The 70,385-nt window shown below is 35.1% G+C and overlaps 8 protein-coding genes across 10 annotated transcripts; 2 read left to right on the top strand and 6 right to left on the bottom strand.

Annotated features, from left to right (window-relative positions):
* Positions 1-4,502: 4,502 nt before the first annotated feature.
* Positions 4,503-6,572, bottom strand: LOC133877709 (NAC domain-containing protein 2-like). Its single transcript, XM_062316090.1, has 3 exons — positions 6,266-6,572; positions 5,068-5,357; positions 4,503-4,952 (listed from the first exon to the last, which is right to left on the bottom strand). Exons 1-3 carry the CDS (start codon positions 6,570-6,572, stop codon positions 4,503-4,505), a joined length of 1,047 nt encoding a protein of 348 aa, XP_062172074.1.
* A 7,631-nt stretch (positions 6,573-14,203) lies between these two features.
* Positions 14,204-14,726, top strand: LOC133877339 (photosystem II 5 kDa protein, chloroplastic). The gene has a single exon (XM_062315606.1). The coding sequence runs from the start codon at positions 14,266-14,268 to the stop codon at positions 14,590-14,592; it is 327 nt and encodes a 108-aa protein (XP_062171590.1). The 5' UTR covers positions 14,204-14,265; the 3' UTR covers positions 14,593-14,726.
* Positions 14,727-14,903: 177 nt separating this feature from the next.
* Positions 14,904-20,524, bottom strand: LOC133877338 (sulfite reductase [ferredoxin], chloroplastic). Its single transcript, XM_062315605.1, has 8 exons — positions 20,210-20,524; positions 18,128-18,910; positions 17,751-18,047; positions 17,354-17,551; positions 16,184-16,318; positions 15,847-15,963; positions 15,587-15,745; positions 14,904-15,426 (listed from the first exon to the last, which is right to left on the bottom strand). The coding sequence occupies exons 1-8, from the start codon at positions 20,375-20,377 to the stop codon at positions 15,220-15,222; spliced, it is 2,064 nt and encodes a 687-aa protein (XP_062171589.1). The 5' UTR covers positions 20,378-20,524; the 3' UTR covers positions 14,904-15,219.
* A 2,349-nt stretch (positions 20,525-22,873) lies between these two features.
* Positions 22,874-30,392, bottom strand: LOC133878403 (sister chromatid cohesion protein PDS5 homolog E-like). Of its 3 annotated transcripts, XM_062316954.1 has the most exons (4): positions 30,142-30,392; positions 29,941-29,998; positions 25,663-27,925; positions 22,874-23,165 (listed from the first exon to the last, which is right to left on the bottom strand). In XM_062316954.1, exon 3 carries the CDS (start codon positions 27,844-27,846, stop codon positions 25,723-25,725), a length of 2,124 nt encoding a protein of 707 aa, XP_062172938.1. In that variant the 5' UTR covers positions 27,847-27,925; positions 29,941-29,998; positions 30,142-30,392; the 3' UTR covers positions 22,874-23,165; positions 25,663-25,722. The 3 variants fall into 3 exon arrangements, with proteins under 3 accessions (XP_062172938.1, XP_062172937.1, XP_062172939.1); XM_062316953.1 differs by lacking the exon at positions 30,142-30,392 and having other exon boundaries at positions 29,941-30,097; XM_062316955.1 differs by lacking the exons at positions 29,941-29,998; positions 30,142-30,392 and adding an exon at positions 29,439-29,680.
* A 6,443-nt stretch (positions 30,393-36,835) lies between these two features.
* Positions 36,836-43,198, bottom strand: LOC133877382 (calcium-dependent protein kinase 8-like). The gene is made up of 9 exons (XM_062315659.1): positions 42,827-43,198; positions 41,977-42,526; positions 40,905-41,028; positions 40,679-40,822; positions 40,329-40,481; positions 40,121-40,236; positions 39,681-39,848; positions 39,116-39,346; positions 36,836-37,286 (listed from the first exon to the last, which is right to left on the bottom strand). The coding sequence occupies exons 2-9, from the start codon at positions 42,484-42,486 to the stop codon at positions 37,131-37,133; spliced, it is 1,602 nt and encodes a 533-aa protein (XP_062171643.1). The 5' UTR covers positions 42,487-42,526; positions 42,827-43,198; the 3' UTR covers positions 36,836-37,130.
* Positions 43,199-50,033: 6,835 nt separating this feature from the next.
* Positions 50,034-51,756, bottom strand: LOC133878291 (uncharacterized). The gene is made up of 2 exons (XM_062316825.1): positions 51,408-51,756; positions 50,034-50,508 (listed from the first exon to the last, which is right to left on the bottom strand). The coding sequence occupies exons 1-2, from the start codon at positions 51,706-51,708 to the stop codon at positions 50,297-50,299; spliced, it is 513 nt and encodes a 170-aa protein (XP_062172809.1). The 5' UTR covers positions 51,709-51,756; the 3' UTR covers positions 50,034-50,296.
* A 3,728-nt stretch (positions 51,757-55,484) lies between these two features.
* On the top strand, positions 55,485-61,070 carry LOC133877119 (uncharacterized). The gene is made up of 5 exons (XM_062315357.1): positions 55,485-55,704; positions 56,576-56,887; positions 57,680-57,881; positions 60,114-60,342; positions 60,620-61,070. Exons 1-5 carry the CDS (start codon positions 55,606-55,608, stop codon positions 60,864-60,866), a joined length of 1,089 nt encoding a protein of 362 aa, XP_062171341.1. The 5' UTR covers positions 55,485-55,605; the 3' UTR covers positions 60,867-61,070.
* Positions 61,071-61,740: 670 nt separating this feature from the next.
* LOC133877120 (nuclear transcription factor Y subunit A-1-like) lies at positions 61,741-68,517 on the bottom strand. The gene is made up of 6 exons (XM_062315358.1): positions 68,372-68,517; positions 66,999-67,318; positions 66,692-66,804; positions 66,405-66,476; positions 63,138-63,302; positions 61,741-62,561 (listed from the first exon to the last, which is right to left on the bottom strand). The coding sequence occupies exons 2-6, from the start codon at positions 67,267-67,269 to the stop codon at positions 62,157-62,159; spliced, it is 1,026 nt and encodes a 341-aa protein (XP_062171342.1). The 5' UTR covers positions 67,270-67,318; positions 68,372-68,517; the 3' UTR covers positions 61,741-62,156.
* Positions 68,518-70,385: the final 1,868 nt, after the last annotated feature.

Genomic DNA, 70,385 nt, shown 5'->3' with positions numbered 1-70,385 from the left:
CTTGGAATACACCTACTTCACTTAGATGGAATCATGGAACGGCAGAAATTGTTCAGTGGACTGTTGTGGATCAGTACCATTCGAGTTGCAAGGCAAAGATGTGGTGGATATTCATCTGCTTTACCTTCCTCTTCTTCCTCTTCCTGATCATCTTCTTGAATATGGGTTTTAGATTTATCGATAGGTAAATGTCTAATAAATTTTTGAGTTAGAGCGCTATTTAAAATCCATCCCTCACTTTTTAAAAATTAATATTCGCTACTTAACTTTTTCGCGAATTTAAAATCAGTTCTTCCGTAATTTTTCTGTCCATTTTTCGCAACTTCCATTAGTGCCACGTCACCCTTTTCACCATATCATCTTTAAAAAAAAAATTTATAATATTATAAAATTATAAAATTAAAATTTTATTATTATTTTAAAATAAAAAAATGGAGAAGGCTGCAGGTTTGAGGAGTGCATGGCCCATAAAGAATCGATTTCAAATGGTGCTCTGACTCATGAATTTATTAGACATCTACCCTTTATCTAAATAAATATACTTTCTTATAGATCCTGCATAAGACCCGATCGTCTAACTGGATAATACAAAATTTAGTGATGGTCAGTTTGAGAATGAAAGAACATAAAACCAAAAGATTACTACAATTCTGTTTGAAAAAGAAGTTACAAAGCTTAAACACAACTTCTTGTTTTTTTTTTGTTGGATGAATAAAGAAAACTAAATACTCTATGTCATTGTCACCCATTCTGCTTCAAGGAGGAGGATTAATATTGATCCTGTATTCACGCATAATCCAATTGGTCTTGTCACCATTTGGAGGTTTTCCTTTACAGAACACCAATGACTTCTTAAACCCAATAATAGTGTTTACCCTATTTTTAACTTGCTTGTCACCTCTCCTAGCCTTCCAATATTTATCACCAGCTGCTCGATTTGGACGACTTCCATTTGGATATTTTCGTTCTCCTGGATTAAAAAAAATACCATTCCTTTTCTCCATATTGTTTGTATGTCTTAATTCAAGAAAATGTTATATTTATACTTGCACTGTTAATGATGTTAACAAAAATTAGAAACAAGAATAATAATAAGAAAGAAAAAACTTAACAAATAACTAAAACATGAAAGAACGAATACCCTCCTTCACATGATAAATATATACTTCTTTTTACATGTTCCAACATCAAAAAAAACATACAAATTACAATGACTTGTACACCATATATATATATATATATATATATATATATATATATATATATATATATATATATATATATATATGAGCGGAGTTACCAATGGCTTTGGGGCCTACCCCCCAAGGCCCAAGGTTTTTCTAAAAAAAAAAAAAAAAAGAAAGAAATAATAATTTCCTAAAAAAAAAATTAAAATTTTACCCCTAATTTTTTTTTTCCCTATTTACCCCACCAAATTCTAAATATATATATATATATACATGAAAATAGTTGTACTATATATCTTCACGAAACCCCAATCCAATGAAAACAAAACAGAAAAATAAAATCAACCAACCAATTTGATCTTTAAACTTATTTAGACTGAAAAATCTAGGCATGACTGTTGCAATCATTAGCATGATATATAGGTTCCTCTTGTCGCAAACATGCCATGTCATGGGATGATTGAATGAAATTAAATTCAATTGATTATCTCCACATCTCCATACCATCATACCTTTTCCTCGGTTTCAGAAAACTTCTTAATTGCAACCAATTAATTAAGACAAAGAAATTGGCAGAAACAAAAAAATATGAAACATAGATCTAATAAAGCAAAACAAATTTCAAATACTATGTTAGCAATATTAGTATCTACAAAAGAAAAAGTGCCTAGGCCTTTTACAGAGTGATTGAAATGTCTCAAAGAACTCCTTAATTTGTAGTCTTGCTAATTGTATTCGACATAAACAAATTAATGGACAAGGACAGAAAACATGCAACTCGAAGAATGGCCTCGTGTGCTTTCTGACAATATTACCCGTATGGATTTCTTAATGACGTGTTAGTGATTTTAAAACGAAAGATATGTTTGGTACGCAGAATTACTATTCTATGAAAAAAAATAAAAATGAATAGGACCTTTGCCTTTGGAGAGTTAAGGATTGGTAGGTCTCTGTATGGCCAAGGCAATTGTTGAGTTATCTATGGCTTTTGTTTGTTGTTGGTAGAGCAGTATTTCATGGCTAAGCAACTCATCTTGGAAGTCATCAAAGCTAATTTGGTTCTCTCAAGTTGCAAAGGAATAGGTGGTGATAAAGCTGGTAAAGGGTGGATTCAACCCATTAATAATAAAAGAAATTAATTCTTCATCAGTGATAGGATTACCTGCGCCGGCAGCAAGTTGGTTTGCCAAGCTCTTAGCAATCTACAGAAAATCAAAACAAGCTTTTGATCCTTGAGTCAATGTCTGCAATTGTTTCTTCATACGAGAGATTCTTGACTTGGATTGTGAGGCAAACTTGGTTGCCAAGATTGTCTGTGCCTGTTTGGAGGTGTGCAGCCCATAGACAGTGGCTAAAACACTTTCAGTGAGGGAGGATGTGATCACACTTAGAAGGTATTAATCCTTGTTCCAGATAATGAATTTTGGATTGAGGACTTCCTTTTGTTCATAATTGGTTATGAACTTTGGAGGAAACGATTATGAGCCATCAACAATACCCAACAAATCATGGTGACGCGGTATAGCAATGACTTGAGTCAACCACATGATAGTTATTGTTATCAAGTTTGAGATAAGCATTTTATTTAGTGGTAGGTAGGGTGAAGGTAGGGACAGTAGTAGGAGCCGGGTTTGAGGAAGATGAAGCCATAGGTAGGGTCGAATTGGATTTGGCGTGTGCCTAAAAGAGCTCTAATACCATGAAAAATTATGTATTGCTATATATATTCAAAAGGTTTAATTACAATTATGAGAGGATGAATGGCTTTATATACACAGCCATCGTGGGGTTTAAAAAATACATCAAAGGAAATAATTCATTCAGTATCGATTACAATAAGTGTACTGATTTCCTCTTGCTGAATCAGTTCTAGGCCTTTTCATTCCATGAAGTGATTCTTGGAGATTGATCTTGCCGCGGGGATCACTCTTGACTTGGAGACCACGTTGGATACCATAGTAGAATAAGGCTGCATACGGCTGGCCTAATATGGGTGATTTCTTTCCAACTTGGATTGCTAGGCTAGGATCTTGTGCATATTCTGCAGCATGATATTCGACTGCTAGTATGGGAAGGTCGGCTGCTGATCATATGGAAGGGTTAGCTGCTGATATGGAAGAGTTTGCTGCATGATATGCACCATGATATTTGGCTGCTGGTCAGCTGCTGATATGGGAAGTGCTTGTGCATGTTTTGCAGCATGGTATGCTGCGGCTACTGATATGAGAAGTGGTGATTTGGCTGCTAGGCGTGTGCTATCTCTAGGAGATATGTTAACACAAATATCAACGACGACATTTTGTGGTTGTTGCTAATGGCTAATGCTACAAAAAAGTTGCATTTACCGACAACAACAAAGTCATTAGTTGTTTATATATCGTCGCTAATATCCATGCAGGAACTTTTTTCACGCATATATGGGATGTCCCAGGGAGCGATTTAATTACCGACCACCCCAATCATCACAAGTATATAATACACATATCGAGGGGAGCGATTAAAAAATGGAAGTCACATTAGAAACCACATCTGTAAATATTTTCCAAAAGAATAATAAGGAAAACGATAGCTTATTAATTAACTCCTTTAAAAAAAATAAAAATTGCGTTTATGGTTTTATCATGAGTTTATACAAGCGGTAAGAACTTATGATATTTAAAAAATTTAGAGAAAATCGGTAATAACTTCAATAAAAATCTGACATAAACAAATAAATGAAAACATTAATAAAATTACATAACATAAATTACTTAAGATAATAAATAGGGATAAATATATTTTAGCCCCCCAAACAATCAACCTTTTTCCGGATGGCCCCCAAACTACCAATGCTTAGATTCTGGCCCCCCAAACTATCACTTTCTGATTTTTTGGCCTCATCCGTTCATTTATGCCGTCAATTCTAAACAGAAATCCGAAAATACTCCTCATACACTTTGAAATTCTCACGGTTAAAGGAGGGTTATTTTCAGGTTTTTAGCCAATTTCTGTTAGAATTGACGGTATAAATAGACGGATGAGGCTAAAAAATCAAAAAGTAGTAGTTTGGATGGTCATAATCTAAACATTGGTAGTTTGGGAGGCCATCCGGAGAAATAGTGGTAGTTTGAGGGGCTAAAATATATTTAACCCTAATAAATATTATCTAAAACCAAAACCAGAACCAAAACCAAAACCAAAACCAAAACATCCTAAATCCACAAAATTATATATGCACAAAATGATGATGGGACTGCGCTGGGAAAAAATTATCACATTTATTTGGAACCATTATGTGATAGCCTGGCGCGTGGTCCATCGTTTGGCTCAACAAACTTAATTGCACCAATAATTAAAATCCCAAAGGTACTCGCTTGGAGAAAGCGGTAATGGAGAAAGTAGTAATGGAGGAAGTTCTTGTTCAATCTGTTGGAACTGATACGGGGCACCATACGTGGTAAATGTAGATGATTCACCCACTTTACTTAGATACAATGCCGGCGGAAGTTGTAATTGAGGAAGTTGTCCAATCTGTTGGAACTGATTCGGGGCACCATTCGTGGTAGAGGTAGATGATTCACCCACTTTACTTAGATACAATGCCGGCGGAAGATTTAATGGAGGAAGTTGTTCAATCTGTTGGGACTCATGATTCGGGGCACCATTTGTGGCGGATTCATTTGTCCTTACTTCCTCTTCCTCTTCCTCTTCTTTATGATCATCTTCTTGAATAATACGAGCTTTATAAAGTTTCTTATAGATCCTGCATAAAACCCATTCATCTAACTGGATGATACAAAATTTAGTGATTATTAGTTCGAGCTAGAATGAAATTAAGAACATAAATTACAAAGCTTAAACACAATTTTTTTTTTTGCGAAGAATAAAGAAAACTACGTACTCTCATGTCATTGAGACCCGTTCTGCTTGGAGGAGGAGGATTGGCCTTGATCTTGTATTCATGCATAATCCAATTGGTCTTATCACCTTTTGGAGGTTTTCCTTTATAGAACACCAATGTCTTTTTAAACCCAATAGTGGTTTTGGCCGTATCTTTAACTTTCCTGTCAGCTCCCGTAGCCTTCCAATACCCATCACCAGCCTTTCGATTTGGCCGATTTCCTTTCGGATACTTACGCTGTCTTGGAGTAAAGAAGTACCATTCATTTTCTCCATATTGTTTGTATTTTTCTTCAACAAACGACAATGCACGTAAAAGATGTTAATTTAACAAAAATTAGAAACAATAATTATGATAAGAAGATAGAAAAAACTTAACAAATAACTAAAACATGCATGAAAAAACGAATATGGAAGCCATGAAAAAGTGGCTTGGCCTTTTAAAAAAATATGATTGAAAGGTCTCAAAAAACGTACCTCTGTTGTAGTTTTGCTAATTGTATTCGACATGAAACAAATGGACGAGGCCTGTGCAGGCTAGCTATTGAAATACAAATGCATATGCATCCACTACGTACGTACCAGAAGCTGAAAGCTCGATCGATCGTGCTAATTAATTTCTTTTAGATGGGTCTTAGTTAATTAAGTAGTTCACTTCTAATCGATACGTACATCTTAAAATATTATATGAATCATGGAATATGTGACACTAAATTCAATGTAATCTTTAAGCAACCTAAAAATCCTATGAAGAAACGTCTTACTTTTCGCAGTTACAGAAGAATAATGTCCTACTAATCCAAACTAATGTGTGGTTGTGTGAGAAAGCCAAGGACTCTAGTAGAAGTATCCTTAATCAGAGATAATAAGTTATCTTTATTGATAGCATTAGGGTTAGGATATAAATGTTAGACGTACACAATATGTTATCATTATTGATAATATTAAAAGTGGTTTACTAATCTTTTACTTGCACGGTGCATTGTAAATGTTTATTTAAAGAAATCATAAGTTCATCAATAAAGTTAAACAGAGATTATTAATATATTTCAACTCCTGATCAGTACTCAACTGATCAAACACGCACAATATATAGCAAACACTTTTTAAGCAAACAAATTAATCTTGATAACAAACAACCAATTAATGGATCTTTCCTAGAAGATCCATAAAGATCGAAGAGCTAGAACAAGAATTACCAGCAAGAAACTCGGGGTTGTGGAGATATATGTTAGAGTCGATGATCTGGTTTTGAGGCAGCGGCTTGTCAAAGACCTTGGGCATCAAGTAGTCCCGGACTAGCTCGTCGTCGTAGGGGCAGAACCTATACCCTGGTGGCAGACTTTTAAAGTACTCATCCACTCGCCTTCGCTTTCTGGCGATGGAGCATGAGGGATCATCATAATTAGGCAAAACAGAAAACTCTGGCAACGTTGACGAGTTCTGGGAGTCTCTAGGGTCGTCAATGGCAAGTACTGAATCCATCACATTCGGCTCAACCTCCATGCTTGGACTCGATCTCTCAAGGAATATACAATGAATATCGGCGCTAACGTAAGTTTCAATCTCTCTCTCTCTCTCTCTCTCTCTCTCTCTACGTACGTACGGTACTAAGAACTCTATTGGGAGTGGTACACTGGTACTCGTACTTAAACAGATATATATATATATATATTCCGGAAATATATGACGAAGAGATAATGGTATGGTATATATATATCTGTTTAATTTTTTTTTTTTGACATAATATATCTGTTTACGAGTACCACTCGATCACAATATATATATATATATCTTCCGGAAATATGATGAAGAGATAATGGTACGGTGTATATATATATATATATATATATCTGTTTATCTGTTTAATTACGAGTACTACTCTTTTTTTCTTTTCTTTTTTAATTGAATAAGGGAAAGGGTTAATATATATATCTTCCAGAAATATGATGAACAGATAATGGTATATATAATGCATGTTAAAAGATAAAGTACTGATGGTTTTTTATGAAATAAATTATGCATTATAAATTTCGTTGGAAAATGGGGGTGTTGATAGGTTTTTTTTTTTAGTTTTTTTTTTAACCAATAGTTTTTTAGGGAGGAGATATGTAAAAAATCAATGAAGAATTATTGTTCTGCCATTTAACTAGGAAAATGTAATGATTATAGTTAAAAATACAATCATAAAAACACGTACTTTCAATTAATGCTGATGTAATCTTAATCAAATACTATCAAACTTCTTTGAGACATGCACGATGTAATCCCATGATACAACTCCTGTTTATTTTTGTTCACGGGATAATGTTTTTTTTTTAAAAAAAAATAAAATTAAAAATCTCTAAAGTTAACTAGTGGACCACTTTACCACATAGATAAAGTGATCAAAAATTATGTCTTAGAGTGATAAAAAATCATATCTCAACCTATATTTTGCTAAGATAATAAGATATACGTGATGAGTAGAAAACGTATGTGACATAACATGTCCTTTCAATAAGGACATGAAATGAGACAAAAATAGAAAAAACATGAGGGCCTATGAGTTCAAAAATTTCAATAGAGCTTTTTTATGGGAAAGTATCTCAGGTTATTTATTAACGTATCCGAATTTTATAAAAATTTGAACAGCTTAAAATAAGGGATTGTACGGCCCACCTGTTTTGGATAGCTTAATATGTACAACTTAATTAGGATAGGATCCTCTCAAATTATTTGTTCAAAATAATTTCAAATAATTTAGGCAGGTGATTGTGAGAGGAAAAATTTTAGATTTACAACACCAATACAACAATTGCACAACAACCCCTCACATGAGGATAGGCCCCACACACTGGGGTCCACCTTTATGTGAGGGGTTGTTGTGATGGTGTAGTGCAAGAATCAAATCCCGAGAGAGAGGCCATTTATGGGACCCACCTAACCGGATAAATGGTTGGACAGACCAAATTTTTATTTGGTCAGGCGGGTCCCATAAGTGGTTTCTCACACTCACCTGTCTAAATTCTCTTAAATTCGGACAAATAATATGAGAGTATCTTAATCCATCTAGCTATCTGTTTAGGATAAGAATGCCCCATAACCTACCTTTTAAACTGTTCAAATTTTTGTAAAATTCTTGCAGTCTAATAACATTAGATCTCAACTTTTTATTTATTTATTTATTTTTATGGTCACGTTAGCATTGTGAAAAAGTTGTTGGATAAAATGTGATTTTTTATGAATTAAATTATGCATTATAAATTTGGCTAGAAATAGGGGGTGTTGATATTTTTTTTTCTTTTTTTTTTTTTAACCAAGAGTTTTTTAGAGAAGAGATATGTAAAAAAATCAATGAAGAATCATCATTCTGCCATTAATTATGAAAACGTAATTGTAGTTAAAAAAAACAATCATAAAAACACTTTCAATTAATGCTGATTCAATGTAAATCAAATGCTATCAAGCATTTTTGCGACATGCACGTTGTAGATCATAAGGGAGGGAACTTAGCTTGATCATGGTTTGATTGAATTGTAGTTACATGATGTGTAGAAAACGTGATAGCATGCACGTGCAGTGGCGGAGCCATAAATATATCTTTGGGAGGGTTTTTTTTTTTTTTTTTTTTTTTTTTTTTTTTTTTTTTTTTTTTAATGTTCTATATTTTTACTATACACAAAGGTAACATGCAGGCACTAGTAAAAGCAAAAAATAAAGTATCTAAAATTGTTGCCTTCAGTTTTGTTGATAACTAAAATTATCAAGTATAGAATTTGAATTAAAATTCTTAATAATTAATTTTATTCTCATTTTCACAACTAACAAACTACAAGGTAAACTATATAACATAAAAGGTCTATAACTAAATACTAGTTAAAATGTCACCTAGTATTGCCTCTACGTGAAGCTCTATCAAAATCTCAAAAAAAAGATGAACTAAAGGGCAGCATGTGCAGAAACGACAATTAGACCCCCAATCATATTTTAATTTTCTAATTTTCTTACAAAATAATTATATTCAAAACGAACAAACTAGCTAGTTTATGGTACAAGAATTTAGTAACTCAAATAATTTTAAAACAATAATAATAATAATAATAATAATAATAATAATAATAATAAAGGATAATTGCACTACTGGTCCTTGGGGTTTGCCTAAATTACGAATTACTCCCTGTGATATTATAATTACAAATCACTCCCTGAACCCGTTTTCCGTCCACCAAGTAAACAAATGTCGTTAGTAGATTACAATACAAATAATATTTAGAAGTTGTATCACTATTTATATGACGTGGCAAACTAACAGATTGTATTAACTTGGTGGACGGAAAACGAGTTTAGATAGTGATTCGTAATTATAGTTTACTACAAGGACTCTCCATTAACTTTTTGTATCACAAGAAGTGATTCGTAGTTTTGGCCAACCCCAAAGACCAGTGGTGCAATTATCCTTAATAATAATAATAAATTGTCTTATAATATAAATAATAGAAGAACCTATACATAAAAAATAAAATTAAAAATTAAAACAACTACAATTTGAAAGTCATTGATGCAATTTAGAATAGAAAGCTAAAACTAAAAAAAGAATACTTACTTTTGAAAGAGAAGTCTGTGTAGGCTTGGCAATTCGGTTTCGCGAGTCCGATTTGTGTCAACACGACTGACCCAATTACACAAACGAGTTCAACAAAAACCCGACCCAATTATTAATCGGGTTGGAACATGTGACCCGAACACGACCCGATTGTAAACTGAGTAACCCGAACACGACCCAATAAACACAATTACTAGAAGAGAAGTAATCTGATCGGTAGCTCAATTGAAAAATAAGAGAACTCAAAAACAAAAATTTTCATTTGGCCATTATGAAGAATAGCCCAAGGAAATTTCTAAGCAAAACAATAATAAAAATCCCTTCAACCCATTCGGTTTCCCAACTAAAAACAAGAAGAAAAAACCCAAAAAATCGGCCGGAACAGGAGTACATTTTCAAGCTTCAACCCACACGGCTCAATCAAAACTTATCAATCCAAAAATACCCAAAATAATATTAATAATGGAAACACAATAAATTACAAAAATTAACTTTGAGGAAAATCTACCCAGAATCCAATGAAGAATCGCATCCTCCGGCGATCATGGAAGATCAGGTCTCTCTCTAGGTTTGATGGGTCGTTCGGGCTTCCCATTGCTCGACAAGTCTTCCGAGTTTAACAGGTCACTCGGATCTTCGATCGCTCTCCCCGCCTCTCCAACTCGACTCCCTCTTTCAGGACTCGTGAGTCTCTCTCTCAGAATCTCCTCTCGATCTCTCCCTCTAACTCTCCTTCCCTGTATTTATCGCACCATCTCTCTTTCTGTTTCGGATGGGAGAAAGAAGAAGACAAGAGGAAGGAAGAAGAAGAAATCAAAAAGGACATAGGGACCTAGGTTCTTTCTTGAAGTTTCATATTTTCTTTTTAACCGGATTATAATCGTGTTATAGTTGACCCACCAAACATGATTATAATCGGGTCATAATCGGGTTGACTCGATTATGACCCAAACTCGATAATAACAAACTCAAATCCGATTTTTTCGTGTTGTATTCGTGCCAGGTTCATAGGTCGTGTCAAAAATTGCCAAGCTTAACAGCTATCTGCGTTGCAAACAAAAAAAAAAAAAAATCAATGAGAGAAAACTATTAAAACAAAACAAAAACAAACAAACAAAACAAAACAAAACAAAACAAATAAATTAGGATGCAATTTGGAAGAAGTTCATACTTTTCAATTTGAGGGTTTTTTTTTTTTTTTTTTTTCAATTTGTAATTTATTATAACCTACAATACTTTTTATTTTAAAAGGAACATGACACTACAAGTCTACATACCTATCAACTAATAAAAAAAATCAATAAGAAACCGTATGTGGGGACGTGGATAAATTACTTAACAATTTTTTTTTATAAAATAACTTTTTTAAAACCAATTGTAAGGGCCATGACCCCTGCTGGCCTTAGCGTGGCTCCGCTACTGCCTGCATCCCTATATATCTCTATACAACAAAGTTTCAAATCAACCATTGAATTTGTGGGACACACATTTGGGTCTCATAAATCCAATGGTAAATTTGAAAATGAGATTATAGGATATATATATATATATATATATATATATATATATATATATATTTATATCATTTGTTTTGTTTTGTTTTGTTGAGATCTCAATTTTGACAAGTTTTTCTTGAAATCTCAGTGGGAGCATGGATTAATTACTTAACAAATTCTTATAAAATAATTTCTTTAAAAACCAATTGCAGAGGCCATAGCCCCTACTATCCTTAACGTGACTCTGCCACTGAACATGTGATTCCAATAAGAACATGAAGGCTTATGAGTTCAAAAATTCCAATAGAGCTATTTTATGGGAGAGGATATCGTGTTATTAGCATATCCGGATTTACAAAAATTCGAACAACTTAAAATAATGGATTGTACGGCCCACCTGTTTTGGGAAGCTTAATATGTACAACGTAGCTATTTGTTGAGGATAAGTAGGCCCCATAACCCTTCTCTTATACTGTTTAAATTTTTGTAAAATTCTGGCAGCCTAATAACATTAGATCTCAATCCTTTTTTGATAGTCACGTTAGCAATGTGCAATAATTGTGGAATAAAAATGTGATTTCTAGCATCAGTCTGAATTTGGTTTAAACTTTTGGTCATTTTTAGAGCTTTGAAGGGTTCCAATAAATATGAAGATTAATATAAGCTCTTACTACCGTCAGTGGCGGAGCTAGAAATTTATGACTAGTTTTTGTTTTTTTTTTTTGTTATCTTTATTTTTATATATTTTTACTATACACAAAAATTATAATAAACACAATCTAAAATAGAAATGAAATATGAGTATAACAAAAATATATACATGCTCACCAAGCTGTGCCAAGAAGATGTGGAGTAAATGCTTAACAATTCATTTCCACGAATATGTGTCAAGCTGCAAGGCGCCATGCTTAGAAGGTGTAGGATGGTTACACTTTTTGAGAAGAAGCCATTGGGTATCTATACAAGGCCGTATAGGTTAGTTAATAAATTTTATTTACAACTTTTTTTTCCTTTTAATTTATTATGTTATGCACTTAATAATATAATATCATAAATTTAAAAATGGCCAATTCATGATCAGACTAGTTGAAGATCACAAGGCATTGGCAGTAGACCAGCTGGAAAGCCTGGAATGAAGAAGTTATTTAGGTATTGAAAACCTCTATGGACACAACATGAAGTTGGAATGGGTATGCTTGCTTTTTTGTCTCATGTAATGGGTACACAAAATAGTGGATTGGTTTTTTTGTCATGATCAATTTATGACTGCCCTATTTCCTCTGTTGTTGTTATTGTTTTTATTTTTATTGTTTTGTTTATTGATATTCTGTTATTATCAATATGGATTGTGCCACATAATATGAGTATATCAAGAAATATATATTCCTTCAAAAAAAAAAAACCAAGAAATATATATATATATATATATATATATATATTAATAAATTTTATTTACAATTTTTTTTTTCCTTTTAATTGTATTACGTTATGCACTTAATAATATCATAAATTTAAAAATGGTCAATTCATGATAGACTAGATGAAATCACAAGGCATTGGCAGTAGACCAGCTTGAAAGCCTGGCCCTGGAATGAAGAAGTTATTTAGGTATTGAAAACCTTTGTGGACACAACATGAAGTTGGTATGGGTATGCTTGCTTTGTTGTCTCATGTAATGACTCTGCCCTGTTTCCTCTGTTGTTGTTATTGTTTTTATTAATATGAATTGTGCCACATAATATGAGTATAACAAGAAATATATATATATATTATTTACAATTTTTTTTCGTTTTAATTGTATTACGTTATGCACTTAATAATATCATAAATTTAAAAATGGCCAATTCACGATCAGACTAGTTGGCCTTATAGTATGTTGTGTCCATAGAGGTTTTAATTATTGATATTCTGTTATTATCAATATGGATTGTGTCCAATCATGTTTTAATTTTTTAAATTTCTTACAAGAGATATATTCAAAACGGACAAACTATTTAGTTTATGATGCAACAATTTAGTAAGTCAAATAATTTTAAAACAAAAAAATAATAATAATAATAATAATAATAATAAAAAATAAATAAAAAATTATCTTATAATCTAAATAATAGAAGAACCTATATATAAAAAACTAAAAAATTAAAAAATTAAAAAAAAAAAACAGTTTTAAAATAAATAAATAAGGATGCAATTTGAAAGAGGTTCATACTTTTCAATTTGGGACTTTTTCTTTTCTTTTCTTTTTTAACTTGTAATCTATTGTAACATATAATACTTTTTATTCTAAAAAGAACCTGACACTACAAGTCTGCATATCTACCCTACGTGACTAATAAAAAAAATTCAATAAGGAATCGCATTTATGAGCGTGGATAAATTATTTAACAATTTTTCTTATAAAATAATTTTTTTAAAAAACTAATTGCGGGGTCACGACCCCTGCTAGTCTTAACGTGGCTCCGCCTCTGCATACATCCCCTACACATCTCTATACAACGAAGTTTCAAATCTACTATTGAATTTGTGGGACTTAATATGAGTTGTATTTGAAAATAAGACGTGTAGAATATATATTTATATCATTTCTCGTTTTATTGAGATCTCAATTTTGTCGAACTCTTGTTGAGATCTCTGTGGGCGCATAAATCAATTAATTAACAAATTTTCTTATTAAATAGTTTTTCTTTAAAATCAATTGTAAGGGACACGGCCCCTGCTGGCCTTAAAGTGGCTTCGCCACTGACTACAGTCTACAATGTCTTAGTAAAATCATACTTTGAATTTTTGAAGCAAGTGATTTGTCTTGATCTTTAGAGCTAAAGATTACTTTAATCTCAATAGGGTATGAACTTTTTGAGAGTAGATTGAGATGCACAAATATTGCTTTTAATTGAACCAAAAAAAAAAAAAAGTCCAATCAATGAGGTTTCAGGAACCAATAGTTTTTAATAAGATAAAACACGTGGCAAGAACCCATTTGTCAAAACATCTTTTCGGATAAGGAATTTTCGGATAAGGAAATGGATGAAGGCCTCCTTTACATCAACACCTCCTTACTCATAGCGCATGTGAGAGAAAAATTGCTTGAGAACAAAAGATAACAAATCAGGCTGCAAAGATGGCTTCCATGACCATGACTGCTTCATTCCTCGGTGGTGCAACCTCAACTGTGACCAGAAATTCTTCCGGCAGCAGCCGCCGGGGCCTCGTTGTGGCCTCAAGAGCCTCGGAAGGAGAGAAAACCAGCTTGGAATTCAAGCAAAACGGCAAGGAAGAGAGCAGCAGTCGGAGGGACTTGGTCTTTGCCGCTGCAGCTGCTACAGCATTCTCAGTTGCCAAGCTTGCCATTGCTGCTGAAGAGCCAAAGGCTGGGACCCCAGAGGCCAAGAAGAAGTATGCCCCTGTTTGTGTCACAATGCCTACCGCACGTATCTGTCGCAAGTGAGAGGGTGTTTGATTTCTTTATTTTTTTCTTGATTATTGTTTATGGTTGGTCTAAGGGAAATATGTAAAAGATATGACTCTTATGCAAATTTGTATCCTTCTCACTGGAACAGAATCCTGTTCATCTCATCCAAATACTTCTTGCACTTCAACCATCCCCACCCCTTTGATCGGCTAACTCTGTACATTTGATCGAAGTTGATATAATTATAGTGAGCGCAATATGAATTGTATTTTTCTTTTTCTTTTTTTTTTTAAAAAAAAAAAAAAAAAAAAAGCAGGCACAAATTCAAGTAACTTCGTGGCTTGTGGTTAATAAGATGGGCGGGGGCACACCCAATTTGCACTCCCAATATTTTCAATTTCAAATTCTCAAACAAGTCTTGGAAGTGACATTTTATGATCGATGTTCTGGAACTGAGCAACAGTAAACAAAACTCTTAACCAAATGGCAAATGGGGATACAAAATTCAGGCAAAATTATGCAAATCGGGGTGCTACAAAACCAAAACACAGAAAACTTGGAACAAAATGGTACCCAAAACAGTATTCATTCACTCCCGCTGTTACCGAAGAGTAACAGCTCGGAATGAGAATGAAAGCAGTTGCAATGACTTCCACGGCCGACTCATTCACCTTTTCCATTTTGCTGGGAAGCAACAAAATTGCGGATGACTTCCATGGCTAACTGATGAGCATTCTTATTTTGCAGTTTTGAGAGTTTATCCATGGCTTCATATGTCTCCTTATCAGCAAAAAGCTTCAGGTTGTAACGTGATGGTGCCAGCTCTGGACCTTCCCATTTGTCAACCAACTCTTGAAGTTTCTCAAATCCCTGACAAAGAACAATTGCAGCCCACATCAATCACTTGTTCATCAGTCTATGACCAACATCAAATTTTAATTTACAACACAAGTTTGAGACAATCAGCTAATTTCACGCAACTAGCCCGAGTAACAGTAAAATACAGAATCTTGGTTGCTTTACTACTCACCATGCGGATTGTGAAGTCGCCGAATGATTCTTTAGATTGCCTTCTGCGTTTCCAATGATAAAACAAAGGTTCCAAAACCTTTTCAAGGTCTTGAATCTTAACCTTATTCATGAAGCTTCTCGCTATTGACGTTTGATTGGGTCTTCCACCAAGCCAGATCTTCATTTAACACATTAATAAAGGAAATCAGTAACTTGAAATAAGAGCACATTATTGAATAAAAGGAGGGAAGAAAGAGGTCGAGCACACGGTTGTAACACCTGATAGCTGTTGGGACCATCGCCAACCAGTCCAAGCTCAGCCATGTATGGTCTAGCACAACCATTGGGGCAGCCGGTTACCCTTATAACAATAGATTCATTGTACTTGAGACCGACCTGAAATCAGAAAGGCTTTTACTCATTAATATGCATCCTGACTCCTGACCCCGATCTATTATTGATTTCCCCTCTGTACTCTGTGCTTCTATGAATTAGTATATTGACTTTTAATTTTATTTTTTTAATAAGTAAGCATCCAATCTCATAAAAAGCATAAGGAACCCCCCAGTGCACTGGGAGTACAAGCATATTATTAACTTCAAATTTTTAATCATACCTTCTCGAAAACAGCCCGAACCCGCTTAAGGAGGTCAGGTATTCCCCGTTCAGCTTCAGTTATTGCAAGTGGGCACATTGGTAAGGCCGGGCATGCCATTGCAGTTATGTTGAGAGGGTCTACATACCTAGGTTGCTGTAGACAAACAAAGCAGGTCAACATATCTCCACATATGAAACAATATCCCAAAAAATAGATAAAAATAAGCCTAAACAAATGCATGATGAAGAACATATGAGGAAAGGTTTGATTAACCATAAAATGGGGGCCCTACATTTTAAAACTTTTTCCAAACTCAAAACGCTTCTCCAAATCTTACCAAAACAGTCCCTAAATTTTCTCTCTGGATAAATAGTTCTCATCTATTCATCTACCTGGTTTTCTCAACAATCATACACACATTATTGATTATGATGATCTTTCCATTTGCCCCAACTGTGCACCAGAATGTTGTGTAAATTAGAGAAGACAGTATCAATGAGATGGCCAATTATTCTGGGGATGATTTTAAATCCTTAATCTCCAAAGGAAAGGAAATCCTCAAATGAAACATTTCCTAAAAGCAGTTGAATTTACCTTACATTTTCCTCAAAAATATCATTTGTTTCAACACTAAATTATTACTGAAATTTTCCTTCTAAAAATAGTTGCTTAGGACCCCACAGTTGTAGATGAATATTTTATCAAAGGTGCTTGGGGAAAATATATCATGTATCTTGAATCAGATGGAGAAATATTTTGATACACCCAAATTTTATATTATTTTCTAGATTTTACTTGTTCTTTTCTCCAGATATGACTTTTATTCGAGAAACAGGTCTTTTTTATGTAAGATTGGTAAGTGAGTGACCTATAGGCATCATCATCATCATCGTTGTAAAAAGATTACTCATGATGCAAAAGTAAAATGATAGGCTTGCCCACAATTTGTTACTGCTTTGTTAATGAACAGTACGGGCACCATTAACTATCTTCAAAATATTCAGTCGTATCATTTACTCAGAAATCTATTGCACATAATAAAGATGGCATTCAATTTCAATACAGCAGGTGAATAACAAATTCCTACTTCGGTGACAAGTTGACTCAATTCTGACTGAATTTTCACAGAATAGAAAATGCTTAGGCACAAAATCATATTGATATCTGCTGAAATAATGAATATCTCACCAGTAGACCAGCCTGAGCAAGAGCTGTAGTGATGGGGCGCTTCCATGCATTGCGAATATCACACAAGATTATGTTCTGGTTTGGTGTGAGCCGCACGCTCAAATTATACTTCTCTATCACCTCTCTTAATGTCTTCTTCATTTTCCCCCCAATACGACCATTATCAACATGAAGCCCACAAAATAAACTGCCATCTCCCTGTTAAAAAATGTATATGGTCAGAAAACAGGGCATGGGTTTGGGGCAATTTAAGGCAATGAATTAGCCATAAAGGTATGACTTGAGACAGTATCAACTAAAAGTAGGAGGGACAGTACATGACAATGTAATCATTTAAAACCTTACGAAGGAACTAAAGACATCAAATAAAATAAAGTCCAGATCAATCAAAACGAACCTGCTCATGCCATCCCAAGTAACTTTTAAATTCCCACTCCGGCAACTCGCGGAAAGGTTCAAATTTTTTTCCATAATATTCCTCAACCACACTTCTAAACTTTTCAATTCCCCAGGAGCTGATCAAATATTTCATTCTACTATACTTCCGATCATCTCTTCTTCCATTTTCTCGTTGGGTAACAACAATAGCTTTTACTGCATACAATATATCCTCTTTTGGCACATAACCTAATGGTTCTCCCAGTCGTGCAAAAGTGGTCTCCAACCTATGTGTTCTTCCCATACCACCACCAACCTGCAACAGAAATGATATGAAACTATCAATTATAAGCCACAGAAGTAAGCATGAAAACTGTTAAGATTTGTTCATCTTACATATAAGTTGAATCCCTGAGGTTCTCCCTTGTCATCAGAAACAACAACAACACCAATATCATTTGTGAGAATATCAACCGAGTTGTCTGTAGGCACAGTGACGGCAATTTTAAATTTCCTTGGCAAGAACTGAGTTCCATAAATGGGTTCAGGTGAATCAAGGAAATTTGTTCCATGAGAATTATCATTGCGGGCCTTGACTACTTCAGGAGTTTCTGCCGTTATGACTTGCTCCCCATCCACCCACACATCATAGTAGAAACCAGACTGAGGAGTTAGGAGTGCAGCAATATTCTCAGCAGTTTGCTGTGCGAATAGATAATCTTTTCTTGTAAGTGGAGCAGCAGGAGCAAGAACATTCCTATTGAGATCGCCACAAGCACCAAGAGTTGAGCCCATGTTTTTAATGATCGTACTCATAACTGTCTTGAGGTCCTTCTTCACAACTCCATGGAGTTGAAATGTTTGTCTGGTAGTCAAACGAAGTGTTCCTATTCCAAATTGGTCTGCAAGATCATCCATGGTCAAGTAGAGTTGATTTGACACTTTTCCACATGGGTTCTTAGTACGAAGCATAAATGAGTAATTCTTTGGACCACGATCATCTCTATTGTACTGTTGATAGCTCCCATGGAACTTGATAATCTGGGTGGCAGCATCATTTACATTTGGGGCATCCGTCAACAACTCCTCATTAAGAGGGTATCTTATGTAATTACTTTGTTCTTTAAATATTTCAACCTTGCTACGCTTAGTCTCGGAAGCAGTGTCAGGCTTTGCTGGCTGTAAAAAAGAGATTCTACAAATTTCAGAACCAACTACTTTGCTCACCGAAAATGAAAAGATATCAATCTAATATTCTGCATCCTCCAAAGGAAGAGGTGCTTGAGCCTAATACTTGCTAACAATAACAAATCATTAATATTTCATAATTTGAACTCAATTATGAAATATCACAAAAGCTAAGTTGGCGGAGCTTTTCCTTTCGCAGGTTCTAACCATTTTCCTTTTCTTGCAAAAGACAGGAGTAGGAAGAGAAAGAAACTGAAATATTTTGGAAACAGATTTTTCATAAAAATAATAATATTAATAATAATAAGTAGAGATACCAACTGTACAATGATTTACCTGTCCACAAAAAAACATAAAAAAGATTCACCCACCACCCGTCCATAAAAGGCCAGTAAATTGCACAAAAATGAATACCATTTTCAGTATCATACTAAAAGCAGTACATGAAGTTCATCATTTGTTACAATTCTAAGTGTCCCACATGGCTTAAGTACAGCCTTAACCATGTGTATATTAGATCTCGGACACCCTCCCATTGCATTCCGGTTTTGAAGGGTGAGTTCTACCCAAGGCTTGTACACTCAACCATCGCATGCCGGTTTTGAAGGGTGAGTTCTACCTAAGGCTTGTACACTCAACCATCTTAACTTGATCGGATACCAAGAAAATAAAATAAAATCTTACAGTCCTTGCTGTTTATCATCCGTTAAATAACTCTAGCGGTCTAGTTGGTTCTTATAATAAACGAGAGAAAATAATACAACAAACCACAAGAATGGCTTCTTTCTCTTTATTTCAATTTGAAGGAAAGTTGGAAACTTCAATTGCCAGCTTGACAAATTCAAACATTTCCTTTTTTTCACTTACGAATCACCAAATTTGAAAAAGGCTTTCATTTCGAACAGAAAAAACTTTATAAGAACATTACGGTTTCATCAATAGCTAAAAATAAGAGACTTAACACACGGGAAAAGAATATATTTGATGGTCCGATTTGGATTGAGCTCTCTTCGCCACATTTTCTCGCCAACCAAACACGTATTCACAAACGGAAACAGACAGCAACGAGAAGAGACTAACAAACGAGAATCGCTTAAAATGGCTTCATTTCTTAAGCATTTAGCACTCTTTTCACTCAAAGAACCAAGCTACGTGTCAAAAAGAGGAAATTTCCTCTCGTTTTGCCACACTTTCCTGGCTTCCAAACAGAGCCAACTAAAAAAAAACACAGAACTAAAACTTCAACACATACAATAAGCTAATAAAAAGAAAATCGGAGCGAAATCTCACAGTGGACACAGCTCTAATCACCGAAGGCCTCGTAGACGGAACCGAAACGGAGCGCGCGTGTCGCGTCAGAGCAAGAGAGCCGGAGGACCTGAGGCCGCGAAAGCTTGGAATCTGAAGCTTCGGGTCCTTGAGCAGACCGGTGTTCGCAGCCCCAAACGACGTCGTCATGGCTTCAAATTCTCAAAGTAAGGCCCTAGGCCGAGCTAGGGTTTCTGAGTGAATGAAGAAGAAGAAGAAGAAGAAGCAGTGTAATTGAGATGTTTAAGAGAGAAGTGGATACCTGGGTCCGTGTGCTGGTTTGAATGGGTGGTATGAGGAAAAGCGAAAAGGTGCTTAAATTTTCTGATTTTGTTGGTACAGGCTAACGTGCGCCGTCACGTGCCTGTCACGAGCACGTTTTGATATTCTTTTGGCTTGGGGGTGTTGTAGGATAAACCCCCACGCGCGGTGGACAGTTAAATCGGTGTAATTGACCAAATCAGACAGCGAGGGACGAAATCTAGATTTTTCTATCAGGGTTAAATCGTAAATGAAAATTTATATTGGTTTTGGTTTGGGATTTTAAAAGTACGATTTAAAATTAATAATTTAGAAATGTGATTTTTAAAAATGTAATTAAGTATTTAATAAAATTATAGTTTGATCATTAAATTGTGCGCTTCCAAAAAAAACACATATTATTGCCTACGATTTGACAAAACATATTTTTTATGTTTTCAAATCGTAATTTTTTTAAAAAAATGCAAAATTCTAAACGGTTTATTTTCTTCAATTTAATTTAAAATTGCATTTTTATGTACGAAATTGCAGTGCCAAATGCACCCTAAAGATAATGTTATATGGGCCAAGGTTTAATAGATTTTGAGGTGGCCTAGAATTCAACTCATTTTTTTTAATAAATTAATATTGAGTAATACTAGATCTATAACTGGTTTACAGTTCTTTCACATATCACCCAAAAAAAAAAAAAATTAACATCGTCCAATTACATGTTGACACATATCAATAAGTTGTACAAGAAATATAGGCCAATTATATGTCTAACAATTTTTTTTTATTAATATTAATCGGCCGTAATAGAGTAAGATAAATGTTTGATTTAATTTTCATGTACATTGGCAAATTCACCGTTGAATCTGTAGGACTTATTACATGGGATCCTACAAATTTAATGGTAAATAATGAAAAATGATTTTTATGATTTCTCAAAAAAAGATAAACAAAAAAAAAAAAAAACAAGAGAAATATTTGGTTTTTATCTTTTTTTTGTCTATCTCCATATAAGAAATGAACAAATTTATCACTGAATATGTGAGACCAAATAAAACCAAAATATGGTCCTACAAATTCAATTATAAATTAATAAAAATAAATGTATATAATTTCTTAAAAAAGAAGGAAAAAAAAAAAACATTTCTCTTACCAATTACTTGCTAATATGTGTTAATAAATTGTAAAGAATTATAAAAGGCAAGTACATTTTTCCTCGTCATAACATAGTAGAGTATTTATTGCAGCGCCCGAGTGACGGAGCGGTAAAGCGCGTGGAACGTATCTGACAGACATGCGGGGAAGTAAAATTGGATTCCATGGTACACTGAACCTGGACAGGCCTATATATTTTACAATTTTACTAGGGTCATGTTTGGGCTGCGGTTTTAATAAATAACTTTTTTTTTAATCTCAGTAAACTGTATATGAAACTAATAAAAAAACAATCAATATAATTTCGAGGTTTTATATTAGAGGGGCTGTTTGGTTATTGGGTCAGTGGCTGACAAGACAACATTAGTGAAGCATAGCGAAAACGACAAGGAGTAGGAGAAGTAGTACTCAACTACTTTTATTGCCCCTTGCCCCAGGCGAAAAGGTTAAAACCGAGAGTAAAAAGTTCAGAAGAAAATAATGTAAAGCTAGTATACGTTCGGAATTCTTTGTTGTTGTTTGTCTGAATTACATTTATAATTGTAATTTCGTATATAATAAGTACGATTTTAAATTAAATCGTAGAATATAAATCATTTGAAAATCTGCATTTATAAAAATTACGATTTTAAAACGCGCAAGTAAGATAATACTTTTTTTTAAAACGTAGAATTTTAAAAGTTAATTTACGATTTTGCTAGACGCTTAACTACATTTTTAAAAATCACTTTTTTCACATTGCACATTTTAAAATTGTTATTTTAAATCGGACTTTTTGAAATATCAAATCCAAACGGACCCTAAAGGTAACCTCATAGAAGGAGGGCTGCGAGGCCCATTTACTTATTCCTTACAATTAATTGTTTGAATTGTATACAATTTAAGTAGCAAGACCCATTTTGTAACGACTCAAAAAAAAAATTAAATGGCAATTCATGCTGATGAGTCGACGAGCAATCTTGCAGGTTGATGCAGAATAAAATACATGTGATGTAGAATGCAAGTATGGCATAAATGCTAGAAATGAAAATAGAAACAAGAACATTAAACAGCCAAACAAGTGTCAGCAAGCAAAGCAAAGGCTCCATAAAGCACTAAGCTTTTTTAAGTCCATGAACAAGTGAAGGTAGTCCCCCAGGTTTTGGACAATCTGGCTAGACACCCTCTTAGCTCTCAAGTAAACTCCAGAGTTTTTCTAACGACCCATCAAGTTAGATCAATTAAGCAGAAGAACTCACCACAATAGAAAGCACGACTATGTCCATAAATAAAAAAGGCAAAAGTCCTTATATATGTAAAGCTTCTTAAGACATGCTCTGCAAAAGTACACAGTTTCTGCTTTTCTGATTGCAGAGACAAGGGGAAAAGGAAAAAAAGAAAAGCGATGAAGAACAGAAATTTGACTGCACAATTCAGTGCAATTTTTCCATTTACGCCATTGATTTCAAGGATTGAAGCCAACAATCAACCTCAGATATGATGCATTCTTGCAGTCGAAAGCTAGTTTCATCCTCAAACACCAGATGTTTATCTGTAAAAACCAGAAGGCACAAGTATCATAATGATATATTTCGTCAATACCCAAAAATTTCCCAAAATAGTTAGGATTGTGTTGAATTTGTAGTGCAATAGAGATGGGAGAACAGCGAAAAAACAAAAAAGGTGCTTGTGAGTAACTACTGCATTTTTATACTCAGAAGTAGAAAGGGCATCTTTTGTATAGGAGACTGCAAGTGAGAAACTTCCATTGGATTCCTCTGATGAATCTTTGGTGAATTAAACATAAAAATTCACTTTATTCAGCTGGTGGTCCAGATCTGCAGGCAGTAATCAGTGGACAAGATTGTGCAAGAAAATTTGCTGAAGCACAAGTTGAGTGCCAAAGAGCACCACAAGATTGAGCTCTCAGAATTTAGGTAACATAAGTCACTGGGATTTTGAACAAACCAAAACAGCAAAGAGGATCTGGATTCCCTAGAAAGGAAAGGACAAACAACAGCCAGAAATTGGCATTTTCACATCTCAATGACTCTTTATCTTTGCCAAACTTAACCTCAATAATTCGTATGTAAAATATTCAGCACCCTGGGAAGTGATAAACATATGCATCAAATAGATATTAGACAAAAGAATACATGAGTTTGTTGAAAAGCACAAATAGATTAGGATATAAAACAATTCTACGTAAAGAGTCAATTGCAACATAAGTCACTGGGATTTTGAACAAACCAAAACAGCAAAGAGGATCTGGATTCCCTAGAAAGGAAAGGACAAACAACAGCCAGAAATTGGCATTTTCACATCTCAATGACTCTTTATCTTTGCCAAACTTAACCTCAATAATTCGTATGTAAAATATTCAGCACCCTGGGAAGTGATAAACATATGCATCAAATAGATATTAGACAAAAGAATACATGAGTTTGTTGAAAAGCACAAATAGATTAGGATATAAAACAATTCTACGTAAAGAGTCAATTGCAACTTTTATAATCCTACAGTTAAAAGAAACATCAATTAGACAGTCAAGGATGGAGAACAAGATATACTTTTGGTGGACAAAACTGATGCATGTCAAATGATCACACAATATTTTTTGTACAAGTAATTGACCCTATGGGGAAGGAAAGGGAAATGGGATATTCGAATTAGTGATCTCCGCTTCATAAGGCATGGTATCCAGCCGATTGAATTACCTCTTGGAGTTAGCAATTACACAATATGAGATATCAAACTAGCATTTCACCTGAACGGCCAATACGTCACTACAATGGCAAGTTTAATCCTACTTAGCAGAGATACAACAACATAGAAATGGCTATTCTTGAAAAAGTTAGGATATATAGTACATATAACTATATATCTCTATCTACGTGTGTGTGTGTGTGTGTGTGTGTGGGGGGGGGGGGGGGGGGGGTGGGGGGCGGGGGCGGGGCCGCAACCAGCATTAGATGTCCACCACAGAGTGCAAGATTGATTGTTACCGATCTACCATCAATTACCAAAATCACCTTGAAGAAAGAAACAAATAAAACTGACTCAACCACAAGCACCACAACTTTCTCACACCTCTCAAGCATTTATGCCAATCCAGACTCAACTGCTTCTTTGGTTTTATCTCTTTAATGTTCTGTCGAAAGTATCTCCAATTGATTTAAAGAAAAAGATTGAAGATGAAGACAAAAAATGTATAAAGCAGATACTGCAAATGTAACTGCTCCTCCCTTATGCTTTTGTCGTGAAGGTCACAACCAAAACTCAGTCAAATCTTTATCGTTTCTTTTACAAAAAATAAATAAATAATAGAAGGACAAAAATAAAGGCAAACAGGGTGATCTAATGAAACAGGTTGTAACAGAATTGTCAGTTACAGATAAGAGTTGTTTACAATAAAATAGAAAATACGAGGACTTGTATTCTTTATGATGTTATATATGTGTATGCTCACCTAGTATTACATAACATCAAAAGGTTTAAAACGTAAATTCTAAGCTTGTTGCAGGTTCATGCATCCTGTTTAATTGCTAGTGGCAAAATACAGTAGAAACACAGTTTCTAAATTTCTAGACAAGTTTCCAGAAAGAATTTCTGAAGTATCTCTTTCCTCCATGGATAAATTCTGAACAACTTAAGACAAGAAGGAAAAATGGGCAACACATTAAGGAAATGTGCAAATCTGGTTTCCTGATCAATGAAATTGAGTTGGAAAAAATAATTTAAAGAAGTCCTTTGCAACCAAACAGAGCTTGAAGCGAGTAAAAAACAATGGTAGCAAACCTAGTTCCAGGTTTCTTCTTGTAAAACACACGGAAATTTTACATGCTCAGGGACAAGGAGATAAAAGGAGAGTCTCCAGCAAATAAAAGCAGTTATTTCATGAAACGGGCATATAATTAGGTCATATAGCCCATGCTTTGCACCAAAGTACACTAGACTGTAACATGCAACTTAAGTAAGAGATATGAAAGCATGTATGTTCAATTCCCATTCCACTAAAAGATTCTTCAGGATATGAAAATAACACTTACTACGTTTGAAATAGGGCGTGCTCCCTTCTGACAGATTTAGTTAGGCTTTCGGCTTTTTTGCTATCCTTGGTGCCTGGTCAAGTTTCCCTTCTGGCATATTCCTTCTTCAGATTCACTGATCTCAGTCAGTTTACCCTGCAGAATTTCAGGATCTTCTTCTTGAGCTTTTGGTAACTTAGGCAGCACATCACCAGACATATCACAGGCCCCTTCATTTGCTGCTTTCAAAAGTGTTTCCGTCTCATTGAAATTTTTCCCAGTATCAACATCCATGGGCCCTTCAACATTGATTTTTCTGTTTCTCACTTTCTCCTCGACTTCATTAGGAAGAACAGAAACTTCAGCATTTTCAGCAAGGTCCTCCATACCATCTTCCACACATTGAGGATTTGAGCTCAAACTCAACCTATTTCTAACTTCTTTTGAAACCTTTCTATCTTCTATCTCAATCTGCTTTTCTACCAGATCATCTTCTTTCTTCTCGACATTGAGATCTGTTGTGTCATGTTGGGTTTCAGATGAAATTCCACATTTTTCTTCACATTGTTCTTTTGCAATAGAATCAGTCTTCTCACCATCCTCCTGATAGTTAGCTTCCATGGATTTGTCAACATCAACATCACCATGTATAATATTGTTCTTAATTTCATCAAGGTGTGAAACAACTTCCACATTTGCATCCAGGTCCTCTTTCTCTTCGCTTTCTTTCCTGCTCTGAGACCTGAAGCTTCTCTTTTTCACAGCTCTGGGAGTTGCTCTTTTCTTTGAGCTCACACGCTTTTTCTCTGATTTAGCATTGCCTACCTTAATGAAGTCATCTTTCATAGTTTTTCTGCTCCCTTCCACATTATCAGACCTCAATTCTTTCACCTCAGAATTGGATTCCGTTCTAACAACTTCTGTGGCTTCTTCATCCATTTTAGACTCATCTTGCTCTTTTTCATTACTAGCATCAGGAGGTTCTTCAACATTAAGAGCCTCATCAATGACCACCTGCTTAGCTTTTTCAGAAAGCACATCCACTTCTTCTGCATTATTATCTTCAGGATCTTTCCCTTCTTTGGAAGATCTCTCTGATGGAGTTTTCTTCTTTGGCTCCAACTGCTTTGCCACTTTCTCAGCATCCACCATCTCAATATCCTCATTCAAAGTTTCAGCACCGACCTTTTCACCATCCAAACCCTTCACTTCATCAGAATTGGGTTTGGTTCTCAACTTGAAACTGTCAGTAGGCATAATTTCAAGCTCAAACCGCTCTTTCCTCAAATCCAACATTTCACGATCACCATCTTCATAGAGAATATTATGCAGCTTCTTCTCGTAATCAAAAGCTTTGACGCATCCGGTAAACCATTTTCGTGATCCAGACCAGTAAACCTTAACTCTTTTGCCAATGATCTTATCATTGTCATCATCGCCCAAATCTACCAACCGGAAAGCAGGCACCTCCTTTCTTGGGCGAAGCCTAGATGAACTTCTATCTGGGGACAAAAAAAATGCCCGCACTATTTCCCCATCTGCTCCCCTCCTTCGCTTCACTGGAGTAGATGTGTCCTCTTTACTGTCCTCCATCATAGTTTCCTCTGCATCCTCTTCTTTCACAATAAGTTTGGCCCCACCTCCTGCCTTACCCTTTCTTGCTCCAGATTTCTCTCCCATAGACTTACCACCAGAAACCTGCCTCCTTACTACATCCTTCAGGACCCCTATTTTTAGAGCATCATCTACATCACTGTCTTTCAATTTGCTGCTCTTTTTGGCCACAGATTTCTCTCCCTTAGACTTATCACCAGCAACCTTCCCCCTTACTTTAGTCTTCAAAACCTCCATTGTCAGATTATCATCTACAGTTACATCCTTAGATCTACCCTGTTTGGCAACAGACTTCTCCCCCCCAGGCTTGTTACCAGAAGCCTTCCTCATTACTTCAGTCTTCCGGGCCCCTATTTTCAGATCATCATCTAAATCAACATCTTTGGATTTACTACTTTTTTCTGCAGCAGATTCCTCCCTCTTAGACCTACCAACAACAGCCTTTCTCATTACTTCGTCCTTCAGAGTCCCTACTGCCAGCTCATTATCTACAGAAGCATTTTTTGATTTGTTTCTACCACTGGTCCTTTTTCGAGTTACAGATCCATAAGCCTTCTTATTCCTTTTCTTAGCCAAATCTTTTTTATCCATATCAAAAAATTAGAATGCATACACCACAAACCTTGTAATGCAAAAGGATCGTCAAGACAGCCCCAGCAATGAATAAATGCTGCAAAAAGCAAGGAACAATCAGAAGATTGTTATAGACAAAATAAAGATCAGAAGACTGTTCCAAAATTCAAAAAAGTATTTAAAAAAAAAAAAAAGAAGCAGAAATCCTATGGCACTAGACAGGAGACAAACATTCACGAGAGTGAAGAGTCGATACTCCAATCTAGAAGAAAACCCCAAAAAACTGACTACAACATTTGCCATTTGCAGCCAGTTTAGAACAAAGCCCATGAATCCATGTACAGTTGAACAGTCTTGCCCCTTTGTTTAAGATTCTTTACCTTGACCTTTAAAAGTCAGGATTGGTAGTCTGGCCTCTTTTAAAAAAAAATCATGAATTAATCACCAAAAATACGAAAGAAGTCTTGAGAAAAACCAACTCTGATTGTTCATTTCAGCCACTGACTCAGATTTCAAGTCCCAGAATGCATTAATAACCAAGAAGCTTTAGTCCCTAATTCATCAGCTTTAGAACTTCAAAATCCAAAACAACCCCACTAAAGTAAAAGAAAAACCTATAGAACCAAGAATCATCAAACCATCCTTTATGAGAATAGTGATCAAGCAATATGCTATCAACTAATCGAATCTGTTTCTTTAATGCCATTTCACAAATTTTCCTGTTTTCTTTGTTTGTTTCACTAAGTGAGTATTGAGATTCATAGTTTGGTGGGTGGTCACATTTTGTGCTACTTGGCAATTTGTGCTCAATTCATTTGTATGAAAAAAAAAAATTAAACAAAAGCGTGATAGAATGAAAGCATTCAAGAAAAAACCAAGACACAGACAAGCACCAACTCATCCCAATTGAAAGACTTCCAAGTAATTAATTGCACCATGAACGGTGCTACAATTTAACCAGAATATGTAATTCTCTTACATCATATCATGTCATATGAGAAGACCCAGATATGAATTGTGTGTGTGTGTGTGTGTGTGTGAGAGAGAGAGAGAGAGAGAGAGAGAGAGAGAGAGAGAGAGTATCTGCTAAATAAAAGCAAGGAAAAAAAAAAACAAAGCAGCTGTTTCTTGGCTTCTTATATCAGGAAAACCTTGGCTGAACTACGAGCAAGACTAAAAAACCAGGCAGAAAATTCCATAATTAAAGAAATCACATAATAGTAATATGAGAGCATTCGAGAGAAATTCAGAAACCAAAACAAGCAAAACTCGAATGCTGACATTTGAAAACCTAAATTCATCACAAGAGAACAATAGCAAACTATATGCAACCTCAAATATAGTGAGGAAACCCCTGATATGAAGAATCAAAAAATGGTAAAATCAAAACATTCGATAGAGACCCATAAGCCAAAAACAACAAAAACTTGAATGCTGATGTCAAAATAACCAAATTCATGACAATTGAAGCCTAGAATATGCATGCAACCCAAAAATCTAAGAAAACCCTGGATATGAAGGAGCAAACATTGGTCAAATGGAACTCAGAAATTATATAGTAGGAATCAGAGGTGGGTGTGTGGAACTTTTGAGGGGTTTAGTTGGGGAACCTCATGTGCTTTCCCTTGGGGCCACTGCTTCAGACACTGCTCTCAGCAATGAGCTCAATCAAGAGACCCGTTGTTGATAAGGAGAAACCTGTGGCAAACCCTATTACTGCTAAACACTTTACCAATTATAATAGAGAATTGTGTGCAGGAAACCCGCTTGCTTTACAGAGCTTTTCAATGGGCTATGGTTCCATTTTGTTGAGAGAGGCTCATAAATAGAGTTCTCCACTCACCAAACATTTAAAATGGCAAGTAAATAAAGAATTAACCTATTCCCAACTCAGAGAACAAAACAATTAAACATTTGGAACTAATTGTAGAGAAATTTCAATTATATACTATCAAACAACATTCAAAGTAAAATCTGTTAGAAGAAAAGTAAGATATCAAGAATCTGACAGTTTAGGGTCAAACTGAAGCATACAATAAATTCACCCAATACAGCCAAAAACACACAAAAAAAACCCAAAAACAAAACTGGGCCACATAGAAAGAACCAAACCTGAAGTGCTGGCACAAAATTAATCCCCGTTTCTGCAACCCAAAAGCCCTTGACTTTCCTAAACAAGTGCAACAGATAGAGCGTTCTCTAAGGGACCCAAAAAAGAAAAATTGAAAAAGAGCCTAAATTTTGGAGCTGCTTGGGCATCAAGAAAAAAGCAAAAAAGTGGGCCAAAAAGAAAGAGCAGGTTGGATATAGTACCTTGGAGCTAGAACCCAGTGTCTGGCCACGGGTGTGTGTGCACAGTGCACCTGTGTCACAGTGGCACTGATGTGCTGGGCATTAATGTAAGCATGTAGTCATGTAGAGCAGCAGTGTAGCAAATCACAGCACTAGGTACGCCATGTCAGCTTCAGAATGGGCGGGAAATATTCTGGGACGTGTGACACGTGGCTGCATTAGGTTGGATTTTGAGATGGATGCAATACATAGGTATTTTACACCCTGTCAATAGGTATAGACATCTCAGCAAACATGAGGTAGTCTTCACAAGATTCACCAGTGTGAGCAAATTTCGGATTGATAGGCTCCATAATAATTCGAGCAGAGCAAATTATTGAGGATCAAGTCTAAACACTAGTTATAATTTACATTTTAAATGAACGAATCCAATTCTACCATATGATATAAAATTTAAAACTCTCTTTCTAACAATCGCCACCCTTACCAACCTTATCATCACCATAACCACGGTACTGCCACTATTAATCTTCCGCCACTGTCATTTGGTTAATCGGTTATATCTTTGACCGCTTTGGGAGTAGCAAACCACCCCTCTTGAAATACCAAATTAAAGCAATGCTAAAATATATATACATGCACGCGCGCGCACGCTAATTTGTGAGAAAGATGAAAATTGTAGTTAAGTGTGACAACTAGGCTAACATGTATAATTGAGCCTATAACAAGTCATTATATTCATATAGTGTTGATGTAGCTTTTTGTACGATTGGATTGGCGAGATAACTCTTGCAAGATAAAGTATAAGATTCCTCGAAAGACTAGGGACACATCGATGTTTAAGTCAATAAATAACTTTAAAAAAAAAAAAGAAGAATGAGAAGAGTTGGAAGATGAGAGAATACCTTATTTTGGGAGTCATGCCTCTTTTAATATGGGAGGCTTCTTAGGGATGGTCCCTTGATGCTTGCCACATGGCGGGCTTGTTGCCATATGATTACCTTTCATGTAATAGTCTGTTTTAGTGGGTCTTTGGTGGTTTATATCCACACCGCCTTTCTCATGGCTGACCTGTCCAATCCTCCATACTACGCTAACTAATAATACACAATTTTGCATGCTCAAATTAGATGGCGTCTTTCCTACAAAATAAAAAGAAAACCACCAGAATGGTACCGACTTTGGGCCAACGAGGGAGCTTCCAACAGTCAAGTTTGTTGTTTGTCTGATAAAGAGAAAATAGAAGCGAGAGTTTTTTCCTCTGAGAGATGAGTTGTACTTAAGTCTTAAGACAATACATGTCAAAAAAAAAAAAAAAAAAAGTCTTAAGAAGGCAATATGGGTCTTTTATTTGAGGATCCTTATGGACTTTTTAGACCTTCTTGGACTTGGGCCCCAGCCTATTTCTATCCACATCACATATAAACCATTTTAATGAACTTTAGTTAGGAAGGAATTAACTCAAAACACATCCAATTTCGATAACACCTCTTAGTCAGAAATTAATTCATAACCAACTCAGGCTTGGTTAATTAATCATGATGATACAAACAGAAATGATAATAAAGTTTTTTTAACTAAAAAACTAAACTACAGAACATTTCTTAAATTAACCACAACTTTCACTCCTACAGATTCATAATTTATTTGGGATAATAGTGATAGAATATGGGGGTGATCACACCCTCTGTATACTTTATAATCTTCATCCATGGTGATATATATCTTCTTCAGAGGTTATTAGCCTGAATAGATGCAACGCTGCAGAAGGGAATAATTCTCTACCCCTTTTTTCAGACTAATTTCTTCCTGAATTTTCAGCCTCAAGGAACTATCCATCCATTGTTATTCTACCTTTTGCATCGGTGACTTGACTTCAGGGGCTCCATCGTCTAGAAAAAAAAGGAAGGACTCCAAAGGCTCCATTTGCCATATTGGGCGTTCAAGAGCAAAAGTCTCTTTTTCGTTACTATGAGAAGTCACATTATTGGGTTCTAAACCATTGACCACACCAACACAGGAAAATATTAACCAAATGTTTTGGATTGAGATTACCAATTTTTTTTTAGGATATCTTCTAAATTTAGGAAATTGAAAAATAAAGCAATTTTTTTTTTTTTTTTTTTTGGGTTTACCTTTGATGGTGTGGACTCGCAGTGACCTTAAGACCGTCTTTTAAGAAAGAACTCGTCCTGCAAAATAAGGGAGAAATTGTCATAAGCTCGTTGATTCTAAATAATTGAGGGCATTCTGACACTCGAATTAGCAAAAGTATGATAAAAGGGTATTCAGGCATAATTTGTCTAAGGGTTTAATCGCATACATAATTGAGAGGTTTCACCTTTTATATATAGGCGGGGGTTCCCACCCTCTCTAGCTTAGGGGTTCACACAATTGGACTTCTTGTTGAGGGAATATAGGGGTAATTTCTGGCGTAGGAGGTTGTTACCTGACCTGACGGGAGAGGATCGACTGCGGTGTGTCTCATAGAGATGCAAGTGCATCCTTTAGTCTCGAACCTGGTGCGGACTTGGCCGTCGGGCCCTTCCCTATTCTCTATTGGGGCTTGGGCTTAGGTATGGTCTTGGCTGTTACATACCACCGGACTTAAATTTGACTTTCTAACGAACAAGCCCTCCCGTCGGTATCCAGGCCCTACAAGTTTTTTCTGATCTTTTCGGTAACTTTAACCGCCACAAGAAGTCTCCTTAAAGTGTAGCTGCAAGGTAATTAAGAAGAAGAAAAAAAATCGTCCAAATTTTTTTTATATATAGTTGTTTACTATCATGGACAGAAATCCAGTCATCTATTCCTGGGAAATGAAAACACTATATATATATATCTCTATATATATATATATATATAGAGAGAGAGAGAGAGAGAGAGAGAGAGAGCAAAGACAAATTCCTGAGAGCTCCCTCCCGACTTTTTGGCTGAAAAGAATCTAAGCGGAGGATAATTCTTTGTTGGTTGTTTATGCCATGTTGAACCATCACCATACTTGTGATTGAAGCATTGATTCCATCATTAGAGATGCTTGCCTTCTTCTGAATCATTTTTCCTTGTCATCTTTTCAAAACATTCATTTAATTTCTCACTTTTCTCTCCCTCCTAAATGATTTAAGCCTCCCCAACCCCTACAATTGGGCTACCCAAATTGGATGAAATTTGGACAACTCCAGGCCATTTGTAACAAGTAGATCTTGCAGCTCCTCTCTATGTGACTGACTGAATTAAGTGCAATTTGAGCAGCCGATCACAAGGATTCTCCTCCATGACTCATGCCGGTTCGTATTTGATCAAGAAAAAAACAAGGTGGTGAGATCTAAGCAGCTCTCACAAAACTAAGAATAGATAAAGATCTCCAGTAATTTTGATGCTCAAATTGTTAAAAATTCGATTCAGTCAACAAATGTGACAGACTCTTTATGTGCACACATGCCCGAGTAAGTTACTCTGTCACAAAGAATAGGCAGGCGAGCCCTATAGAAGCTCTCTCAGGTACATTTGCTGCTGAATTTGTCAGCAATGCAAAAACTTGAAAGTCTTTTTACTCTCACTTTTCTGCATTTCTGAATTTTTTTTGTTAATAAGTTATCTGATTAATGATCATTTACAATTGTCTTTGTTACTGATCTAGTAGAAGAGATTTCAGGATAACTTAGAGATGATATCTTATCACATTAGAAGTGGTTTATTCTAGTTAATCTTTCATATCTATTAGAATTAAAATTTGAATATTAGAAAATATATCTTATCATTAAGGGTAATTTATTCCAGACACCAGCAAGTGAATGAAATAATCAGAAAGGTTAATTATTCAACTCTAGTAGTTGTTTTGGGAGGTTTACGGTTACTCGAACTACTTTAAAATAAGAAGGCCTAGAATTACTCAAATTATCCTACCAAAATCTATTGTTTTTGTTAATTTTTTATTCCACATTACGTAGGCGTGTAACAATCTTTGATGAGAATATTACAAAGTCAGGCTGTTTTGTTAATGTTTTTTAAAGGGTGCATTCTGTTTTTTGTTTGAAAAAATATTATGATATGACGTAAAAGTGAAATTAGTTTTGTGTTCTGAATTGTTTATTAGTGTTTTTTGTCTATAAAACATAAAACAAATGTGAGAAAGATAATGATTTAAGAAACAAAGATGTTTAGATTGAAATGGAGGAAAAGTAAGGTCCATTTGGGTTTGTGATTTCAATAAGTGCAATTTAAAATAACGATTTTAAAATGTGCGATTTGAAAAAGTAATTTTTAAAGACGCAGTTAAGGGTCTGTTTGGGTTTGCGATTTCAAAAAGTGCGATTTAAAATAACGATTTTAAAATGTGCGATTTGAAAAAAAAATGATTTTTAAAAACGCAGTTATGCGTTTGGCAAAATCGCAATTTAACTTTTAAAATTGTAAATTAGCTTTTAAAATTCTGCATTTTCAAAAAAGCGTCATCTTACCTGCGATTTGAAAAAACAAATTTTCTGCGTTTTCAAATGTAGTTCTCAAACGAGTTATGTTTTGCGATTTGGTTTAAAATCGCACTTATTGTCTACGAAATTGCAATCTCAAACACACCCTCTAAGTATTTGGCAAAATCCCAGTTTACCCTTTAAAATCGTAAATTAGTCTTTAAAATTCTACGTTTTCAAAAAATACCCTCTTACATGCGATTTAAAAATGCAGATTTTCTACATTTTCAAATCGCAATTTTTAAAAACGCAGTTCTCAAACGATTTATGTTCAATGATTTGGTTTAAAATCGTACTTATTGTCAACGAAATCGCAATTCTAAATGCACCGTAAGTGCAAAAATCAAAAGAAGATGCTTTCTGAAAACAATCAATACAGGGATTTCCAAAAAGAGTTCTTGATATATAAAACAATAAACTTAAGAAAAAATGTTGCCTAAATAGATCCCACTGATAAATCAAAGAACAAAAAAACGATCTATAAAAATTCAACAAGAAGGAATTCGGCATGTGATGGATTGGAGCAAATAGAAACCAAGTAAATTGAGCCTAATCAATTGGTATATCAATTAAATCCAACCAAATAATGGAAATACTTTTAACTAATTCTAGCTCAAGATGAAAAGGAAATTAGGTGAAATAGGAGACAAATTTACAATGAGATGTAATATAATTAAGAAGACAAACAATGGAAGATGAAAGAGACATGATATACTTATCAGGGAGAGAGAGATCGAGAAGAGGAATGACTGACATTGCGAGGCAAACATGAAGCTATCCATTTTAGACAAGAACAAAATAGGTGAAATTGGCTAAATTTGCTAAGCAAATATCAAGATGTCTTTTTTTCGGCGGAATGCTCGAGGTTTTGTAAATCGTAGGTTATAATTTACAGATTCGGCTTGACTGGATCCGTTGAGATTGAAACACGTGTTTATTGTGTCTTGTTATAAGACACGATCCAGCTCCAATTGGAATTGAACCCAAGTTAAATCTATTACCATAGGATATCGCTCAATCCATTTATGAATAGCTTGTAATATATGTAATAATTAGTAGGAGACACATTTTAAATGGATATTCTATATTTGAAAAAAGCACTGATATACATCACACATTAAATTCATTGTTTTTCACCCATGCATAACTCCTAAGAAAAAATTCTTCCCAATTAGTGCACTTGGTTAAAAATCATTAAACCTTTCACTCTTAACAGCTTGCAATTTTGTTCACAAAAAATAATAAAAATAAATAAATAAAAAATAAAAATGGAATACTAATTAGCTGGTTGCTAAAATTTTAAGAAATAGCTGTATTTAGCAATCTGGAGACTAAATAACATGAGGTGAAAAAGGTCAGGAAACAGAATCCACAAGTATGAAAAAGATTGCAAGGTCATTGTTTCACTGTCATTGTCTTTTTAGAATTCATCTCCCTTGTAATAAGGCTATTGGTTGTCCGATATTATGGGTAACCTCATTTGAGAAGGCACTTGAGCCTCACTTACCTGCTCGAACAGGTGTCTGAGCAAACCACACGAATAGGGGCCTGAATTGCCCAAACACCTACCCAAGTAAAGTGGGAGCTAAAATCCATTATACAGCCTCATTGCACCAGATCTCCATCCATCTTTAGATTGTGTTGTGAACAACATTTTTCAACTTGTGTTTGTGGTCATCGATGCCATATCCTCCTCTTTCATTAATTGCTAAAATTCCAATTACCAACCCAAAAAAAAAAATAAATAAATAAAGAACTTAAATATTCAACTTTACATGCCACATAAAAGTGTGAAATGACATTTGTTTCTATGATTTGCTTTTCTTTTTTTCCCTTTCCCTTACCAACATGGCATCCATGTGACATTTACCCCCCAAAAGACAACATTATCATATAAAGTGCTTTAATTTAAGAGATAAACTCAAAACAGTATCATTTTAGATACTCTTTGCAAATAGCATTATTAGAACAGGGGATCTTTTAGATTGTCCTGCCAAAAAACAGAGGATATTTTATGTGGATACTTCAAAAACAAAAAACCAACAGCTAGATTAAGGGGGTATTCTGTTTATGCGAATATCTAGTTAATAGATAAAGCAAATCCAGCTAAACAAAAGATTCCTCTGTTGCGAAATCATGGATATAATGAACTTCACCAGTTCACCTAACAACAATTGCAAGTGGCAGTTTCTGCCATCAACAGCACATGGAAGCAGTTAAACAGCTATTAGACAATACATCCCTAATGAAAAGGGCCTGTGGGCCTAATTGATATATTTACAACCACATATTTCTTGATAACAAGTCGACCAAATTCTCCCTAACACTAATATTTTCTTTCCCCGGCAACTACCACAAAACAAACAGATCCTAAAGATAGCTATTTGATGAAAACATTAAGACCCTCATCCTGATCTACCTAATGGAAGGTCTCATAAGGAAATAAAATGGAAAAAATAACAATGGTTGCATAAAACCAAGAAAAAGAAAGAATATTTTCATTTCCCAAACATCAGTTATTTTGTAATAATTGTTCGTTCATCTACCCTCATTGGCTAGCTGTAAAGACTCATCCCTCATCAACTTTAAGCTGAGGTTGTTGAATCTTTCTCGTGAATATTGCCTGGATGCTTTTCTCCAGTCTGTACCAGCTTTCATCATAGCAGCAAACTCTTCATAACTTATGCGCCCATCCTGCAAGATTAAATGAGAACAAGGTTTGACTCTCAATATAAGACTTGATATCTGAAGTGTTGAGCGGTAACACGTAACTGAATTAATGCCAAGGAGTCGCACAAAAACCAATGGCAAAAAGCTATGCAAATAGATAGCTCTAGAGTGCTATAAAATTGTGTTAAATCATTCCTTATCCGTGGGCTCAAACTCTCTCAAAAGCTAAACCTAATAAAAAAATTTGAATTTAATCATTTAATTTATATTCTAACAATCTCTCTCACGTGTGGATTCAAACTCCCGCCCTCAATAAGTAAAGCCTAACACATTGAATATTTAATTGAAATGAAAGGTGAATTACATAGACAAATTCGACTCAAAACCTTTGTTCTGATACTATGTTAAATCACTACTTACCCCAAAAGTAAGCTAATAATAAATTGTGAATTAAATTATTTAATTAATACTCAAACAGATTGATAATATGAATGCATAACTAACGGGGGGAATTGCATGAGAGGGTTTTAAGAAAGTCATGCTTTAGATAAAGAGGCACGGTATAGGATGATACAAAAACAAGCACACTTATCAAATGAGCACGTCCAGTTTTAAAAACAAAAGTAAAATGCACCTCCACCTCCTGTGGACTGGGTTAATTCCATTGACACCTTTTGGGTTTTTGTTTTAATTAATCACACATGTTGTATCAAGTTGTTCTAATCAACCACTTCATCCACCTCTCTTTAAATCATTAACGGCATTTTTTCCCTATTTGGCCCACGTGACCTTACACTTGCAACTCTTATCGACAATGAAGCTAAGTTCAAAGTTGTCGGCATCCCCATTATCTTCAATTGCTCATTTGCCACCCAATCCTAGACCGCATTGGCAATTTCACATACTTCAATCCAATCCTACTTGGTGACCGAGGGTGGGTGTCTCTATGTGTGTAGCTTGGGTGTTTCTATGGGGTTTGGGTCATTGATTGGGCAGCGTATAGAGGCTTGATTGATCGATCAATGTTGATGTTGGTATTTGCCAACCTCTAGAGTGATGAGTGAGAGGGCTTGAATGTCAATCAGCGCAAATGGATTCTCACAAGGTTTCTGATGGATTTGTTTAGTGGCTTGGGGGTGATTTGGGTAATGGGTGTGCTGAATCTTGGGGTGCATTTGTACGGTGGTCTGGTGGTGAGTATGCTTTGGCCATGGGCAGCCAAGTTCTGCATTGAGGTGTTCTTATGGCGCGATCAGGCACATGATGGTGAAGGATGGTGTCACTAGATTTAGAGGAATCGCATCTAACTTGGCTGTGACGCCACCTTGGAGGAAGAGGACAATGTCTGGCTGGAAATGTTGGGTTTTGGTACAGGCATAATTGGAAGTAGAAAGATTGCTGTTGATAATTTAACGAGAGGGGGATCGAAGTGATTAATTAGAACAACTTTGATAGCACACGAGGTGTGATAAAAAATAAAAAAATAAAAAATAAAAAAATAAAAAAAATTGAAATCCCAAGGGGTGTCAATGGAGCTGACCCAAACCACATGTGCAAGTGTATGTTACCATTAAAACAACAAGAAACCCATGCGATAACGATTCCAGAAGGTCGATAGGAGCATTAATGGGAAGCAAGGCAAGGAATGATCTGATATGATATGGTTATTCATAGTACCAATATATTGGAAGTTTAAAGCCCTTCAATAGCCAAAAGATGCGAAGCTTGATTTAAAAAACTAAAAGTAGACATGGTGATTCCTACTTAGTCATATGGTACTTAGATAATTCGAATGTCAGAAAAAAAGTATATCCCAGCAAAATCTTGCTTGAAAAAAGAGCTTCAATACTAACCTTGTCTGTGTCCACGTCATGCATAATGGCATTGATAACTTCCTCACTGTTGGCGTCTGGTTCATCATTCAAAGCATCCCGCAGCTCTTCAATCTCTATGTAACCACTCTGGTTTTGATCAAAGAATGCAAAAGCTTTGTGTAGATGCTCATCATTGCCCATTTTTTTAAGATGCACTGAAACAGCAACAAACTCTCCATAATTTAGAGCTCCATCGCCGTCAACATCAGCCTGTAGTAATCAAATTTCAATTATTCCCTTAAATATCATCATATTTAGGAGACTGATCAACCTATGTTCTTTTTCTTCATTCTTTCAGTTTTTTTTTTTTTTGGAAAGGGGGGGGGGGGGGGGGGGGGGGGGTGGCTGCAGTAGAGGACAAAGAGAATAACTCCAGCGCAGCTAAAAATAAAACCTGCAAACTCGCTGCTCAACATGTCCAGATTCTTATAACAATATTATTTGGGGCAAGATTATCACAGTGATTGTACTTCAAAAGAGGGAAGGTCAGGGAGCAGGGATTATGGAGGATAATTAGTTGGTTAAGGCTAAACATGATGCTTACAGCTTCCATTAGGATTTGAAGATCTGCATCAGAAATCTGTTGGCCAAGCTTCAGCAACCCTACCCTAAGTTCCTCAAGGTTTATCTTGCCTCTGTTGCCGGTGTCCATCATATCAAAGGCTTCCTTTATGCCAGCCACTTCCTCCACTGACAAATGCTCAGCCACCACCTATGGATGAAAAACTCAAAGTTCAGACATCAAATAAATGAAATCATAATATTACAGGGACAACATTCTAGAAAGAACATTATTAGACCTTCAAACGTTTTCTTGCATAGGATATACCAGGCAAACGAATTTTTCAAAATGACAAAAGAAGAGTAAGATGTCAAACTGAGAACCTCGAAAGAGCTAGGCGTATAAGATTATCTCTACTTTCACACAACAATATGAAGTAAACATTTGGAATCTTTTTATATCAAGCAAATCCCGATCATTACCCTTAGAGCTCTTTTTTTGAGCTTGTTCATCACTGAAAATTGTTTGAGCCTTGCTTTCACAGTCTCACCCAGTGGAACATTTGGAGCCCTTTTTGCATTTTGTATCCAAGGATGATCTGCGTGTGATAGCATAGGCATAATTGTTTAATACTGAGCAATAAATCTCAGCACATTTGAAACAAATAAAGCTTATGAAGCAGAACATTACCAAGCACTTCCTGAGCTTTAAGCCGCCGCTTAGGATCAGGATCAAGCATTTTCTTCACAAGGTCCTTTGCGTTATCAGAGACTTTAGGCCATGGGTCCCTCTTAAAATCAATGACGGAGCGAATGATTGCCTGTGCTACCCCTTGTTCAGTTTCTGGATGAAAAACATAATGAACTTTATGAGAATACAACCCAACAAAAAATATGAGAAACTACATTCTTTAAAAGATGGGCATAACATTATCTCAATCAGGAATAGAAATTTTGAAATAGTTTAATGGGGTAATTGTGCTTTAACACAGACTCTCAAAGCACAAAAAACATTAGAAAAGTCAATAGTCAAAAGCAAACCTGCCCAGAATGGTGGAACACCACAAAGTAAAATATACAAGATAACTCCAGCACTCCACACATCAACCTCTGGGCCATAATTGCGCTTCAGAACCTCTGGAGCCATGTAATAGGGACTACCCACGATCTCATTAAACTGCTCACCTGCATATAATTGAATCCTTCAGGTCGAGTAGTATATAACATAATACAAAGATGAGCAGGCTCAATAGATGAAGTGCAATACCAGGTTTGAAGAATACAGACAACCCAAAATCAATTGCCTTCAAGGGGGATGTTTCCTTCTTGTTTGCAAACAAAAAGTTCTCTGGTTTGAGATCACGATGCATCACTCCATGCTTGTGACACATCTGCAATGAAAATGCATGTAAATGTACCAGATTACTTTACATGAACATGTTGAGCTAAGGGAGGAGCATACATATCCAACAACAAGTTCATAGAAATCATTAGAAGTGGGAGTTTAACCAGAGCCAGCAAAAAAGTTGGTCCAACATAGGCCAAAAGCAGAGACACACACACACAAACAATAAAGAGGCAAAGAGAGAGAGAGAGAGAGAGAGAGAGAGAGGAGAAAATTACAGGGCAATATTTTAATAAATGCCTAGAGGTAATTCAGTCAGCTCAAAGTGTTCTTGTGTCAATTCCTAAGTCGAAAAATATATTTCACTGCGAGATTTATCATCTTGATGTAGTAATGTCACGTGTTTAATTGAAATTAATCACTTACGCCTTTTTGTAAAAGGCAGGGCGTTTCAAATATGGCGGCACTGAAATCCTAAGCATCAAAATGTACAGTCAATTCATTGCATTGAAACCAACTAGTCTGCATCCGTGACAGATCTCATGATAGGCAGTGATAACATGCACAGTTTATAAAGAAGTCGGCCAGCTTACAATCTAGAAGACAATGAAACGATCCACAAAAGTGGGCGGTGGGGATTCTAAACCAAGGATAAAAAACGTAGAAAACGATAAATTATTGAAATTATATTTGAATTTGTTATTTTGACTTCAAAAGCCTAAATGAACAAGAACACAGACACATCAAGTTCAAAACCAACAGCAAGAGGTAAACCATAAATGTTGTAACAATAGTAAATAGAATGTTGTAACCCTAAGTTACCAGCATATAACTATACCTAGAATAAGAACATTCCAAATCCGATTCAGCCAGCAACAAACAAGCAAAAACCAAATTCTAACATGCTATATAGAAGTCAAGCACTATCATAAGCATCAAAATCCATAACAACATTAAACCAAACCAGCAACTCAAAAAGTGATCCAAATTCAACCTGGACAACTTCAACAATGGTCCTCATAACGCCTGCAGCAGCGCGTTCTGTGTAATGCCCCCTTGCCACAATCCGATCGAACAGCTCACCGCCCTCGCACAATTCCATCACAATGTGAACCGCCTGGTCATCCTCATAAGTATCCTTCAAAGTCACAATGTTCGGGTGCTTAGGCAAATGCCTCATAATCTCCACCTCCCTCCTCACATCCTCAATATCCACAGCAGTCCTAAGCTTCTTCTTGGATATCGATTTGCAGGCGAACTTTTCGCCAGAGGACAAATCGGTACACAAGTACGTGACCCCGAATTCACCTCGGCCCAGCTCACGGCCGAGCTCACAATTGGCCGAGATGTCATGGTCCGTGGGATCTTTCAAGACCCAGAGCTTGCTCCCACCTCCAGTTCCATTGGCCACAGCGTAATCAACAGAAAATGGATTGGGTTTCTTCTTGTGCTTCTTGTTTTTATTCTGAGAAGGAGTACTGGGGCTTGCACAGCAATTTCCCATTGGATCAGAGCCTCAAACTTTGAAATTCTTCAAGCTTTTTCTGAAGAATAAGACCCAATAAAGCATAAAGGTAAACAAATCAGAATCTGAGCATGAAAGTACAAGAGAATCAGAACATCATATTAAATCCAGCAAATTTACAATTCAGCTCCATTTTCTGCCGAACGTCAATTCTCCAAAGATTTGGGAAATTCTCTTTTCAAATTTACAAGAAAACCCATGAATCTTTGATTTTCTAAGACACCCACATAATTAAAAAAGATTAAATTTTGCAATAAATCCCCAAAATCTGTGGAAGATACTGCAATTAGCCAAAAATAATTTCAAAAAATAAATATACCTGGAAAAGAGAGCAAGAGGGTATTTTTATTTCCAAGAATCTACAGGCCCAGAAGATATTAGGCCAAAATGTTAGAGAAACAAAACCCACCAATAAATCTTAGAAATTTTAGGTGACTGAGAAAAAATATGGAGGAAGACCCAGATGAGTTTTGAGATATGAAGGCCAAGAGCTTGACTTAATAGTGGGGAGGAGAAGAAATGAAGGGTTTGGGAAAGAGCAGAATGTGAATTTGAAAGGATCAGTTTCTCAAAGTGTGAATGAATATGAATGAGAGTCAAAGCTGTCTTTTTTGGCTCAGATTTTCTCTCTCTAAAACCTCCCTCTCTCTCTCTCTCATCTAATTTTTCTTTTTTCTTTTTCTTGTCGCTTGGATTCAACAATGGAATGAGACAGACAGAAGAAACCTTTCTCCAGCAGTCCCCCTCTTTTTTCCCTTTTTTTCTTTTTCTGTTTTTTCAGTTCCAAAAATATACAAGCAAATCTCTTGGCTTTGTTTGCTAGCACCTTTTTTTTTTTTTTTTCTCTCTTTTATATTTTTTAAAATAAAAATATCCACAAATAATACAAAACACAATATATTTAAATTTATTTTTACTTTTATATTACATCAAAACACTTTTTAAATTTTCTTTTTTCAAAAAAAAAAAATGCCACTCTTGAAAAGGCATTAACAAACTGATCCAATTTTTTTGCTTTGCTTTTTTATTCGATTTTATAAATATATATATATAAGTTAAAAATGTTTATAACTCGCTTGGGTGTGTAATTTTAAAAAAAAATTATAAATATTGAAAGAATTTATTTTTTGAAATTATGTTTCAATGACTACCTTCGGTTTGCAAGCTTATTTCTTAATGGTTTCCTTTTGGGGTTATATGATGCATGAATTCAAATACATAAAAGATGGAGAGATAAGTAAGAAAGAATTAGAAAGGCTTCCAATTATGGTTTGTAGGGCATATTACTAGGGAAGCTAATGAAGCCGCCTGTTATTTAGCAAAAGCAGTTTTTTACCAATTTTTAAATAAATTCAAAATAGTTATGTTTTTATTTAGAGTATTGTAGTTGCCGAGCAATATGTCTCTTTTTGAGTGAATGAAAACATGCATTTTCTTTTTCTTTTTCTTTTTCTTTTTTGTTTTCTTTTTTTTAAAAAAAATAATAATAAAAAAAAAATAAAAAAAAAAAGGGGGGGGAGGGAAGGAGAAAGAAGAAGAAGGTTGGTTAGTCACCCATCACCGCCCCAAATAAATTGGGTGGTTCGGGAGCTAATTAATTAATTCAAACATATGCATATTAAGTCATACATTCAATCCAAACCACAAAGTTGTACACAATTTCAACCTTTTGCCTTTAAGAGTGTGCTTGGCTTGGAATTTCGTCTGCCCATAATAAAATAAAATTGCAAAAAAAAAATCTTGTTTAGCAATGCACTTGAAAATAAAAAAAATAAAAAAATTATGGTTTGAAAAAATATATAAACAAAATATACTTTTTAAAATCGTAAACAATAAAATGCATTTTAAAAAATATCCAATTTTAATGGTCAAGCTGCTATTGCAATTTTATTAACTGTATTTTTTAAAGAGTAATGATTCACTACCACCTAAATATACAACTTTTCACCACTTTGCCTACGTGGCAAGGTAGTCCCTCATCTTAATTTAGTTTTAAAAAGAATAATGATTCAATGTCACCTAAATATACAACTTTTTACCACATTGCCTATGTGACAAGGTAGTACCCACTACTTTTTGAGTTTTTTTTATTTTTTAAAAATAAATTAAGGTGAGGGACCACCTTGCCACATAGACAATGTGGTGAAAAGTTGTATATTTAGGTGGAGAAATGATCCCTACACTCATTTCTCACAACAGCCCCACAACAAGCTGATGTGGCTGGTAATATTTTATGGAAAATATTAGATTTACAACACCAATACAACAACTGTACAACAACCCCTCACATGAGGGTGGGCCCCAGATACTGGGGCCCACCCTCATGTGAGGGGTTGTTGTACAGTTGTTGTATTGGTATTGTACAAGAATCAAATCCCATATTTTATTACCTTTTTTGTTTTCTTTTCTTTTCTTTTTGTAAAAAAATAATAAAATACTACCATCCATATCAGCTTGTTGTGGAGCTGTTGTGAGAAATGAGTGTAGGGATCATTTCTCATTTAGGTAGTAGTGAATCATTTCTCGTGAATCATTACTCTAAAAATAATAAAACTCAAAAAATAGTGGGGGACCACCTTACCACATAAGCAAGGTAGTGAAAAGTTGTATATTTAGGTGGCATTAAATCACTACTCTTTTTTAAAATCGTATTTTTTTTTTATTAATTGTGTTTTAAAATTATTATTTTTTCAAACCGCACGTTTCGAAGCGTTGAAATATTGACCCTAATTACCATCTTGTATTTAGTTTTATATTATCTTGGACTTTTTTCTTTTGTGGGGCTTACTTTATTCGCCGTATGTGATATTTAATTCATTTATTTGTAACTGACTTTTCAATTTAAGGCACAAGAAATCACTTTTCTTTCATTATATGTTACACGGATATTGCCTTAATGGTTGAGGAAAAAACCAAAATCATAGTCTTTGATTTGAGAGAAGATCTAGTGATAGTGATGTACAGATCTAACTAAAAATTGCTTTACTTTTACTACACTCTTTTACAAAATTACAAAATTACGTGGCAATTTTTTAATGATAAAAAAATTAAAAAACAAAATTTAATAAATAAATTTATTGTTTAATGATCGATATGATAAACGTTACGTGAACCACCGCATCAATTTGTAAAAAAGTGTAGCACTCAATCGAAACTTCTCTATTTGGCTATATCCAAATTTCGAACGTACAAACTTTGGTTATGAGTCATAACTAAAGTAGTGGCTCACCTCCGATTTACTTTCTTTGTGTTTCTTCCAATACAAGGTATAGTTTGTGCCACATTGAGTGCATATAATCCGAACGTCCAAAACAAAATATAACATTTTATTCTATTCACATTGAATCGGTCATTCTTGACTCAACAACACAACTTTCTTCATCTTCCTCCTCCACTCCCAACTCCTGACCGCCGTAGTTGCTAATGAACGAGCTAAGTGGTAGATAGCGCGGGATCTCGAGAATGACTCTAACAACTTTTTTAAGATATTGGTGTCGGTCAAGCTCTTGAAGGACCTATGTATTGTTACATTGTGTGTAACAATTGTGAACTATTAACATGTAAGTAATTTCTAGGGTAGATTTGATTTTAAGATAATACTTACGTGACAGTATGTCATTCCTATAATCAATAAAATAAAATAAAAATATATGCTCAACTCATATCCATCCATGAATTTTGCGCAATTTGTGCAACAGGTTACCCATCTATCTTAATAAATATTTGTGGTTAAAAAGGAAACCATCATTCTAAAGAATGAGCTGCACAATTGCTTAATTTTAGAACTATTTTATGGTCTGTTTGGATTTGCGATTTCAAAAAGTGCGATTTAAAAAAGTGATTTTTAAAAATGCAGGTAAACGTTTGGCAAAATCGCAGTTTGGCATTTAAAATTGCAGATTAGCCTTTTAAAAGACTGCGTTTTCAAAAAAGCATCACATTGCCTACAATTTGAATAAGCATTTTTTTTTGCGTTTTCAAATCGTAATTTTTTAAAAACGCAGTTTTCAAACGGTTCATTTTTTGCGATTTAGTTTAAAATCGCATTTTTTCTCTACGAAATCGCAATTACAAACGCACCCTTATTATTACATTTCAACTCTATTTATTAGGACCGAGATCCAGCAATGAGCCTATTCTATTAATTACAAAGCAATGGGTAGCTTCACTGCTTAACCTCCACCATCTCGGATAGGTGTTCCGACAGACTGAGCATTTGCCTCAACAACCTCTCGCACGAAAATGTTAATAAGACAAATTCATTGCATGAAATCTAAATCCTAATTATTGGCTCAAAGATACAAAATTACAAATTCAAATATAAATTTAAGAAGAATGATCAGCTCCTTTGAAACCATCTTCCCAATGATGAGCCCTTGATTTATATAAAGAAACCCTATTCAACCCGTGAACCTTAGAACAAGACAGTTGACGTGAGGCCTACGCATTGAAATATTGGTGGGTAGTTGCGTAGGAATGTAAGAAGCTTTTCTTTGTAGTTTTCAACTCCTATGAGAAATGGCTTTATCAAATTGACCTCGTTTAATACAACAATGCATGCTCAAGAGTCAAGAGTAAGTTACCAAATATTTTCTAAAAAAGAAAAAAAATAGTAAGTTACCAAATATACCAAACACATTCCAGCATGTCGGCAGGCACAGCTTTGAGGGGACAATTTATATTTGCGTGTTGAGTTTGAGTCGTGTCGAGACATGAGTATAAGACTATATAGGTCAATCTTATTCGAACCAAGTTTGGTATTGGATTCGTGTCAAGTTCGTGGATCACATCAAAAATTGCATGCAATTATGTCGCGTGCCGGGTTCAAGTTGTGTCGAAGTATGTTTATAAGACTATAGAAGTCAACCTTAACACGACCCATTTAATTATACGATTCAGACTTCTTAATCAGTAACCCTTTAATTTTATATTGGATTCGCGGATCGTGTAAAAAATTGACAACCCTAACCACAACTGCAGTAACATGCAAGTTCACAAATGTGAATGCTTTTACTTATATGAATAAAAGTGGTCCATTTAGTAAGATTTTGTGCAAGCCGATTAACATTGTGACAAACTTTTTTGAAAGACCAACCTGGAATAAAATTGAGAAGCCATCAAGCCCCGAAGATGAAAGGCTCTGGTTGCTAATCCGAGATGTTGTAGAAAAGAGAGACCACAAATAAGCGAGTGACAAATTGGATTTCGGATTAGGGAGTAAGGGTGTGTTTGAGATTGCGATTTCGTAAACAAAAAGAGCGATTTTAAACCAAATCGCAAAAAATGAACTGTTTGAGAATTGTTTTTTAAAAAAATTGCGATTTGAAATTTTTTTAAATCGCAGGCAATGTGATGCTTTTTTGAAAAATGAATGCTAGGGTTCCTTATAGTGTTCTTCTGATGTCCATTTAGAAGGACATAGATGTAATTAAAAAATTACTTCTATGTCATTCTGGATGACATAGATGGAAACGCATAATTTTAAAAAGCTAGCATGCGATTTTAAAGGTCAAACTGCAATTTTACCAAATGCTTAACTGCATTTTTAAAAATCATTTTTTCAAATCGCACATTTTTAAATCGTTATTTTTAAATCGCACTTTTTGAAATCGCAAACCCAAACAGATCATAAAATGACATTTATAATTATTATACAGGAAATCTGCAAGTTGCCAAGTTGAACAAAAATGAAATATGTTCAATCTACCATGCATATTGAACAATCATATCAATTGACGTAGCCGAAACGATAGAACGTGAAAAAGAAATTGTATTCTCAATACACAGACACCAACACACACTTTGATAGAAAAAATTGACATATTATCGATAATAAACTTGGATGAATTTTCAATACAACTGTTCATCTATTTATAATGAAACCATGAAGCTACAAAAAGGAAATAAATGTCCCGGAAACGAAAACAAAACAAAAGAATGAAGAATAAGCTAGTTATGGCAAAACTTGGTATCAAATAAAATATTATTATATAGATTATTCTTTAATCATCATCTTACACAGTTCTTTTATTTCTTGATTAATATTCTACAATAATATGTCCCAGATCATATTATAAAGTTAAGATGAAAATTGTAAGGGAAGACCCCCACAATATACATTGTTTACTAGGGTGTACATCAAATCTAGTATATGTTTTTGGGTCTAATCAAATGTATGTTTTTTTACTTTTAAAAAAAATGTTTATGTTTTTTGGTCTTGAAGCAATCCACATATGTTTTTTGTGGACAATGATGATGCAAGCCACAATGAAAGGCAATTAGATTAGAGAACCTGAACCTGGGCGTGTCATTGGCTGGGCCAGTCCAGGTTTGGATAACGGGATTTGGCTTTGGCACATATTTAATTTCAAGTTTTTTATGAGAAAAAAAAAATTAATTTGGACCAATAAAAAAAATTATAGCACACCTAAGCCAGACTATAGACAATGTCATTGATGCGGAATAAAATAAGAATATTCTGTCTTTAAATTTATTTAGGTTTTAAATTTTAAGAAAGCATGTATTTTGCAATTTAATAATGGGTTTGACACTTTAACCCAAAAGTCGGTCAAAATAAGGTTAGGTTTGGTCAAAAGTTAATCAAATTAAGATTAGGGTTTATTTTACGGTGTCTATTTAAAGGTTCTTTGTACTTTTATGGAGACAAATTATGATTTATTAAAAAATATATTTATTTTTTGGAGGCGTGATTCATCTTCTCTTTTGATGGTGAGACTTTGGTTTAACCTCTTCTTATCATTATTTTGGTGAAACTTTAAATTAACGTAAGATTTATATTCATTTTATGTTGTTTTCCTTTACGTTCTATGGTAATCATCCCCATAATGCAAAGTGGTTGGCCAAGTTGAAGGCATAGGAATTACAACTAGGAAGATTTTTTAACCCTTAGCATCTAATTCTTGTTTTAGTTGAATAAAGCTATTTTATTGCTTAAATAAACATGTACGAGAAGAAAAATAAAATAAAAATAGAACTTGTGATTTGACGTGGTATCAAAGAGGCTTCCAATAGTTTAGGCCTTGATGATCAAGACAAATATACCTCATCAATCCTTAATAAAAGCTCATATGAGTATATTTAAAATGATGGGAATGTTTCATAAGTTACAGAACTGAACAGCATAATGTTGTTACTGTTTATTTTTTTATTTTTTTTTCATTTTTTTTTATTACCAATCAACGTTAGAACATTCTCACCTTTTTCACTTTTTATATCACATTAATAATTTTTTTTTATTATTCAAATAAAAAAATTCACTACAATACAAATTTTTTTTTTTTTTCACTTTTTTATACAAATTCCTTTTATTTTATATCACATCATCACTTTTTACTAATTCTAAAACTAACAACACATTACTCTCTTCTGTTCTGTACATGTCTTTGCCAAACAAGCCGGATATACGCCATAATTCTTACAACCACAAAACTTAAGTTTTGTTTGGTAAACCATTTTCCTTCGCACTTTTGCTCTCTATTTTCAAATAAAAACATTAACAAACAACCTAAAACATAAAACACATCAAAATCGCTTTTACCTTTATGTCCCGTCATAATAATTTTTCAAAATACAAAAAGCACCATCCAAAAAGTATTATCAAACGAAACGGAGCCTCTTGCCGAAGTTTAAGTACCTCCAGCAAATCAACAAAAGCTTGCTTAATTCTGAGTATTGCTTCCTGGAAATCAAAACTGCATGGCTGAATGGAAACCTCTGGTACTGATCATTTCAAGTGGAAGCCGATGCAAGACTGCCACCAATGATGTTTTTAGTTACTTGTTTGGCCTTGGGAAGATGCTTCTGTTACTGCAGTAGTAGCTGGAACTGGTAGTGGAATATCTATGGCTCGTTTGATTACAGTTTCAAAAAGTATATTGTAGAAAATGGTGAAGAGTACGAGAGCAACTGCTAAATTTTTTAGAAAGGAATCCGAAAATTCTTCTTCTGTCATGTTATCCTTCGTAAGATCCACATCTGAAGCTGCAACATGTTAAAAACAGAACTATGTAATTATTGTAAGAGATGTTCACATGAAATGGAAAATCAGGCATCCCATTCTGCCTTGTTCGGTAACGCTTTTTAAGGCATTAATAGGAAACTCCAAACACAAAACACTCAAAACTATCTTTACTTTTATGTCACGTCAGAACAAATTTCAACCAAAAAGCAAAAAACACCCTATAAAAAGTTCTATCAAATGAACCCGAATCTCCAAGGACCAATAATTAGCAGCCACACATGAATTTCTATCCAAATCCACAAGTAAAATACTTCCCTTGGTAATTTTGATTCACTGTCATGTCAAAAGGAAAAGCTGTTTGGACATGTGGTTACAATTGCTTTGTGTATAAAACCCAGATAAAAATCTTTTTTTCTTTGTTCTTTTTAACATAACAATGCAAAATATGAGGAACCATGGTCTTTAAAATTCCCATGTGGTGGTCTTGAGGATAAATTTGCCAGAAATGGACGGCTTTGTGGAAAAAGCACAAATTCTGTCCGGCTTAATTATCTTCATTGATTCAGACTCGGGTGATTTTGAAGAAATTAGAGAAATGTTGGATAGAACAATTAAGAGTTTTGAAAATTTCAAGCAGCCAAATTTAGAACAATCACCCATGAATTGAACTGGTCTGAAACATGTTAATTGCAGCTAAAAGTAGTGATATCTCATATCTTCCTCTTCCTCTTCCTATAATGTTAGTCTAATGGCAGCCCACATATTTCTCATCAAAAGCAAAAGTTGCAAATGTATCATAGAAGAGAAAAAAGTGATTTCAACGCATTTGTATAATCAAAGTCACATCATTTGCACCAAACCAAGAAAGTAGGGACAACAAAAAAAAATATTGAGAGAGAGAGAGAGAGACAGGGAGTACCCCTTATCTTGGGAGTGCTGATTTTTTTCTGGGCGAGGGATTGGAGCTGCTGGTCAAGCTCTTGGAGGGCTTCTCTGGCCTTATCTGGGTCTACATCAAAATGTTGTGAATCTTTCTCCGCTGCATGAACAACACAAGATAGAAAAGAAGATGGGTGTGCTCTTCTTTTCTTACAAGCATCATCACTGTGTACTAGCGATTGAGATATAATTGTGAGTGCATTAGTTTTACTGGATGAAGATGTGGGTGGCAGCGATACTGGTGGCTTGTTGAGAAATGAGAGACTTGGCAGAGAAATCATTTGAATGTGGGAAATGAAACCACAGCCACTTACAACAATTTAACGATAAAACCTGCAGGGACATTCAGGCGTTTGTCTGTCTTTATTGTAGGGGAACGGTGGATATGGCCTACGGGGAAATTTTTTATTTCTATTTTTTAGAGATGGCCTATAGGGGATAAAGATGCATCAATTTTAGTTATTAGGATGTGTTTGTGATTGTGATTTCGTAAAAAAAAAGTGCGATTTTAAATTAAATCACAGGAAATGAACTGTTTGGAAACTGCGTAGAAAAGTGTTTATTCAAATCATATGTAATGTGGTACTTTTTTGAAAACACAGTATTTTAAAAGGCTAACCTGCGATTTTGCCAAACGCTTAACTGCGTTTTTAAAAATCAATTTTTTTCAAATCGCACATTTTAAAATCGCTATCTTGAAATCGCATTTTTTGAAATCGCAAACCCAAACAAACCGTTAGTATGTTAGTAAATAATGGGTAATGCTACATATTACTTTTGTGCCTTTTTTTGTCTTCTTAAAATTGATGTGGCTCTTAAAATCACCATTGAATTTATGATAAATCACTATTAAATTTTAATCCAATTGTGATTTTAAGAGTCACATCAAGTTTAATGGGACAAAAAAAAAAAATACAAAGGTGATATATAGCATTACACGCTATATAGGCAGATAATACCTTAATTTTGCATTCACACTTTATAGAGGGTGGAGTTTAATAACGGTCGGTCTTGGACAGGCAAGCGGAATCCGTCCATAACCGTAGACAGGCGGACAGGTTTTTTTTTTTTAAAAAAAAAAAATTAACTATGAACTTAATTTATATAGCCCTATTTTTTAAAAAAGCTTTTTATGAACTTTTGTAGATGGATATAATCTAATTTTTGAACTAAATATACTTGTAAATTATAATGAAAATATAAATTGATTGTAAACATTAGGCAATACAAGTATTTATAAACTAAAAATACACCACTTTGTTTTATAAGACAACAATTTTTCTATATGTACGGATAAGCAAAGGTGGATATATTATCCGTCTTTACCTATTCATATTCCGCTATCTACCTTCCCAAGGTTAGGGACTGATTATCCGCCCGTATCCTATGCGAACGGGTAGATGACGGATATGAGATGGTTTTTAATCTCCCACATAAACCCTTTAAATGTGAGAGAGTTTTTATGTGGTTGTCTGAGCAAATGCAACCCACCCACTTACTGAAGCAGATAAGTCTTATGACCTCTCTTATATTTGCTATCTGGATTGCTAGTAAACTTGAGAAAGTCTCTATGAGCCCACTTGTCCAAGTAGATCTCAAGCAGCTCGCCAACTTGCTCAGGTAAATGGCCCCATAAGCCCTTAGGGGTTGTCTCATATTTGTTGTCCGGAATACCAGTAATAAGATAAGCAAATTACTAACGATTTAGATCTGAATGTGGGAGTACATATATTTGGCATATCCCAATATAAGGCAAGAGCATTATCTTCGGGCGAGTCAAAATAATGTAAATGTTATTTTCGTCGGCTAAAATTCTAAAATGTGACCAAAATAAACTATATTAGGCTAAACAAAATGTTGAAATATTTGATGAGTTGCTAGAGTGAGTATTGTTCTCTCACCAATTGCAGGAAAAAAAAAAAAAAGAAAGTTTAATATTCTCTCCCTTCTTAAAGAAAGAACAAATAAAACAATTTAAAATGAATATTTAAATAAAATAATAAAAGTGAATAATTAAAATAAAGAGGCGGATGTTGGTGCTTTAGAAAAATTGGTAATTAAAATAGAAAAAAAAATTGTTTTTTTTAACTAAAATTGAGAATAAATTGTTTGAGCCATACGTGAATGTTAAGACCGTTTGTCACAATTTATTTTATTTTATTTTATAAATCATCAATTCCCCCAAATGTTTCAGTTAATATAATATAATATATTTAATTATTTAATTAATATTTTAATATATTTTTATTATATATATTGTAATTTTGGACAATGAATGTCAGGGTTAATCCCTCGTGTCTTTATAGTATGGATGAGTTAATAACTTAATATACGAGTTCTCTTTCGGTCATCAATTATTTGGATGCGAATCTTTTGTGAGTTTCACTTATAAATTATTATCTTTTTTCTAATTTAACTCCGAGAAGTTATTCCTACACTCATTTCTCACAACAGATCCACAACAAATTGACGTGGCTGGTTATATTTTATTATTATTTTTGTTTTATTTTCTTTTCTTTTTGTAAAAAAATAATAAAATATTATTAGTCACGTCAACTTGTTATAAAGCTGTTATGAAAAATGAGTGTAGGGATCATTTCTCATATTTCTTAGTGTCATTTCTTCCTTACCCAATTCCTTTGGTATATAATTTCAGAACTATTTTAATTGTTTTGGGACTTTGTTGATAGGGGCACCCCTGGCCTCTCTTGTAATATAATTTTTTTTTTTTTTTAATAAAGTTTATCTCATTTTTCTTTTTCTTTTTTTTTTAAAAAAGTTATATAATTTCGTTAATATCAATGTGCTGTTTTGGTCAAAAATAGCACTGGAAAAGGCAAACCTATCACCAGCAATAATGAACACTTTTGATAGCCATGCTTTTGTTATGCTTGGGAGGGAGAAAGCTTCTGGAGCTTCTTTCTTTCTTTCTTGCTCTCTCTCTCTTTTTTTCTTTTTTTTTTTAAATAGTAAAAAAAAAAAAACTTAAAACACAAAATACTTAAAATTGATTTCAAATTTATAACATTTTTTTTCAAACGAAAAATAAAAAATAATTCTAAAACGTATTAACAAACGATCAAAATATGGTAAGTATGCAAGGCTAAGCTAATAGGGGGCATTCATGTCATTCTCACGAATGGACTTTCAAGTAAAGCTTCTTTGAATATGGAGCTACCAAACCCTTGAAATAGATGTTCTTGTCTCTATTGTCTCATATCTTAATCCACTAGCCATAATGTCATTATGACTAGTGGACTAATCATAGTTAAATTACATTACTTTTTTTTTTTTTTTTTTAATAGATACTTAAAAAAAGAAGGGTTAAATACTCTAGTAGTCTTTGAGTTTTATGTTTTTTTAAATTTAGTATCCGAGTTTTCATTTGTTTAATAGGTGGTACTTGAGTTAGAAGTAAAAACTCATTTGGTACCTTTGTTACATTTTTTTCCAAATATTAACGGCTTACCACGTGTCAATCGCTGAGGTTGACACGTGGCATTATACAGACTTGATCTGAATTCTCTTCAAAAAGACTGACTTAGGCATCGGAGTGGATCCGGCTGACACTCCCAGCGAGCTTCTTTAATATTTGTTATTTTGCAAGAGAGAATGAATAATTTTACAAAAGTTTATGTCATCATACCAAAAATTGTCTCAACAATGCGCATTAAGAAGTGTAGTCGGTAGTGTTTATTTTTTCATTTTTTTGTTTGCCACTACAATATTACATAAGGCCAATTGACCTTATGTTGTCATCTAAATTTACTTTAAAAGAGAGTGATTATATCTTACATCAAAATAAAAGAAATTAGACTCATTAAAAAAAAAAAAAAAAAAAAAAAAAAAAAAGAAAAAAGAAAAAAAGAAGAAGAAGAAATTAGAAAAATCTGATATGGGGGCAAACCCAACCAACTTTATTATATAATTTTTTTTTTTAAATAAAATTACAATACACCTAACATTACTAACAAAAAAAAAAAAAAAGGTAAAATAATAATAATAAAAAAAATGTAGTACGGAAGGTCATCAAGCTCTTGCCTTTTCAACCAAATTTAGACCCCCAAGAGAAAGCATTCGTAAGTGCGCACTGTAACGCCTCTTGACTTCGCGGCACAGACACGTAAACAGAGAGACCCAGAAAAACAGAGAGGGGAGAGAGAGAGAGAGAGAGAGAGATGAAGAAATCAGGAGGCGCAGAGAAGAAGAGGGTACGAAGATCTACAGGAGCCGTACAAAATGGCGCCAGAGATCCCAACTCCGATACTCCTCCTAGGGTTTGTTTTCTCTCTTTCTCGCTCTAGCTCTCGCTCTATCCATCTGATCTAGGGTTTCTCTACGCACAGTGTGATACGAATTAGGCGTTTGGAAATGGAAATTTTTATTTTTTTCAATATGAATTGTAAATGAAAAGGTAAATGTTTAACAGGATTTATCGCATGAAATTCCATTATACGTACAGATTATGTATGCAAGTGCCTGTGTATTTTTGTATGTCAGGGCTTAGAATTGTTGATTAGTGTACTTGAAATGTGGGGTTCTTGATTTCTTTAATACTTAGTTTGTTTGCCGAGAAGGTACTGTGGAAAATCGAATTAAGAAGGGTGAATGTGATGCTTTTGGTTGTTTGGGACCGGCGGATAGTTATGAGAATCATACACCCCCATTGAGCCCAATACAATTATCGGTGTCCCCGTCTGTTTATCGTTTCTTGGAAAATTGGAACGGCCTTAACAATGTGTCCCCGGAATTTTGATTTTTTTTGTTGGTTTTCCTGGTTTCTGAATCGATGAAATTATCACGCCCATTACCTTTAAATGGACTAAGAGTGAGATTGCTTAGGGTGCGGGGACGCCTTTTGGCAATTGGGTTTCATATGTCTTAGATTTCGATACCTTATTAAGTTTATTCACATAGACTTGATTAATGATGCATTGTTTATTATGCTGTTTTATCATTGCAGTCTTTTATGTCTACTTTATGGCTTGATGCTGGTCTCTATGTGGTGATTTTTTTGGCAGTTTTTGTTGGGAAGGATGTGCTTTGCGGACCAGATTTTATTTCTGGTCATAATTTGTAGATTTACATGTTTTTTCATTTTTTACCCTCTTCGCTCGGATTGTCATTTTTTTTTTCTTTTCTTTTCAGAAACAAGCTGCTAAGGATGTGTTTCAGTTGTTTGCTGAGAAGGTGAGAGACCATAAGGGTTTGGTGTCTAGGTGGGCTGTTTTACAGGAGACACGTGTGGAGTACTTCAGAGGGAAGGATTTTGCTAGCTTTTTGAGAAATCATCCAGATCTCAAAGATATTCTAGAATCAGATAGGACCCTAGAGACTGAAGATATTGGTAATTCTCTGTTAAGAAAGAATCTTTTAGTGCGCTGTGATCGTGTGGTGAAAACTCTTCGTCCTGGGAAGAAAAAGTTGTCTACATGGCCAGCACATCTAGAGATTTTCCCAGTAAGTAATTTCGATATGTAAGATTTAAATGTATTGATGGGTAACTCCTTGCTTTGCAGTTAGATGTATGAGACACATAATTTTATTTTATTTTTATTTAGCTGCATGCATTACATCTAGCCTCTTAGTTTATCTTTCCACAACTATTTACCTGATTAGTTGACTCCTTAGAGCCCAAGCCTGTTCAGCTGGTTTTAGCTCAATTTGTTGATTTTGTTCGTGACTAGTTCTTTGCAACAAATAGATTTTGTTACCCCCTAAAATCCTTTCATCATGGATGTGCTACACTTGATTGTTCCAAGTTGGAATTATATTATAGTCTCCAACGTGCGAGGGAGTGTTAAAGGATTTCATTCTTATCTTTTATTTAGTTGAGTTTATCTTTATCTAGGTTTAGTGGTATTTATTTTTAGGGAAAATATTCTAAAAACCCGCCTATGCTTTTTATAATTTTGCATGACCTGAGAATCAATTTAGCCAATTTAATACCTGAGCTTACAAAGATTTTAAATCTAAGACTTAGCTTTATTTTCCTCAAATAAATAACAAAAATGAAATGAAAAGAATGTTTTTGATAAGTAACATGAAAAGACTTTTAGCTTTATACCCTTTTCATTAAAAATTTAAAAAATTAAAAAAAAATTCAGAGGGTGGTGCCCAACTAATGAGAAGGGTATTATCATAAAAAATTATATGATAATTTCTGCTTGCTTTTACTTTATCTAGAAAGTTAGGGGCATGTTTGTAGTTGTTTCTTTAGGCCAAATATCAATATTTGACTATATTTTGCAGGATCAAGTATTTTCTGAAAATGATGCCTTTTTTGCGTGGACATTTGTAAAACGGCGACCGCTTTGGCAGACTCTTCTCTCATTTTTCTGGCCTGTGTTGACACTAGCAATTTGCTTGTTTCCCGTGTATCCCCATCGGTGCAAGCTTCTAATACTCTACTCTTGCGCAGGAGTCTTGCTACTTATTCTGTCACTGCTTTTATGTAAGTTGTCCCATGCTTATTTATTTTATATTCTTCTCAATGTGGGTCATTCTTAGATCCTTGTTACAATGTCATGATTAATGGTGTACTAGTTTGAAGTAAGCCATTTGTCATTTTTGTTGCACCAATTTTTCACTATTACTGCCACTAATCGACAATTGTGCATCCTGTCATGTTTAGGCAACCGACATGGTTGTAGTAATATATTTTGTTTTCAGGTTGCTGTGTAAGATAAATGCTCCAACTTTCTTAATTTAAATGTCTTTCTTTCCTTTTTAGGGCATCCCAAAATACATGTCCACTTTCTTACTGTTGAAGTTCTAACTTCTTCAATTACTGTTACCTTTTTTAAAAAGGTAAACAAGATTCTTATTAAATTCATGTCAGCTTTAACAGACAGGAAATTTTAGAAAAATTACTATATCAAAATAAGATATATATATATATATATATGCAAATATTATAGTTAGTAATTGCTAGGGTTTTTGTTTTCTTGAAAATTTTTGTTTGGTTATATTATGCAATTCCATCTCTAATTCAGCTGCAGGAACTAATTGTTTCACTTCTTTTAGGATAAAAACTAAGCTGCTCGGTACTGTAAGTTGTGCTCTTGTATTTGTGGAAACTTTGATCTAGTTAATAAGAACTAGAATTGGTTGGTGGTGATAGCTCTATCATCAATTCATTTGCACTTGGGGTGCCCGGATGTACTCTTTTTCCTTTTTAATTGAGAGCACTGCTGCTTTAGCACTTGGGATTCAAGTTTGGCTGATTTAAACTTTGAAAGGCCAACAATTAGCACACGTCTGATGGGGTGCATTATCATCAATTCATTTGCACTTGGGGTGCACGGATGTACTCTTTTTCCTTTTTAATTGAGAGCACTGCTGCTTCAGCACTTGGGATTCAATTTTGGCTGATTTAAACTTTAAAAGGCCAACAATTTAGCACACGTCTGATGGGGTGCATTATCATCAATTCATTTGCACTTGGGATGCACGGATGAACACTTTTTCTTTTTTAATTGAGAGCACTGCTGCTTTAGCCCTTGGGATTCAAGTTTGGCTGATTTAAACTTTAAAAGGCCAACGATTTAGCAACAGGTCTGATGGGGTGCATTAACTACAAATATTACATTGACATGGGCTTGCTTCCTTTGCCCCTCTCTCTCTCTCTCTTGTATGTGTGTATATATAGGAAATATCTTCCTCCCTGTCCATTTTTTGCATTAAAAATTATGTTTCTTGTTCAAATACGATGACCACTTTATGACTGGTTTAATATGAGTTAATGTCAGTCTGAAATGGGTAGTGATAATTTTTCACCATGTTCAACGGAAACCTATCTTTGCAAGCTCTATGATTTGAATTAAGGCACTTTAGTGCAAGTATCAGCCATGAAAGAACGTTTTTAAATATATTGTGATGATCTGATGGTCTATCACATAAGAAATAATATGGTGGATTATAAAATAGGCATCTTGTAACCGGTCTGGAGTGCTTAGGATTAGTGATGGTTATGGGCTGGTGTCCTTGTCCCAATTTTGGATGATATTTGGTAGTTTGATTTACTTTTCTGAAGGTCCACTTAGGCATGGGTTTGAGGGCCAGTTGATTGTTTGTGCTTTTTGAGATGCTTTGGATTGTGATTGGGAATTGCTATATGATGTCGATTTTAGAGTTCCAATTTGTATAATGATCCTTTATGTAGAATTGGTTCCATGCACCACTCTTCATCTGGTTCTGATGACGTCTTCGACTGCTGTCCCATCAGATTGTGTGTGTGTTTTAAGGAGATTAATGTTTTCTTTCCTATGATCAATGAACTTTTCTTTTGTCTACCTACAAGCGGTGCAGTCACCCAGTTACAGATATTTTAAGAGTCGCCTGACTTCATAAATCATAAACAGGAGTCACCAAGATTCTATCAAATAGCTGTTATGTCTTAGGAACCCTGTTTCTTTCAAGAAAGCATTTTTAAGTGTTTTTCATAACTATCTGCACAAGATTGAGGAAGATTGCAACTAAGTTAATGAGTGAACTTTTGAGCTTCCTGTTTTTGCTATTTATGTTCTCTTACTGGACTCTGGTCACTTTGAGGAGCTAGAATTAATTACAGCCTTTTCTGTTTTCTTGATGTGATATTATCTCACTATGGAGCCCGACAGTTAACTTCAATTAACTTATGTTGTTTTCTGCTGGCATTTCATTTAGATTTCTTTTTAATTTGCAGTGAGAGCTACTGCATTTGGTGTTCTTTATATACTTCTTGGAAAACGCGTTTGGTTTTTCCCTAACATACTTGCCGAGGAAGCAACATTGCGAGAGCTATTCCGTTTATGGCCCATGAAAGATGAGGAGGAGCGACCCAAGTGGACGACGAGGCTTTTCTATGCGGTTGTGGCTGTGCTGGTCATATTGTTGCTGAGGCACCACGCCCCTGATGAGGCTGCTAGAGCAAGGTTAGTGTTGAATATAATAACCTGTGTTTGATAGAACTTTTTCCTTTTTCCATTTTGTTTTCTCTCAAAACAAAAACATTAACAAACAATTCAAAATACAAATCACTCAACACTATTCTCACATTTATATCCACCGTAACACTTTTTCAAACAAAAAAATAAAAATCACCCTCCAAAAAGCATTTACAAACGGAGCCTAATTTCCGTAGCAGGAAAACTACTTCTCTGCATTGCCTCTTTTCATGTACCTGAAATATCAATTCAACCAATCTTGCAGGTATCAGAAGCGGGTCTCCAACATAATTGATGATGTTCTCGAGTGGTCTCCAAGATTAGCTCTGTCCGGGATGATGGACAAGCAGCAAACTGTCGTTAACGGCACAGAAGCAAACAGCAGTTTTACAGATGCGAGCAAGGCTCCATCCGACAATAAAGGGGAGGAAACTGTTTCAGAGCAGTATGCGGCAGAAGAAGTTGAAAACCTAGAGGATGCTGAGCAACATAAACATGATGATCATATATGATACAAACTATGCAGGTGCTTAGTGAACTACAGGTTACGTTGCCTTTATGCCCTTTTTGGTTTTTGTTTTTTTGACTTTTGAGTGTAAAACCTTGTATCAAACAATCGCAATAAAGCAGGTGGTTTCAAATGTAAGCCTTTTAATAGTATTTAGATATTGATGATACGTTTATACGGTGCTTTATATACCGATCTGTTATTGTGATGTTGGTCCATGCTTTGACAGACGAATTCCCCGTTATTTCATATCACAATCATGGACTTTGTTCCAGCTCGTGCGTGGATTCTATGAATTAAACATACGACGGAAATAAATTTTTTTTAAAGGAAATTAAGGTCATGGCGATTCCGGGTCACTCAACATAGGAGAATGTGATTAATATTTTTTTGCATATTATGAGCTTCAACTCATAATTTTTAACTTCGTCGGGCACTTTTTAGTGCTAATTGGCCTTGACGAGAATTTTTTCCTTTTTTCCACTCTTGATAAGCTGATTAAGAATGCTTTCAAACACAAGGTGAAAAACAGCTACTTAACTACAAAAAAAAATGTGCTTTAAAGTGGACACTACAATAGACTTCCAAAGCCTTCCAGCTCTGAAGAGAAAGCAAATGAAAGTGAAAATAAAAAATAATGCTAGAGAAAGTCCCAATCAGAAAAAAGGTTAGAACCGTTAAGACGGAAGGAGCATCCACTTGATTTGTCTTGAGGATTCCTACCTGAATTTTGCACACCAAAACCAGGTAACCAGCCACAATACAAATACAACTTCGTGCCACAAGCAAAATCGTCCAGGAAATTTCTGCAGGCATGCACATACAAGTATGCCAGAATGGTCAACAATTTACCCCATTCGGCTCCAGAACCGCCCACAAGTCAGAATGAAAAATCATTATTTCAAAGTTTGATGTTTTGCAAAATAAGCCACAATTCAATTCCTATGAGTAACATTAAACACAAAGTGCACCAAGGTCAAGCCCCCTATCAAGCAAGAAGGTTAATACATTTAATCCAGAGTTAAAAGGCAAACTTTGAGTCATCTAATCTCTATACTCTGTACAACGGGCAGAAATGGGAGGAATGAAGCACTGGAAATCATTTAACAAGCCACATGGCCCATTCACCATCTCTTCCCCACTCTTCATCCATGCCACATGCACGATCTTAAAGCCAAGAATGAATTGCCGCCTGGCAGACGAATTGCCAAGAATGCTTTCAATAGATAAACAGGGAATATACATCCCATTTGGGGCCAATCCTCCATCTTGGCACCCAACTCCGCCCTGGGATTCACTGGATGGCAAGACGCCTCTGTGAAGCCTGGTTAGAAGAAACGCTTCCCCATTTCAAGTCGCCTTCCTCACCTCTTTCACCAGCACGCAGATACGACGAAGCCTGCAAGCTGTTGTGATTCTGGAAGTGGTCACGGCCATTTACATAATTGTGAGCATTGGGAGCGTCATGCATCCGATCCTGTTGCCCATGGGAGGAATTCCATGTTCCAGCAGAGTCAGTGAGCAAGGGCTCCGAACCAGATGAACTTGCAGATTGTGATGAGAGAGCTGGCCCAGAAGTTGTGCCCTTTTCTTTGGCTTCATGGTTTGAGGCATCAGTACCATTTTTCTTTGCAAAGCGCCCTCCAGTACCCCTAGCCCTTCTCATAGCATGCTGGTGACGAGATTCATGAAGATATGGCTGTAGAAGATTGGAAATTAACAATATACCAAAGAGAAGGCGCTCAAATTGCACATATGGCAATACATTTTACTTATAACAATGGAAGCTCAAATTGCACACAAACAATATATTTAATTCACAACAGTACCGACAGTTTTAATTTGAGAAACTTATTTACCTCCATTCGATACAAATCACATATCTGCTTAAAACATCAGTAATAACCAAAATATGTATCTTATATCAAAAGGCCAAAAGTTAAAAAGTATACTTCCTCAAACTCTTCAAAAGAATATTCCTTCCTTTCCCCCTTTAACACTTCACTTTGAAATGAGTGTCCCATATGGAAAGTTCAAAGCACCAATAATAAAAGGATAATTTGGGAGAACATACAAAAAGACTTGAGTTTCCAGAGCATTAAAAAAAGTTCCTCAAGATGCGAATTGTTCTTTTCTTAATTAAGACACATATTATGGAATGAAGTACTATTAACTAAGGAAGCAGTATAACATCAGCAAAATATCTAAAGCTGTGGCTTCAACCATATTAACTAAGATACTCAACAACAAAATTAAGGCACTTATCCATTTATACCTTTCTAACTTTCACCAACTTCTTTTCAAGCTCAGCCTTGGCGCGTGCTTGTCTCCGCCTCAGAATACCTTGGTACTGTTTGGCATTAACATAAACAGGCTCTTGTGCCATCTCGAGGCGCAAAGGCATTCTGGCATGTTGCATTCCGAGAAAAGGAGGATAACCCTGACCATTACAAAGATATGTCAGACCATTCCACCTTATAGTAAATTATCCAAGGGAAAAGATTTATATAGTGGTATTAATAGTCTAGTTAGTGTGAAGCTTATAAATCCACCAAAAGGATAACTACATTGATGCAATAAAAGCAAACAACCTTATAGGGAAGAAGTTATTTTTATTATCATTACCATTGTCATTGTTATTTGGTTGTTGTAGCATAAGAATAATGGTCAAACTGTCATTAAATAAAAGGAAAAGAACACAGGTTAATCCACAAACATAGTAGAGAACCAAAAAAAAAAAAAAATTTGCTAATAGTTTCTGATTACTGTGCTGCTAAGTCAACCATGCAGATTGCTGCGCAAAGCCACCCATTAAGAGAGATCTAGAGCTTCATGCAAGTTGAGTATCTCAATTGGTGACATAATCTTGGAAGATGATAGGCTATATCCACTAGAGATTTATCTAGGTTGAGTATCGTCATAAGAGAATAACTTCTATAGGAACCTGCCACAAATAAGGTTCTTTGTACCCTCAAATAAAAGAATGACATGTTAACGTGGAACACAAAAACTCAAAAAAAAAAAAAAAAAAAACACCATATTATTTGCTATTCTCTTCCACAATCATCTTCAAAACTCCAAAATTCTCATTACCTCAATCCTAACGCCACCTCCCTCTCCTCCGCCGAAAGCCCAATCCTCACTGCTTGGATTAAGCGATTAATTCAGTATTTTACCTCCTTATTGACATCTGGGTGATATTTTAGAGCAAGTTTACGATAAGCCCTTTTGATTTCATCTTGAGTTGCAGAGGGAGACACCCCCAAAACCTCATAAGGAGATTCTTTGCGACTCGCTCTCAAAGGGGAAATACTAATTTTTTGCTTGTAATTCCAGAACCTGATGATGGGTATCGAAGATTTAGTTTGGTTTTTTAAAGAGAGAAGTGAAAGGTGAGGAAGAGATCTAAACCAGAGGTGATAGAAACAAAGGCGGGTGGTTTGTTGTGTCAGAGCCAATTCATGCTTGTTCATCAAGTAATCTATGAATCTTCGTTCGCTCGTGTCAATGAAGATTCTCGTTGAAACAACACTTTGGATGTGAAGTCCTATGAACCAGACCATGTTCTTTCACTATTTTGCAGTCGAGTTTATTTAGTTGTATTTCCCATTTCCAATGGTGAGGATTGAGCTTTCGACAGAGGAAAGAGAGGTGGTGTTAGAATTGGGGAATGGGGATTTTGGAGTTTAGAAGACAACTACAGAAGAGAATAGCAAATAATTCGGTGTTTTCGTTTTTTTTGTTTTGTTTTGTTTTTTTTCCTGTTTTTGTGTTCCACGCTAACGTGCCATTCTCTTATTGGAGGGGAAAAAGAACCTTGTTTGAGCCAAGTCCCTATAGAAGTTATTTGCATCGTCATAAACCTATAGAGAGGTTGCTTCTAACAAGGATGTTACTGAAACCAAGATGCTTTGCTTCCTTATGGCCAAGATCATGATCACCATCACCATTGCAACTCCCCCAACTGGAAGGCATGGAACACCATTGTACAAGAATATGCTACTGTTCTCTGCCTGACACAATCATTTTGGAAAAAATATTTCTAGTCATACTGACTCTGTCCAAGAGCAGATGAGTGCAACTATGCCCCCCAAAAAAATGCAGTCTATGAATATGAAAAAAGAAAGGTCTTCAATTTCCCACTGACCAAGGCCCACAGAAGTGAATAAAAATGACGATTCCCCACCTAAATGCAATTAATCCAAAGCCCACACAAATTTACAGAAGATATATATATATATATATATATATATATATATATATATATATATATATTTTAAAGCAATGAAAAGGATGGGAAAAAAAAAACTCAGAATCAGTTGAACAATAATTTATCAAAACAAACAAACGTTGGCAACTCTTGTACTCCAATGATCAAACAGAAAAGTGCTATGGCTTACACCTTAAGTAAGTATGACTTCCACTCACAGATCCACAACTTGACATGGAGGCCAAAGCTTTCAGATAAATGACTTGCTGTATCTTAAGTTTCAATAATAAAGTTCCAAATAAGTTGTTAACCAAATGATTACACATCAAAGTTTTATAGTTTGAATCATCAAGCATTTTACAAAGTTCATTTGAGATCTCAAAAGACAAAAAAATCGTAATCGACTCAGGGAATGCACCCCAGTGGCCCTCCCAACACCTAAATCTGAAACAAGAAAATTCAGAAAACTACTAAAAACAGCATGAGATTAGGCCACTCACGCTCAACTTCCTTGATCATAGACAGTGTGCTAGCCCTTTCTCCAATTTAGTGAGCAGATGTAACATTCAGTTCGTTTTCAAACTAAAGATAAAAATTTGCTAAGAATATCACCTATCCTTGACATCCACTAACTTGGAATCCTGGTACCAAAAAGACCATATTGCTTCATAACTGAGTAACAAGGTCAATATTCTTATCCCAAGAGCCCCCAAAATCTATGAACTGTTGGGGCTAATATTCCATAAAATGACATTACAGAAACGTATGGTACCCTCCCACTTAGAACAATATGTGGTCAATTCCCGATTCTTCTCCCAAGAGATGAAATCAATCCTTCTACACTTCCCCAACCCAAATCACAAACAAAGAAGAAACCTGGGTGAAAATCATATCCTGACCTCAGTTCAAGTCCTCTGAACAGCCTGAATGACATCTTATATCTAGCAACTATGTATCTTAGAATTTGATTACTCACCCCAAGCTCAAAAGCTGAAAATTAGTATACAGAAAACAAAAGGAAAAGAAACTGAGAATTGTGTACCTCTTGACTATTCAGTTTGACAGGATGTCATAAAAAAAATAAAAAATGAGAACTGATCTTATATTTGAACTTCTTTAGTAAGAAAAGAAAGGTACAGAATTTTCAAAATCCAATACATTGAATGTAACATGCAATAATTGCAATAGACTTTTTAGGAATATATTTCAAGGCTAAAAAATATACCTCTCAAGAGCATTATTTTATGCAAGTGAAAATAGAGGCAGTTTGCCATTAACAATCAACAAGACATCATCAGTCAATCACATATGAGCACAAGAGGTTAATCTTACATAAGGCTGGTGTCCATAGGGTGCCATCATTCCCCCATAATATGGATCCTGATAAGGATTTGACGCGCATGCCTGCAAAAGAATTGCAACAAAGCTAGGAATCCCTTCGGCTCCAATATCACGCAAGTTTGAGTTGTCTAATTTTATACATTAAACAGAATCTTCAGTCCAAAAGTCTTGATCAATTATCAGCAGATGATTGGACTTTGATAACGATAAATTTTCTTTCTTTCTTTTTTTTCCTTTTTGTGTGTGGTGTGGGGGTGTTCAAAACAAAACACACTTACAATTGAGTGTCCAACAAGTTCAAGCTGTGGAGGTTGGGTGAGACATTCATCACGCATAGGTGCAGTTGACGCAACATGCTGCATGTTTTGGTGTTCTTGTGCATAATTTCCAGCTGAAATTGGAAATAAATTATGTTTAGTACTTTGCCGAACTTATATCCTCCAAAAAGGCTGACAAGAATATTTATATCTCAAGAAAATGTCAAGCTCATAAATCAGTCCGGAAATCATAGTAAGTGGTTTATTTGTAACATACATTTATACAAATTCTGTGTTTAAAAGTTCTTAGTATAACCATTTAAAGCACCTGATCTGGAAGATGTAGTATTTTGTGATTCTTTGGTGGCATCATCATCGTCCTCATTCAATCCACCATTTGATGGAGATTGACCGTCGTTGGAATCTGAAACACCATTTGGGCATTCCAACGAAGATGAATTGGATACGTTTCCCCCTGTCACAACCGGAGACATGGGGTTGTACCCAGTACGCCACCAAGGTTCAGTGTAGACACTCGTCGGTGGAATGACATGTGAACCAGGGTCTAGTCGATTTGCATTTTCAGACTTTGACTGCATACCTTCCAAATCCCTTCAATAAGCACAGTTCTCTTTATTTCCTGTACAACTGTAGATAGAAAACAACCCCAAGTTAGGAAAAACTCTTTGGAGAGAGTTTTCACATAAACAAGCACAAAAAACAGATATACCAGAATCAGGACCTTCATTTTTATTTTTCTTAGCGTAACAATACCTTCATTAATCTAGCATCATGACCACCCAACTAAATAAAGAACTTAATTTTAAACGAAATCGTGGCATTTATTGCATCCAAATGACACAGACAACACAAAATAAAGATGGAAAGGAAAAGACATCATATCATGCAGGCCCCAGCTTTCATCAGAATTTTCACGTATCAGTTAGTTGTATCAAGCTCAATTAAGTGAGAGCTTCTACTTTCCGGGTTCCAAAATAAGATTAAACATAAATTCACAACTCAGTTTCGGATTTCCCCTTCAAGATTTTTAAGCAATAGAGAAGAGAATAAATTTCACGTACAAAGAACATCTTGAAATCAACTTTCATACTATCAAGTTCAGATTCCTCAAAACCGACCACCTAATCTTAACAACCTGACGCAATGATTCCCAAAAAATCTCAAATGGAATAACTTTTTAGCATTCCAGTTCCCAAATAATTATTTCATTCTTGGATACTTGGGTAAATTTCATTAAACTAACCGGTAAAACTTAAAAATTCATGATCACACTATGTATTATTTCACCAAATATTCTCAGGAAAACCAAATCCCAACAGACAAACAGTACTTCAAAATTAACTTTCACACTATCAAGTTCAGATTCGTCAATTCCCAGTCATGCAAACACACATTTAACTCCCAATCAGAAGAATTCCATCAAATTCTCGATTCCCGCAAACAGAGCAGAACCCAAACTCCCACATGCAAACAACCTTTGGATTTCAATTTCAGACTCCCATTCCAAATTCCTCAGAACCCAAACAGAATCGAATAAAAAAGACGGAATTCAACCGAACACCCGAATACCTGAAAACCCTAGAAACCGAAACCCCGTCATCGAAAAATTCAATCACACATCAAATAATTTTCAACAAAATAAAGACTTCAAAGCAATTGAGCGACAATCTGAGCACTTACTTGCTCTGTGAGAGAAGAAAACCCTAGAATTTCGGTCCTCAAGAATCTGAGAGAATCCAAAAGGGTCAATCCGATTTCTCTCCGAGTTCTCACACACTGTGAGAGAAATTATAACAGTGATAGAAGGGCTTTGCCGGCTTAAAATCTTAGACCCAAGGCTTTGATTGCGTCACCCCAGGCTGCGTCACCACTGTGGGACCCGCGTCTGTTTAAATTCTTTGTTACTTCGACACCTGGATGTGGTGACCGGGGACTCGCTCGTCCAGTTTTGGGTTGTCTCTGTTGGGAGGCGGCTGGGTGACAGACGTGGGATTGAGGAAACGGTGAAAGCAGGTTCCCGGTGGAAAAGCGAGGGCGCGAAAGGTATAGAGGCCCGCACGGGTGAGGTTAGCAAAGGCTACCTAGGACAAAAGAGCGAGAAAATAATAAAAAAATAAAAACAAAAAATACTATTTGAACCCCACGTGACACGCACTTGACGGGCTAACTCCGGTAAACGCGTGGCGCGAGGGTGGGGACCACGAGAGTGCGGAAGCGACAGCATTGTTAGCCACGTGTCACGCTGAATTTGAACATTTCTTTTGGGAGAAAACTTTTGCTGGTTTTCGAACAAAAATAATAATAATAATAAAACAAATAGAAAAGTAATGTTTTTCCAAAGGAAAAGTGATCTCTTACCTGCGGGTGAGAACTAAAAAGAAAATGGTAGGCTCATTCATGTTAGGAGAAGTGTCATTTTCGTAGTACGGCACTTTTTTTTTAAGCCAAGGTTTGTAATTGCAAGGAGAATCTTTTGTACGAGCTTTGGAGGATTAGAGTGTTTTTTTAAAATTATTATTGAATTTAAGATGATTATTCTTAAATTTTAAGCAACTAAAAATCACGTGATATTTTAAAGGACAAGAGAATTCTAATCCATTACTCCTTTCATATGGTTTAAATTCCTCATATACTACAATTATTAGAATAAGACACTATCCTTGCTAGTTGCTACATTCACTAATCATAGATTTTGGGAAAAAAAAAAAAAAAAAAAAGAGAGGAACAAATGTAAAGATATGATTATTAGGGAGATAACATTGCGTTACACCCAAATAGATCTAAGTCGAGTGTATAAGTGATGGACAATCTCATATAAGAGAGCACTTGAACCTTATCCCGCTCAAATAGGAGTTCGGGCGCCTACCCTAATAGAGTGGAGCCTGAGTACCCTCTCGTGTGAGGGTCTCTTCACTGCACACAATCTCGATCAGCACAAAAAATTTATCTAATAATTAGATTTTCTTTAAATTATTATTGACCTAAAAGATTAGTTATACAATTGATGAATATATAATCGAAAGTACATATTAGGGGTGTACAAACAGTTATAACCGGTGGTTATGGGCTAAAACCGCTAACCGTCTAGGCGGTTATTGCATTTTACCAACTGCAACCACTAATCGCCTAGGCGGAAGCGATTATTTTTATAATCACCGGTTAGCAGTTATTGTTATTTGAGTTTTGGGCTGGATTTTAATTTTTTCAAAAAAGACTTTAATAATTTTTGGAAATTTTGCCTTTTGGTACAAGACATTAATAATTTTTGAATGAGAAATGAAACTTAAGTATGAAACCCTAGAAACTTCATATGTTTATTAAACATATTCTTTTATGACCAAACAACGTCGTTTTGGTATTTAAAATACCAAAACAATGCCAGCCTCTCCCATGTGTTTTTTTGTAATATATATATATATAGAAAAACGGTTAACGATTATTAACTGCTTTTCGCAAACCCTTTAATCGCTAATCGCCTTCAAATAACTAGGCGGTTAGCGGTTATTTATAACTGCCTTCAAAAGCGATTATGCGGTTTAAAAGAGGTTATAACCGCTCTGTTTATACACTCCTTTTATATATATATATTTGACATAAGAATTAAGTGGATTTCATGTTAAGTTATTTATTTTGTGTTTTGAATTGTTTGCTAACGCATTTCTATTATCCCTTTTTATTTATTGTTTTTCAAAAC

Source organism: Alnus glutinosa, chromosome 9, assembly GCF_958979055.1.
Source record: "Alnus glutinosa chromosome 9, dhAlnGlut1.1, whole genome shotgun sequence".
NCBI classification, from domain to species: domain Eukaryota; kingdom Viridiplantae; phylum Streptophyta; class Magnoliopsida; order Fagales; family Betulaceae; genus Alnus; species Alnus glutinosa.
This window is presented reverse-complemented; position numbering and strand designations above follow the sequence as displayed.

What these genes read in the sequence shown, in the direction of transcription:
- LOC133877709 (XM_062316090.1), bottom strand. Translation starts at nt 6,572, where the DNA reads ATGGAGGTTGAGCCGAATGTGATGGATTCAGTACTTGCCATTGACGAC. An exon ending in CAACCCCGAGTTTCTTGCTG is followed by an intron (nt 5,358 to 6,265) that starts GTAATTCTTGTT and finishes CGTTTGTTGAAG; the next exon opens with AAAAATACAAACAATATGGA. An exon ending in CGGGTCTCAATGACATGAGA is followed by an intron (nt 4,953 to 5,067) that starts GTACGTAGTTTT and finishes TGTATCATCCAG; the next exon opens with TTAGATGAATGGGTTTTATG.
- LOC133877339 (XM_062315606.1), top strand. Translation starts at nt 14,266, where the DNA reads ATGGCTTCCATGACCATGACTGCTTCATTCCTCGGTGGTGCAACCTCA.
- LOC133877338 (XM_062315605.1), bottom strand. Translation starts at nt 20,377, where the DNA reads ATGACGACGTCGTTTGGGGCTGCGAACACCGGTCTGCTCAAGGACCCG. An exon ending in TGATTAGAGCTGTGTCCACT is followed by an intron (nt 18,911 to 20,209) that starts GTGAGATTTCGC and finishes TCTTTTTTACAG; the next exon opens with CCAGCAAAGCCTGACACTGC. An exon ending in TTGCTCAGGCTGGTCTACTG is followed by an intron (nt 16,319 to 17,353) that starts GTGAGATATTCA and finishes GTTTGTCTACAG; the next exon opens with CAACCTAGGTATGTAGACCC.
- LOC133878403 (XM_062316954.1), bottom strand. Translation starts at nt 27,846, where the DNA reads ATGGATAAAAAAGATTTGGCTAAGAAAAGGAATAAGAAGGCTTATGGA.
- LOC133877382 (XM_062315659.1), bottom strand. Translation starts at nt 42,486, where the DNA reads ATGGGAAATTGCTGTGCAAGCCCCAGTACTCCTTCTCAGAATAAAAAC. An exon ending in CCATTGTTGAAGTTGTCCAG is followed by an intron (nt 41,029 to 41,976) that starts GTTGAATTTGGA and finishes TTTTCATTGCAG; the next exon opens with ATGTGTCACAAGCATGGAGT. An exon ending in TCAAAAAAAGAGCTCTAAGG is followed by an intron (nt 39,849 to 40,120) that starts GTAATGATCGGG and finishes TTTCATCCATAG; the next exon opens with GTGGTGGCTGAGCATTTGTC.
- LOC133878291 (XM_062316825.1), bottom strand. Translation starts at nt 51,708, where the DNA reads ATGATTTCTCTGCCAAGTCTCTCATTTCTCAACAAGCCACCAGTATCG. An exon ending in CAGCACTCCCAAGATAAGGG is followed by an intron (nt 50,509 to 51,407) that starts GTACTCCCTGTC and finishes AACATGTTGCAG; the next exon opens with CTTCAGATGTGGATCTTACG.
- LOC133877119 (XM_062315357.1), top strand. Translation starts at nt 55,606, where the DNA reads ATGAAGAAATCAGGAGGCGCAGAGAAGAAGAGGGTACGAAGATCTACA. An exon ending in ACTCCGATACTCCTCCTAGG is followed by an intron (nt 55,705 to 56,575) that starts GTTTGTTTTCTC and finishes TTTTCTTTTCAG; the next exon opens with AAACAAGCTGCTAAGGATGT. An exon ending in GATGAGGCTGCTAGAGCAAG is followed by an intron (nt 60,343 to 60,619) that starts GTTAGTGTTGAA and finishes CCAATCTTGCAG; the next exon opens with GTATCAGAAGCGGGTCTCCA.
- LOC133877120 (XM_062315358.1), bottom strand. Translation starts at nt 67,269, where the DNA reads ATGCAGTCAAAGTCTGAAAATGCAAATCGACTAGACCCTGGTTCACAT. An exon ending in CCTATGGACACCAGCCTTAT is followed by an intron (nt 63,303 to 66,404) that starts GTAAGATTAACC and finishes TGTAATGGTCAG; the next exon opens with GGTTATCCTCCTTTTCTCGG. An exon ending in AGTTGGTGAAAGTTAGAAAG is followed by an intron (nt 62,562 to 63,137) that starts GTATAAATGGAT and finishes AATCTTCTACAG; the next exon opens with CCATATCTTCATGAATCTCG.